This window comes from Trichosurus vulpecula, chromosome 2, assembly GCF_011100635.1.
Source record: "Trichosurus vulpecula isolate mTriVul1 chromosome 2, mTriVul1.pri, whole genome shotgun sequence".
Lineage (NCBI taxonomy): Eukaryota > Metazoa > Chordata > Mammalia > Diprotodontia > Phalangeridae > Trichosurus > Trichosurus vulpecula.
In genome coordinates, this window is record NC_050574.1 from 2,977,467 (window position 1) to 3,049,555 (window position 72,089).

Genomic DNA, 72,089 nt, shown 5'->3' on the forward strand with positions numbered 1-72,089 from the left:
GACAGAAAACAATCAGGGTCCAATAGATTGGGGAAAACAAAAGTAGCAAAATCCTGGCCAGCTGGTGGATGAGAACAGTCACTTTAAGTTGTACGTGTACAACTAGGAGGAGTGGTGGAAGGGTCTGGAGGAGGTCGGAAAGATTAGATTGCCTAGTTCCACACCTCATCAGAAGGACTCCTTTGATTAGGGCTCCACGGGTGACTGAGAGGGAAGGGCAACCTCCCTGGTAAAATTGGGCTGAGTCTCAGACTCAGGGAACTCCCCGTAAATTCCTCCTTCCAAGATGGGAAAGGAGCAGTCTAAAATGATAACTTTGGAGCTGAAATACAAGGTACCTGTAGATAGCCCATTGGGAAGTAGACTCCAAAATTGGGACGAATTACCAAAATAAAAAGGACAATGGCCATAAGCTAGAGCTCTTAAAATATTTGACCTAGGTGGGGAGAATGGATTTCTCCTAGTGCTTTGAAGAAAAGCACTGGTGGGTCGCCCCAGGGAAAAGGGATTTGGAAGCTTGGATGGCAAAAATTCTCTCTCAGGGTGGGGGTTGATTGAGTCTGGCTAGATATTGGGGAGACCGGGAGGCTTGAGTTTTGGGGGGACCCTAATGGGGGGTTTTTGAATAAGACTTCTTAGACTCTAAGCCTCAGCACCCTGATTTCTGGACCAAGAGACTGGCACAGTTTGGCCAGACCTTGATCTTCGGGGAGGAAGGCAGGCTGACCAGCCTCCTTCCCAGTCTTCGAGATAAGGGAAATTCTGCTCTGCATCCTGGAGGAAGCTCTCAAGAAATTCTGAATAAGAAACAGGGAGTCTTTGTGAGGATTGGCTCTGTTGAGTTTGTGGGGTTGAGGAAGGACAAGAAAACATGAAGAGAGCTCTTAGAAGTTATGACTGAATTCGAAATCTGAATTGTTTGTGTGCAGTATCTTGTTTAATGTCTTGTATGCCTTGTCTGTGTGTTTAAGAAAATGTTTCATGTTTTATGATTTATGTTAAGATCTTTTTTGTTCCAACTCTGGTCAAGTTGCAATACTAGACTAGAAGCTGGATTGTGAATAGCCCCCAGGTTTTTAGAACTGATAAGGTATCAGAGCCAAAGCCTTGCCAACCCAGAGGAGGAGGAGGCTGAAATTGGATGATCACTTTTAGAAGTTCAGTGGTCTGTTTAGAATGCGATTCAATTGTTTCAAAGTAAAAGTAGCTGGGGAAAGAGAAGTTTGGTAAGTATAATACTTTCTTTTCATTTTATTTGAAATGTTTGAGGTAGTTTGGGTCAAAATTGGGGAAAAAAAGAGAAACAGAAGCAAAAAATAAGGGATTTGGGTAGGGGTAGAATGCCGGCTGAGTCCACATGGCTCTGGGTGCCATGTGCTCTTGGCCACCCCCTTGCCCACCCTCCACATTGGAAGACTGTGGGTGGGTCAATCAGAGATTGAATCATATAATTCTTAGACTCTTTAGCAATTGAGAAAAATCCTTTCTCAAATTATCCAAGGCAGAAATACTTTAGAGGATTTTTTTTAAGAGTCCAAAGGTTTTTTTTTTTTAACTTGGAAGAAAGTGACCTTCCCCCTCCCCCGCCCCCAATCCTTAGGCATTTTCTTAATTGCCAGTATGCATAAAATGAGGCTTGGAGGAAGCAGGAGGCCAAATTCAAATGGCTAGGCAAATTTTCCTGAAACCTGAGCCAAAGGTAGTGGGTAACTCAGAAGAAAAGCTGTTGAGTGCTAAGGGAATACAAAAATACCAGAAGGGCAAATATGTGATATGTGATATCTATATGTGATAATCTGAAAATGTAATTGTGGTCATCTTATTTCCAAATTGTATTTTTAGAGTTCTCTTAGGCTGTAAATTTGAGAGACCCTTGTGAGGTCTAAATTTTGTTATATATATGAATTGGTCTTTTGAAAAAAAAAGGTGTGATAAAAATGTGATAGTTTGAAACTGTTGTGTTTGGTTATGAACAAGTAATATTACTTTTAATATGCATTTACCTAATTTGATGAGTAATTTCAGTCTTTTTTTAAACACATAAAAATGTTTAAGGCATTAAATTGTATGGTTTACTATCAGAGAAAAACGATGAAAGGGTTAAAAAGCTGTTATTGTTCAGTTAAAATTGCTTTGCTATCACTTAATAGCATTTGTAAGATTATTAATTAATACTTTGTGAGAATCTCCTGTTGTAATTGTTATATACAAGAGGTTTTGAGAATAGAAAGTCTGGAAACTTTGTAATATCTAGAAATTCTGTAATAACAAAGAATTGAGTTGTTATAATACTTTGAAAAATATAGGGGTGTGATTTTCAAGACTATCCTCTAAAGATATATTTATGTATATTAATCTGGAGGTTTATGGACTAATTTGTGATGGCACTTTGGGAACATGTGAATGAATCCCAATGTTTAAAGCTCCTTTAAGGAGGAGAGAGACACATCATTTTAGAGCTGTCCAAATGATTTTCTTCATGAAAGTTTAGTGACAATCCCTTTTAATATTAAAGAAGGGAAAACACTTTTGAAAAAAAAATGTTTTGTAAAATCTTTTGTATAATTTTTAGAAAGCCTGCTGAATTTCTATTCATAAGCTAATTTGTTGCAGTTCAAACCTACTGTGAATTTTTCAAGTTTCTGGGTGAGAACCTTGTGTTTGGGGTATTAATGTTTATATAACAGCTTCTATAGAGGCCTTGTGGGGGAAGGTGGTTAAAGATGGATGGCAAAATAGGGGAGTTTTATGATCCAGGATGAGGGAAATTCAAGATGAGGGGAAGAGACTCTGGGCCACCTTCAGGTTAGAGAATAAACCAAGAAAGGGGGCCATTCTTAATCCTTAGGGCATTGTTTCCTCGTGTGTTTTAAGTACCCTTAGAAAGGCCCATTCAATGCCTAGTAAGGAGTTTTGAAACAGCGGCCTGTGCATTCCCTACTCCTGCCTCCCCCTTATCCTTAATTCAAATAGGGGACTCTGTGGGGCAGGGCAGAGTACAGGATTGCTGGATGTGTCACCATCATTCCCAGGATACTAGCTTACTCCCCATAGCTTTCCCCCTTTCCCTGGAAACTCTGCATGGAATTTATCCTTTGTGAACTTGAAGGACATTACAGGCAGCTTCTTGGATGCAAGACACCCACTCCTGCCTGGTATCTACCCCTACCTCTTCCTGGGGGTTGTGGTTCCTCTCCCTTCTTTCACCCATTCTAAAGGATAAAGTTAATGTTTGAACCTATCATATTTCAATTCTCTCAGGTCAGGCATAATGAGAGAAGAATAGAAAAATAGAAGAGAAACTGATGCAAATGTGTTAGAGCAATAACTTATGATCTTAATGGGAAGATTTTATGAATAAGGGATGAAATGCATGCAAGCTATTTAGAGCTAGCTTTAATGATGTTCCTTAAGCAATGTGAGATTATAGTCATATCTTAAAACTGATTATTGGAACTTGCTATTCAAAGACTTAATGAGACTGCTATCTGGCTGTTTTTCTGAGTCTAAATCCAGGTGTGAATGTCAAGGAAGGCCGTCCGAGACACTGATCCATGATGCCAGCAGCCCTGTGAAGAGCAGGTATGATTTCATGGTAAAGTTGAAAGGGCAGCTGTTCAGCATGTACTGAGGTGGAACTCTCTTGACTTCCTTAGCTGAAACCTGGCACACTTTTGAGCGTGGCTCAATACAGCTTGTAGTTTGACACAACTTCTGCCTGGAGTTGACAGGAAGCTGGGGAAAATATGGTGTCCCCCCCCCCCCGCCCCGCCACTCCTTAATCTCTTGGTGGCAAATTTCTATAATCAGAATGTTTTGTAAGTACAGTAACAAATCTGTTAAAATAATTGATTATGAAACATCTTAGATTGCTATAGGACTGGGACTAGTGTTCCCGAGTGTGGTCCTGCATAAGTTAGGGTCCTTTAATTTGTAGTAATAGTATGGAGACAATTAGACAATTAGGTCAAGGGTTTATGAGAATGTTATTTGGTTAATATCAAGTGTCTAAAGCTTTGTTACAATTAGTAATGTTAAAAGAAGAATGGCTTGTGGTTTATTTTGTAAATGCTATCATAGAAACATGGTATGACTAAAAGTTTATGATATTAACTGTTCTGTGTTAAAAATTGATTGTTTAATGTATTTACATATGTACTGGAGCCACATCCTCCTGGTGAGGAAATTAATAATGAGTTAATATAAAATATAAGAAACTGGGTTCTGATGTGAATTTCTTAAACAGGACAATTGGTCATTTAAGTTCCAATTTTGAAAATGTAAAATGATTAGGGTATAAGGACTAGAAATGGCAGTTTAAAGTTGTGCTAAGGTGACTTTTGTAAGAGGATGGACAAAAGCTGGTTTCTACAAGAAGACAAGAAGAAGATGCTGAAGATGACTGGAACAGATTCCAAGGAGCAGAGGACCTCATTGGCAATTGCATTGTTGTTTTTCTTTCGGGTCTCTGTATCTGTATTTACAAAGGGGACTGCCTCCTTTGATTTGTCAATTTGTTGGAGATTTTGAGGGATGGAAACCTTATAAAAGGGTAATGGCGACACAAGCATGATGGGGAAAGAAAAAAGGTGGTATAAAAGTGTGATGAGTGAAGAAGAAAAGTTGGTGGACAATTTATATCAGCAATGGTGTGTGAAGTCTTCAAAAATAGTATGAAATAAGAGGAAGGATTGAGTGAGAGATAATTCTTGTGAAGACTTCTCAGAGAGAGAAAATATAAGAATTATTTCTGGAATAAGCAGGGGCAGTGAGAAGACCTTGGGATTTAACCTTGTAGGAATGTAATTACCTAACTCTCAGGAATTCGGGAGCTGGGGCGATAAGTGCCTGCTTCCCCCCCCCCCCCCCATGCTAGCACAGAGTTGTTACCAGATCCAGGAAGAATCCCCCTCCCCTCCTTCATTCCACCTCTTTACCTCAGATTGGCTGTGCTTGATTTCCTGGTTCTTTGTCTAGCTTTTTGCCCCTAGATTGTAAACCTGCCTCCCAGACAATGGAGAGGAGAGATAGTGGTGGGAGGGAATCTCTTTGCTTTAGGATATAAATTGGTCTCTTGCCTTTCATAATTCACCTCCTTCCACTAGTCCATCCTAATGGAGGTGCTGCCCAAATCTCACGAGATTTGTAAAATAAAATTAATTCCTTTTCTGTCCCTACCTGAGAAGCCTCTGTGAATTACTGGGGTACTCGGGTAGTCTCGCCACCCCACGCGAGGCCAAGAAGGGGGCCCAGAGCCAGAGCATCAAGAGGCTTCAACTTGTGCAGTCCACACAGGAACACATGGTACCTGGCAGCCCTCTCACTTACTGCCCAATTCTGGATTGGACACCCTGGGCAGACTGGGGGATCTGCACCCCAAAGGTGTCAGTCTCAGGGTGAGGGAGTCTATTGTGAGCTCTGGGGGTGAGCATGTCAATGTAATGTGTGAGCTGGAGGGGTCTGTAAGGATGGGCAAAGTGGAAGTTTTTGCTGTTTTTCTGTTTGTGTTGTTCAGTTTCCCAACCTCTGTCTCACATGCTTCTGCACTGAGCCAATCGACCTGCATGTGGGCTCTAGCCAATTAGATGCTGACTAGAGCTGTGTATGAAAGGGGCCAGTGGTGGGGGAGAGCAGACATTGAGAGAAGCTAGCAGGAGTGGGCAGAGGTAGGAATTTTCCTGGGGGAACTTGCTTGTAGGGAGGCCTAACAGAAAGAATGTTTGGGATGTTGGCACTCCCTCTGTTGGTCTGTGTTAATCTCTCAGACAGAAGCCTTGTCTATTGGTCTGTGTTAATCTCTCAGACAGAAGCCCTGTCTGTTGGTCATTATGAGTGAAATAAGCTGAAGGGTGGAGGTCCAGCCTCCCCTTCAGGATCCAGGTATTCTCTGTCTCTGTGACCTCAGCTCCAGGGAAGAGATTCACTTTCCGGGCCTTCAGGCCCAGCCCCCTGTACTGGATCTTCCTGCTCCCAGGACCACACTTTGGACACAAAAAGAAAGCTCCCACCTGGCCCTCCTTAGTTCCTGGGCTGCCTCCCTCTCAGATCCCAGGCACTGGCTCCCTTTAGGGATTCCAGGACTAAGATCTACTAGAGGGTCCCAGGACTCCTCCCCAGCTCCTAGTCCTACCCCCCACCGCGTTATGCAGAAAGTCCTAACTCAGAAACTGGGTCAGTGGGTTGCTCCCCCAGATAAACCTGGAGCCCCAGCAACCGGGACCTTGTTCAACCAGCTTTTACCCCATTCCCTCCCACTCCTCTGCGGCTCCATAAAAACACTGAGCCCTCCCTGAATGGTGTGAAGTCTCCCTGAGTGCAAGAGCCACCCTCCTACCAAACTGAATAACCTTTGCTGTGGTTCACAGGTTTATGGGGCAGTTACCTGGGTATCCTCATCACCTCCCAGTCTTGAGTCACAATTCTTCATTTCATCACATTTATTCATAGTGTGGCTTCACACTCTAAGGCCATCCACTTACTGACTGGTAACTGGTTCTCTCACTCAGTCCTGACAGAAGCTTTTCTAAACCTCTTTCTTCTCAATCTTCCCTCATCCATCCCTCAACAACACAGGTAGGGCCATGGACTCTGACTCTTCATTTCTCTTCATTTCTCACTTGGCTCCAGACTTTGGGACTCCTCTGACTGACTCCTCCCCGCCTCCAGTATATGGGGGCTCCTCTGCCCCCTCCCTCCCTTTTCAGCTACCTTTTTCCATCAGATAATAAGCTCCTTGAGGGCAAAGCCCTTCTCTCCACGTTTGTCTCTGAATCCCCAGCCTTTAGCACAGTATCTGGCACTTGGTGGGTACTTAATGAATGCTAATTGACCATTGACTATCTTAGACCACCCCAAACACTTAGAGCCAGCAAGGTGGCACCATAGTGCCCAGAACCCTGGGCCTGGAATCAGGAAGACTCATCTCCCCGAGTTCAAATCTGGCCTCAGACACTTCCTAGCCAGTCACTTCACCCTGTTTGCCTCAGTTTCCTCATCTGTAAAATGAGCTGGAGAAAGAAAAGGCAAACCCTCCATTATCTTTGCCAAGAGAACCCCCGATGAGTCATGAAAAGTCAGATATGTCTGAAGAATGAGTGGAAACACTGTCCTGAAGATCTTCTCTCTCCTTTAACTTGACTAATGGAGCTCCCCTCCACCGAGCTGCCTCAGCTCCCAGCTTCCTTTGGGACGCCTCAAACTAGACGTCCAGGACTGGGCACGTCCAACCCAAACGAGGCTCATTCTCCTGCCCTTAGCGCCTTCTCCCCCTGCCTTCCCTAATCCTGTCCAGGGCAGCTTTGCCCTGCTGCCCCTGGGGCTCAGACTGCCAGCTCTGCTCCCTCATCGGATTGCGGCCAAGCTGTGGATTTCACCCGGGCAGCATCTCTGCCATCCACGGCCCCCTCTCTCTGATGGGCGGCATCCCCCTTCCGTGCCCCCCAACCTCAGCCTTCCCCAGCCTGCCAGGGGGCTGCCCGCCTCCAGACGGCTCAGGCCACGTTATAAAGGGCAGCTGTGGCCCGGTCACTGCTCTGCGCAGTCCCCTCCAGCGTGTCTGTGCCACCCCCGGGACCAGATGCACAGCGCTGTGTCGGCGTTCAGGGCCCTTGGGGGCCCAGCCCTCAGCACAGGTGTCCTCGGCCTTGCTGCCAGGTCCTCGTGGGCGCGGCGGCTGGTGGCCCCTGGGCCTCGGCACTTTCTCTCGCTGTCCACCAGACCTCCCCGTGCTTGGCTCTGCTCCGGGCCCCCTTTAACAGCCCCCTTCCCCAGGGAGCCCCGTCTCTCGGCCCAGTCCCCCTGCACGGCCGGAGCCTGCTCGGACCCAGGGCTGGCCATGTGTGAGCTCTCCCGGAAGGCGGAGGCCCTTCTCCCTCTTCTAGCTTCCTGCCCCTCTTAGTGTCCAGGAGCCTGGTCCCGAGCCTGGTCCCGAGCCTGGGGGCCTGAGGTGCTGGGGAGGACCAGCGGGGAGGGGGGGGAGCCCCAACTCTGCCCTGTGGCCCCAAGAAGCCGGAGCAGGTGCCCGGCCACACCCATGTGGACAGCCGGACCGGGCCGAGGTCACTGAGGGGTCCCCCGGCCACTGGGGAGGGGGGCAGCGCGGGAGGACTCCCCCCAGCATCTGTCCGCCAAGCTGGGGCTGCTGGTCTCCAGCTGAGCTGGAGGGGCGGGGGAGGGGCGCTGCTCTGACGGGAGCTGCCCGGTCATATGGGAAGGGGAGGTCACCCCGCCTCCCCAAGAAAGCCTCCATACCCCATCTCTAGGTAAAGGATATAGCTGGTCCTTAAACGGTGACCCACCCTTCACGGGGGGGGGGGGGGGGGGAGGGAGCTCTCGGCCCCGCCCACCCCATCATTGGCCCCGCCCCATAGATCAGCAGAGGGGGTCTAAGGGTACTTGGGCCACCGCTTGGGCCGCACTTCACTTCCGGTGGCTCCGTGAGAAAATCCGGGCCCGCCCTTGGCTGCGACCATTTGGAAAGGGCGGGGAGGGAGGGGGGCCTATGATACCACATAGGACGGCCCCACCCAGCCGCCGTAAATGCCCATCACGGCGCGTGCGCCAGACCGGAATCGAACTACATTTCCCAGAAGGCGGCTTGCTGCAACCGGAAGCAGCTTCCCCCTCGGATAAGCGGCCCCGCCCCTCGGCTCTGTTGGCGGTCTTGAGGGCCCAGCAGCCGCTTCTGGGGGTGGGCCTGGGGCGCAGGCGCAGTTTCACCGCGGGCCGGCCTGGCTGTCAGTAGCGTTGCTTCATCAGAAGCTTTTTCTGCCTGTGTTGATTGTACCGGGGTAAGTTTGGTTAAAGGAGGCAAACGGTTTCCGGCCCCTAAAGCGGGGGAAGCAGGAGCCCGCGGCGACGTGCCCCTGGGACCCGAGAGGGAGGAGCTGCGGTGTCTTCCTGCCCTCCCGCCTGGCGTCTGCGTCACGGGGGGGGGGGGGCATCTCCGGGTGTGGAGAGGAGCGCGGAGCACGTGGCCCTCGGCACGACCACCGGGCCGCCTGCGCCCAAGTTCTCGTTAACCCTCGTAGCATGCAGATGAGGAGAAGCGCCGCCCTTCCAGGTAGGGTCTCGGGTTCCGGGGCTCCCCCTGCTGGCCGCAGACGGAGGAGAGAAGGCCCTTACGTCAGCCCCATGGGGCCGCGTGGACGTGGGAAGAGGAAGCGGAGAGCAGAGGCCGCTGGGTCGGTGCCCGTGTGCTTCAGGAGCTGGGCCCTGGGCCTTACCGACGTTACTACATTGGCATTAAGTGATTGTAATGATGTCATCAGGTGATGCAGCAACCCCGTTATGGACAGATACACTATTGAGGCGGGCGGTCAGGTTCCTGGTGTTCCTCCTGTGAAACCAGCGCTGCCTTCCTGGTCCGGCCGCTTGGTCATAATGTGAACGTTTGCAGTATTTTGTGTCTTTTAGCTGATGCCGTATTCACGCCTTTGCAGGGATGCTCACTAATGAAATCGGTCTCTAATTTTCTTTCTGTGTTTTTCACTCTTCCTGCTTTAGATGTTAGTATCAGTGTCGTTTGTGTTTCTTAAAAGGAGTTTGGTAGCGATGAGGGTTTGGGGGGAGGGGTGCTCCACACGCCGGGTCCTGCCGAAAGAATTCGACTCAAGCTCTCTCAGCCAAGGGAAAAGACAAAGTTTATTAAGAGTTAGCCACGTAGGCCTGCCCCAAGACATCCCACCCCTTGTGACACCTGTAAGGAAAGCGGGCCAGACCCATCTGAGCTAGCTTGGACCTGACCCCCTTCATGGAGGCAAGATGGCGATCATATACACAAAGGTTGTGGGAGGGATTGAGGGGTGGTCCGGGGTGACCAGAGGAGGGGTCTAGGGAGGGACTTAAGGAGGAGGTCAGACTCCAGGGTGGGGGAAACAGCTGAAGGCTGTATGGAAATGACAGACCAGAAAGGGCTGGGGTAACAGGATTAAGAATGGGAAACAGCTGGACAATAGAGGACTGGGCAAGGCAGGCATTTGGGCTTAATGGTTATAGCCTCAGGCCAAGGCCAGGTCGAGTGGCAAGATTCCAGGAGAGTTCAAGGGTTCAAGGGGTTCCCAGAGACTGTGCCCTCATCAGTAGGACCCCATTTTTGCCTGTTATTCCAAACAATTAACTTAGTATTTATTTAATCAAATTTATTAAATGTATTAATAAATATAATAATCAGTCCTTTTAATATTTTTGTAAATGTTCTTCCATTTCACTTAAATTGTTAAATCTCTTGGCACATAATCGGGCAGGATAACTCCTTGTAATTTCTTTCATTTCATCTCCATTAGTGGTTTATTCACCCTTTTCATTTTTGATATTAGTGATTTCTCTGTTTTTTAAATCAAATTTAAAAAAGTGATTTATCCTTTTTTTTTCAAATTACTATTTGTAAATTTCCCTCCATCTTATTTTTACTCCCTATAGTTCTTTTCCGCGTTTTTACCCTATCTGTCTTACCTTATGTTCTTCCCTTACCCTCCTCTTTCTTATTCCACCTGCCCCTCTGAGACTCCCGCCCTTCTCCCCCTCCCGGAATCTTACTGGACATACCCTTAGAAAAGGCCGTCCCTCTGGATCTTCTTTCGTGCCCCATTTTTTATGAGAGAATTCTTCCTTTTGACTTTTTCCTACCTGTTTGGTTTTTTAGAATTACGCCATCATTCCCAACTCAGCCCCAACCTTTCTTTCAAAGGTTTTACTACTTCTGATAACATTTTCATATATAACTAAACTTGGTGATGTTTTGAAGTCATTCTCTCCTTCTGGGATTGGGTCTTGAGTGTCCTTGTCACCCAGGTCACATTGGTGGTGGGGTTATCTCTTGTTTCCTGATGCTTCCAGGCCCCTTTCTCACCATGGACTTGCTAGCAGGGCCAGGCTCTGTCCACATTCTGCAGGGAATGGCCACGATGTTCTTGTTGGCGGCTTTCTTGGGGTCCTGAGTTTGGTGTTTTTCCAGGATCTCAGGCGATGCTCACGCCAAGGACCTACAGTCTCTCAGTGCCCCCTAAGTGGTCTGATTTCCTCTTCTCTTCCCCATCATAGATCTGAAAATTGCTGACCTGTGTTTGGGTTTAAGCGACACATCTTTAGACCTCCCCCATGTGGCGTTTCAGTAGAATATTGATGGCCACAGTCAGTGTGAGGCAGCTGGACAACTGGTCCAGACTGAGAGAACTTCACGGTCCATTTTTGGATGAGATTCCTTGCCTGGTTATTCACAGGCCTCACACTGCTTTTGGAGCTGGGACTGTAACCCCACTCTGCTCCTGGGATCAGAACCACAGTTGCTGCTTGTGTTGAAGGTGTTCCTTGCTTAATACCCAGCCTAGGGCCCAGCACCTGCCCTCACCCTGGAACTGCCATATCTAGGGGCAACCCTAGTGTCCAACCCAGAATTGGACAGTAAGTGAGAGGGCTGCCAGGTACCACCTGTTCCTGTAGACCGTACAAGTTGAAGCCTCTTGATACTCTGGCTCTGGGCCCTGTTCTTGGCCTGATCTGGAATGCTCAGCAATGTCCTTTCTGATTAGAACCCTTCCCCCGAGGCCACAGACCTCTTTCTCTGACCCTCTACACTGACCTGATCTGGATCAAGGCCTCACTGTGGTTTCTTGGATTTCCCACTCAGGATTCAGGCTGGGTCATACATTTTCCACCTTCGGTCTTTTGGAGTTAGGGTTAGATCATTGCATTGCTTAAGAGCTAAGTCCAATAAAGCTGGCTATGGCACAGTGTTGCTGTTACTGTGTACAGTGTTACCTGGTTCTGCTTGCTTCGCTCAGCATCAGTTCATATAAGTTTTTCCAGGTTTTTCTGAAATCCACCTGCTCATCCTTGCTTATAGCACAATAGTATTCCATTACATTCACATAGCACAACTTGTTCAGCCATCTCCCAATTGATGGACATCCCCTCAATTTCCAATTCTTTGCCACCACAAAAAAAGCTGCTGTAAATGGTTTTGTACATGTTGGTCCGTGGATCAGTTCACAACTCCACCAAGAATGTGTTAGTGTCCTGATTTTCCCACATCTTCCCACATTTATCATTTGAGGAGTTAATTTTCTAAGGACACAATCCCATCACCCTCTAGGAATCATGTTGCAAATGGACATTTTTATGCTATGGTTCCCCAAAAATCCCAAGAGGAGAAAAATTAGAAACACAATAGTAACATAAACAAGGTTACTGACTAAAACAGGAAACAGACTGGTCAGTGAAGTCACATCAGTGCGTTTGTGAGTTCTCTTCCACAGAAAAGTCACTCCATCCTTCTGTGCGTTTGGCACTCTAGACTGCTGGCATTCAGAGAGTCCAACAATCATTCTGATCCGATTACACGGAATTCTTGTTCTCACGGCTCCTAAGCACATCACCTTAGTGCCAAATTTGAAGTGTCTGATCTGCCTGTGGAGGGTCAGACATCCCAGTTATCATGACAGGAGACACAGCTGACTTTAAATGAGCCCCCATTACAATTGGGATTAGGAGAAACTCAAGTCTGGATTCACAGTTGCAGCTGCCATTTGGAATCCCAGCCTCCCTAAGGGCCATTGGCTGCCAGTGCCTCAAAGTACAGGACCCGCTACTTTCAATTAGCCCAAGTTTTATCGAGGCAGGCTTTCTGCTCAGGAGGAGGAGAGGGCAAGTCCCAGAGCTGCCTGGGCAAGGGAGGGAAATGGCGGAGGGATGAAGGAAGAAGGAACTCTCAGAGCTGGCCAGCCTGGTGGGTGGTGGCCCAGGTGGAATAAGAGCCCTGAGGTGGAGTTTGGAGCCGTAGGCGGGGTCTAGGGCAGGAGAGGGCTCATCCCAGTGGCCAAGGCATTCCATGGGATGGAGGCCAGGGCTTGGGGAGGAAAGGCCAGCTGGGTGCTGAGCTCCTGGCCCTGGGTGTGACTGGAGGAAAGGGCCCATCCTGGGGTCCTCAAAGGCTGGACAGAGATGGGAGGACCCTCCCAGAGGGGGCTGGCTGAAAAGTGGAACTTGTGCTGAGATTGGGCTGCCATCTTCCCTTGCAGCTTAAAGATCTCTTCTTTCCACAGAGCTGAAACCTCTCTGCCTTCTCTTTGAGTTCAGATGGCGCTGCCTTCTTTCCTTGGAATTGAGATCTCACTGGGTTAAAACTGAGCTCTCCCTGCCTTCCTCCCTCTGAGCTAAATTCTCTGCCTTCTCTTGGACCATCGATCTCTGCCTTCTGGATCCCAGCTCCGTGGGTGCAGGTCCCAGGTAGGTCTGAGCGCCCCTGCCCCGGCCCCAAGAATCCTGTTAGCTTCTGTTCCCTGTCCCTACCTGTGGGTCTCATCTTCCTCTTCTGACCTAGTGGTGAGGCCCTTGCAGGCCTGGCTAGTTTTACAATCTTCCCTCTGCTAACTCTTCCAGATTCCCAATCACTTCCCAAATGTTCAGGGTCACCCTTTCCCAGAATTCAAACCTTAGCCACAGGAACCCAGGAATCCTGTCTCCCTGCTCCGAGCTTTTGGTTAGAGACTCAGTTGTTCTTCCTCCAGACCAACACCCTTCCTCCCCGAGAAAGTTCTGCCTGCCCTGTGGACCCCACTTTGGATGCTGGAACCAAAGCTCCTGCCCAGCCCCTCTTCCCTGGACCCTCAGCTCCCGGGCTGCCTCGCTACCATATCCCAGGCACTGGCTCCCCGTGTCTTGTCTACCTTGAGGGATTCCAGGCCTAAGCTCTACCAGAGGGTCCTTGGAATTCTCCCCAGGTCCTAGTTAGACCCGAGGACACAGTCCTCCTGCTTTCCCAAGCTCAGTGTCCACCTGGAGCCCTTCTGTCTCTCCAGTGTCCCTGGCCTCCCTGGCATGAGCTGGCTTAGAATGTCTCCCTCACCGACCCTACCTGGACTGCTCTTCCCCAGGCCTCCTGCTTTCCTGCCCACTTGTAACAACAACGTGGATAGCAGCTGCTGTAGGGGTGTAAGACCCAACAACACCAGCAATAAGAGCCGCCAGCACCCTGAACTTCAGAGCAAATACAAACAGAAATTACAAGCGTACATTATGTGAACAGAGCAAGCAACACAAACCAGTCGATCTATAGCAATACATAGTTACCAGAGAAGCACCAACATCTGGGTTTCTTCATAGCTGGGGGGCAGGAGGGGGCCCGGGGCTCTTCCCAACGGCTACCCAGAGTCTCCACACCAACACTCTTCCAGTTAGTGAGAGCCCCAAACAAACTGTTAACCCCTGAGTTATGTACACTGTTCAGGGTCACAACATGTGACTCAAACCCATGTAAAGTAGGCTTTCCCTTGAGGTAAGCAGGTTCTCTAAGAGTCCTGATTTAATCAAAGAAAGGAAGACCAGGCTCATCAAAAGCACTTGATTCCTTTAGCATTCTGAAAGAGAAAACAGTAAAAAAGTCCCACCTTAATATTACACCCCTCTTCCAGAGCCCTCAGCACCCTGCCAGGGGGCTGAGTCCCAGACTGGATTTGGTCTCCTGGCCTCAGGCTGGTCATTCTCCATCCCAGAACTGTGCCCATACCCAGCCTTCCTAAGCTTCCCTCCTCCCTAGATCAAGCAGTCAGTCTGTTGTCTAGATAATGTTTGTGTTAGTTGTGCAGAGGAGGTGCAGGGAGGGCAGAGAACTAACTGGAAGGAGATCTCTGATTCTGGAGCCACTGAGGCTCTGACTGGTCTCATCCCATCTGGGATCTCAAGCCTTTTCTGCCTCTTGGTTCTCTGAAGGAGGATGGGGGAGGGGAAGGGGACAGAAGAGAAGGTGCACCCTGCTGGTAGGTCACAGTCCTGACCTGAGGGCAGGGCCTGACTCTGTAAATCCCCCATAGGTCAGCTTCCTGCCCTGGAAGAACAGGGAAAGACTCTGCCCCTGTGGGATCCTTCAGCCTCCCCATCTCAGCCTGCAGAGGACCAAGGCCTGGCCCAAGCAAGGAGCCTGGAGCCAGAGGGAATGGCCCCTGGCAGCTGCAGACCCCTAGCCCAGGTGAGTGCACTCTGTCCACAGACTTGACCCACATCAGCCAAAGATGCCTTTTCCATAGAGAAAGAGGATTGTGTATGAGGCTGGCAATCCCCTACCTATGGACTATTTCTTTACAAAAATAGGCAGGAAATTGAAAACAGTAGTAACAACACTGCCCTGCTTTCTCCTTCTGTGTTTTAAATTGATTCTCATCACTTTGGCATCACAAGCACTAACTATCCCTGCAACCTCCCACCCCAATTGCTGCCCTCCCCTGTGCTTTTTTAAAGGTTTCCCTCATGATCCCTGAGTCGCAGGGGCGACCACTTCACTCATTCCTCTCTGTCCTGTAGTGTCTTGTCTTTGCCCCCTTTATCCATGCCTAGCACCCCTCCCCCCATACCCATAGAACTCCCCCCTCCCCTTTGCTTCTTTGGCCAAGCTCTCCCTGCCAATCCTTGAAGACAGGATGCTCTCCTTGGCCTCCAGAGTCTGAGCTGCACAAGCAGTTTATCTGTCTGATGCATGCTGACCAGTCCTGTCTTGTAGCTGGTTTGACGTTCTAGGGCACACTGAGAGGGCAGTGAGGCCTGAAAGGACCAAATGCTATGAGCTGGAGCTGGGAGTGTTGTGGGGTTCAGGGTCCTGGCCCCCTGCATACTCGGGTAGTGTTTCTGGAAAATAAGGCAACTGAAGAAAACAGGTTAAATTGGCTTCTGGGTCACATTCCCATGTTCAGAGGCCCTTAGCAGAGCTGTTTGGACCAGGCCAAAGAGAAGAGCACCTTCTTTAGCTGTAAGTGTATTAGCACTTGTGCAGGGCCTAGGCCTTCCCTTGTTACAGAGGATATAGGGAAAGGGCTGAGTTTGGGGCACTATTCAAAGTCCTGGGAGTTTTCTTTTCCAGTGTGGGAAAGGGGGTTACTGAAGGAGACACTCAGCTCTTGTCAGAGAGGCATCAGGCTCAAAGGCAAAGCACAATGGAGGTACTTACTTTCTCCCCCAAATCTACTTTGGACCGTCTTCACAACAACCTTATATGGGAGGTGTTATTATTTTTATTTTACAGCTCAAGAAACTGAGGCAAACAGGTTCAGTGACTTACTAGGGTCACAGAGCTAATAAGTTTCTGAGGCTGCATTTGACCTCAGATCTTCATGATCTTCTACAACTTCGTAGCTTCCTCAGCATTGTCTTAGTGTGCCCACCTTCCCACAAGTCCTCCAACACTGACTGCTGCCATTTTTTGTCACTTTGGTCAGTTTTGCAAAGTATGAGATGAAGCCTCAGTGTTGTTTTGGTTTACCTTTCTCCCATTAGTGGTTTGGAGCATTTTTCCCTGTAGTTGGGTATATTTGGCAGTTCTTCTTTTGAGAATTCTGTGTTCATATCCTTTTACTATTTATCTGTTGGGGAATGGCTATTTGCTTTTTGGAGTTGTTTCAGTTGTGTCTCACTCTTTGTGACACACTTTGGGGTTTTCTTGGCAAAGATACTGGAGTGGTTTGCCATTTCCTTCCTCAGCTCATTTTACAGATAAGGAACTGAGGCACACAGACTTAAGTGACGTGCCCAGGATCACACAGCTAGTACGTGTCTGAGGCTAAATTTGACTCAGATCCTGCTGACTCTGATGGGGTGCTTGGGTGCTTGTATTTTGAGTCAGATTCTAACATCCCATTTCTCTTTAGCCTCTGCTTGGGTGCCTGTGCCTGGACACCCAATTCCAAAACCACATCCAGTTCTAAAGTCACACCTCTCCCTAGCCTCAAGATACTGTCTCAGGCAGTTACTCTCCAGTTCAAGGGCAACATGCCTTAGCAAAACACTTATCTCTCTTCCTGATACTGCAGCCAGCTGCACCTATAGAATTTGGTAGTTTGGACTCCCTGTGTACGTGCTAATTGGCTGTGCACTGGGCCATAACGGTATTCACTACTGAATGACCTTACTGATATGTATCCTAGACATAGTCCAGTGTATACTCCCTTACAGCCATTTTGTTTAATAAGACATTTGATGGAAGCAACCTAGATGTTTCCAGTTGGCCCTGACTGTTTGTTGACTTAGTGACTTTCAAGGCAAAAACCTTACCTCCTAGTTGCCCCCACCCCGGGCTATTTCCCAATGAACTCTGGGTAAGATACTCGTGCAGTAGATACAAAAAGTACATGTTCCTTTAAGAATTGACCACCCCTTAACAACTCCCTAATTCCACCCCAAAACACCTAATTGACATGTTTCACCCCCAAATCTCCTATAAAAACTTTCCCTGCACCCCTGTAAGGTTGCAGGTTCCCTAACAACCCTTGCCTGCTGAAAAGGGTAATAAATCTTTGCCACCTTAATTTAAAGAATTCTTGAGATTGTGAATTCATTCCAGACAGCCCCAAACCTCTCTAGTACTCAGATCCTTGAAGGGTACTCCCCCTCAACGACCCTGTATGGGAACTCCAGTCTTGGGGTTCCTGGACCTTGCTTGTCTCCCTCAACCCTCAACAACTCCAGGACTGGTGCTGTATCTGCTGGGCAACCTAGTTGCCATTGGCTATTAGTCTTTTTAAAATAGTATTTCATTTTTTCCCCCAATGACGTATAAAAGCATTTTGTATTCCTGTTTTCGTTCCCAATTCTCAACCTGCCTCTTCCTTCTTACCCCTTCCACAGATAGTAAGCAATCCTAAATACGTTATATGTATGCAGTCATGTAAAGCATTTCCATCTTAGTCATTTTGAGAATCTCCTATAATTTCCCTGCTAGCATTTTATTTCAAAATTTTCTATCGATATTCATGAAGGAAATTGGTTTATATATTCCTTCTCTGTTTTCATTCTTCCTGGTTTAAATCTTCGCAACATATTTGTGTGATAAAAAGAATCTCTCTTTGTCTATTTTTTCTATTATTAGAATTAATTGTTCTTTAAATGTTTGGTAGAATTCACTTGTGAATCCACCTGGTCCTGGAGATTTTTTCTTAGGGAGTTCATTGATGGCTTGTTCAATGTCCTTTTTTAAGATTGGGTTTTTCAAGTATTCTATGCCATTCTGGGCAATTTATATTTTTGTAAATATTCATCCACTTCACTTACATTGTCCGATTTATTGGCCTATATTTGGGCAAAATAGATCCTACTAATGGTTTTGACTTTTCTTCATTCCTTTCATTTTGATACTTGGAATTTGGTTTTCTTTTTTTCAAAATCTAATTAACCAATGGTTTATCTATTTCATTGGCTTTTTTCATAAAACCAGATGCTAGTTTTATTTATTAGTTCAGTGGTTTTCTTTCAACTTTATTAATCTCTTTTGATTTTCAGAATTTCCAATTTGTTGTTTAATTGGGGGTTTTTAATTTTTTTTTTTCCTAATTTTTTTAGTTGCATGCCCAATTCATTGATCTGCTCTTTCTCTGTTTGATTGATGGAAGTGTTTAGATATATAAAATTTCCCCCAAGTACTGCTTTGGCTGCTTCCCATAAATGTTATGCTCTTTCATTGTTGTCATTCTCTTTAATGAAATTATTGATTATTTTGAACAATTTGTTCTTTGATGCATTTATTCTTTAGGATTAGATGAATAAATTTCCAATTGATTTGTTACTGGTCTTTTCACTGTCCTTTATTGAATGTAAATTTTATTGCGTAAGACCCGACTAGGCTGCATTTTTTATTTCTGCTTTTCTGCATTTGATTGTGAGGTTTTTATGCTCTAATCCATAAGTTCCCAAAGTGGGCAGTACTGCCCCTCGGGGGATAGTGAAACAATCCAGGGGGAAGGTAGTAGGCTCTGGTATAATTGGGAGGGGTAATCGAATCAAAATAAGAGGGTGGTAGAAGCATAAAGAAAGGAGAAAAGATAAAGAAAACTTTGTAAAACTATTTGTACATGTTTCATCTGTTGTGTAACAGAGTTATAATCATAGTGATTACATTATTTTCCAAGTAAGCATACAAAATGCAGGTTATAGCTGATCAGTGGTTAAGTCCACCAACAGATTTTTTCTTTTTTTTTATTAAGATTTTTTATTTTTAGTTTATAACACTCAGTTCTGCATGATTTTGAGTTCCAGATTTTCTTCTCCCCCCGCCCCCCCATGCCCCCCAGACGGCATGGAATCTAATATATCTTCTACATATAACTTCGCATTAAGCTTATTTACACAATAGTCTAACTTCATAGTTCTTTCTCTGGATGTAGATAGCCCTCTCCATCATGAGTCCTTTGGAGCTGTCTTTGAACCTTGTATTGCTGAGAAGAGTCAATTCTGTCAAAGTTAGTCATCATAGAATCCATACATCTGTGGTTGTGTACTTTGTTCTCCTAGTTCTGCTCCACTCAGTCAGCATCAGATCATGTAGGTCTTTCCAGGTTATTATGAAGTCCGTATCTTCCCCATTTCTTATAGCACAATAGTATTTCATTGCATTCATATACCACAACTTGTTCAGCCATTCCCCAGTTGATGGGCATCCACTTGATTTCCAATTCTTTGCTACCACAAAAAGAGCTGCTATAAATATTTTTGTACATATGGGTCCTTTACCCACTTGTGTGATCTCTTTGGGATACAGCCCTAGAAGTGGTATTGCTGAGTCAAAGGGTATGCACATTTTTTTTTTAATTTGAATATTATTTTTATTTTTTTTTTTGCTTTTTGGCAGGGCAATTGGGGTTAAGTGACTTGCCCAAGGTCACACAGCTAGTAAGTGTGTCAAGTATCTGAGGCCAGATTTGAACTCAGGTCCTCCTGACTCCAGGGCCGGTGCTCTACTGACTGCGCCACCTAGCTGCCCCGGGTATGCACATTTTTATAGGCCTTTAGGCATAGTTCCAAATTGCTCTCCAGAATGGCTGGATCAGTTCACAACTCCACCAACAATGTATTAATGTTCCAATTTTCCCACATCCTCTCCAGCATTTACCATTTTCCTGTTTTGTCATTTTAGCCAATCTGACAGGAGAGATGTGGTACTTAAGAGTTGTTTTGATTTGCATTTCTCTAGTCAATGGTGATTTAGAGCATTTTTTCATATGCCTATAGATATCTTTAATTTCTTCCTCTGATAACTGCCTGTTCATATCCTTTGACCATTTCTCAATGTGAGAATGACTTGTATTCCTATAAATTTGGATCAGTTTCTTGTATATTTTAAGAGATGAGTCCTTTATCAAATTCACTAGTTGTAAAGATTTTCTCCCAGTTTTCTGCTTCTCTCCTAATCTTTGTTGCATTGGCTTTTTTTATACGAAAACATTTCAATTTAACATAATCAAAATTATCCATTTTGCATTTTGTATGCTCTGTATCTCTTGTTGTGTCATGAATTCTTTGCTTTCCCATAAATCTGGTAGGTAAACTGTTCCTTGCTCTCCAAAATTGCTTATACTATCAGCCTTTATTCCTAAATTATGAACCCATTTTGACTTTATTTTGGTATATGGTATAAGATATTGGTCTATGCTCAGTTTCTGCTCTACCATTTTCCAATTTTTCCAAAATTTGCCAAAAAATGTTTGTGAAATAGTGAATTTTTAGCCCAGAAGCTGGATTCTTTGGGTTTATCAAAAAGTAGATTGCTATAGTCATTTACTACTGCATCTTGTGTGCCAAACCTATTCCACTGATGCACTACTCTGTTTCTTAGCCAGTACCAAGTAGTTTTGATGACTGCTGCTCTATAGTACGGTTTAATATCTGGTATGGGTAGGCCACCTTCCCTAGCATTTGTTTTCATTAATTCCCTAGATATTCTAGGCCTCTTGTTCTTCCAAATGAATTCTGTTATTATTTTATCCAGCTCTGTAAAATAATTTTTTCGTAGTTCAATTGGAATGGCACATGAATAGATAAATTAATTTAGGTAAAATTGTCATTTTTATTATATTAGCTCGGCCTAACCATGAGCAACTGATATTTTTCCGTTTATTTAGATCTGACCTTATTTGTGTGAAAAGCGTTTTGTAATTGTGTTCGTATATGTCCTGGGTTTGTCTTGGCAGATAGACTCCCAAATATTTCAGCTAATATAAAGGTCTGAGGCAGAATTTGAACTCAGATTTTCCTGACTCCAGGCCCAACATTCTCTCCACTCTGCACCCTACCTGCCCCCAAGATTTCATTACCATGATATTAAAGGTGTAAATATTGTTCAGTATCCATTTTTGCGTTTGTATCTTTTGTGGGCCCTCAACCAATTTCCATTCTTGTTTTATCATGGAATGAAAGGATATCTTGATAACATCTGCCTTTTTACATTTGTGTGCTGTATCTCTATGCCCTGGTCCATGGTTAATTTTTGTAAAGTTCCATATGGTGCAAAGAAACAATGTCTTCAGTTCTGATTTTCTTTCTAAAAATATTTTAGACTCTTTTTTATCATTGAACACCCACTTCTCGTCCCACATTGCTAAGCTCATATTTGTAGGACAGGTCACCCTGGGCTGCATACTGAGCACATTCTTCCCTTCCCTGCTCATTTCTAGTGGGTTTGGAATAGTTTTCCATATTTCAGTGTCCCTTCCATTGTATTTGAAAGGCTTTCTCTGGGTGGCTTTTAGAACTCCCTTAGCCTCGAGGACCTGGCAGTCTAACAGAGGAAGACAACACAGAAAGGAATGATGAAAGCAGGTTGGAGGGAGGTGTTTCAACAATCCGGCTAGCAGCTGTTGTGGGGGTGAAAGACCAACACAATCCCAACAACAGGAACGCTGCCAGCACGCTGCCAAAGCCCAGGCTCTTTTGATCTGCTTTAGTAAGGAAAGCAACGTTAAGGGGTTGACAAGTTTACTTTAATTCAGCATACAAATACCATTCACTTAGTTCAGGGGGAAAAGCCAACACCCTGAACTTAGGAGCAAATACAAACAAATTACAAACATCAACAGACAGACCTTGTCTGATTCAAATCCCAATACATAGTTACCAGAGTTTAACAAAGTCCCAACATCCGGGTTACATGCTGGAGGACTCTTAGCTACAGTTGCCTGGAGTCTTAGCATGGAGTCTTCACATCACACATCAGCGCACGCCACCAAGAGTGAGAGCCCTGCGCAAATGGCTCTGTCTTCTCTTATACAGTTTCAGAAGTCATCAAACGTCATCTGAATGACCAGAACTTAGGCTGCTATGATTGGCTCTTGAGTTAGCACCTCCCCTTAGTACCTTGGGAGCTCCACACCCACATAGGCTTAGCACCTAATAGGGGTTTAGGCCTGGGGCTTAGCACCTACTAAGACTCAATGAGATACACTGAATTAATCAAAGGAAACAAAAACCAAACTCTTCAAGGGCACTTGGTTGAACTGAATGCTAAGATCCCATTTTGCTTACCAACACAGGAAGAGAAGGTAGTTCCCCAGTAAAGGGGCGCAATGGAGCTGTCAGTTAGAAAAGTCCCAAAGATGCTGAGCCTGGTGAGAAGTGAAATGTCTGCAATGATCATCCTCCTTAAATGGAGGTTTGGAGTTCATAACCCATGGTGGGGAAAGAAAAGGAAAGGAGTTCGAAATAGCTTTTGTTGGATGTGAGTTAGGCAGTCAGAGATCAGTTATCAATAAAAGAACTGCCTTCCTGCCGTGAAAGTCCACATGATGGCCTTTGCACTGGAGAATGGTTACTCAAGAGATCCCAATGGATAAATGAATTATAAATTCTTGGGAAGTCAAAAAGTATAAAAGATAAATAAATGCCTTAATTTTTCCAGAGAAAAATAATATTATAAATACAATTAAAGGTGATATATGAGTTAAAAAAGACCATGAATCAGGCATTTTAAAGAAGAAACCACAATAATAAAAAAGTAACAGACAGTTTTGTACATATGATGTAGAATTGTTCCTAAATACCAGAAACTCTGATAAAGTGAGTCATATGATAATGATGAAAATGGAAGACCACCAAATTTCAAGCACATTGGCCAAACACTCATTGTGCATGTAGCAGATAAGAAATCATATGACTGCTCCCAACTGCCAAATTCTCAGATTTGGCCATCCTCTCTTGTATAGGTCCATCAGTAGAACTCTTAACTCATTCTCTTGAGTTTTGTTCTCCCAAGTTCCAGAGTTGTAGAGGTGTGATTAGATCCTTTATTCCTCCTGAGGAAACTGTCAATGTCTTTCTTATGAATTAGCAGAGACACAACCTATGTCAGTTACATTTTGCTTTTTTAATGTATGAAGGAACTCTCCACAATTACTCTTGTTTGTTTGTAATTAAATAGGAGAGTATGGATCAATTCTCTGCTGCTTTGCTAATTTTGATCTGACAGTGAGACCAAGAACTTAGAGGTTCTCCAAAGGTCAAGGATATCAAGGGAATTGATTAAAAAGACTCAATGAAGGTAGTCTAGCTGTAATAGATCTTAAACTGCATTATAGAGTTGTAATCATCAAATCAGTCTGGTACTGGGTAAGAAAGAGAATGGTGGATTGGTGGAATAGATTAGGTATAAATTAAACTATAGTAAATGACCATAGTAATCTGGTATATGATCCTAAAGAGGCAAGCTTTTGGAGGAAAAACAATTTTTTTTTGACAAAAACTCCTGGGAAAACTCAAAAACTGTTCAGGAGAAACTAGGCATAGACCAACATCTTACACTGTGTATCAAGATAAGGTCAAAATGGGCATGTGATTTACACATAAAGGGTGATATCATAAGCAAATTAGGAGAGCATATCGGTCAGACCAATGGTTAAGGGAAGAATTTCTGACCAAAGAAAAGATAGAGAACATTACAAAACATAAAATAGGTAATTTTGATTTTATTTAATTAAAAAAGTTTTTTGCAGAAACAAAACCAGTGCAACAAAAATTATAATGAAAGCAGAGAACTGGGGAAAAATCTTTTCCAACAAATATCTGTGATAAAAGTGTCATTTCTCAAATATGTAGAGAAGTGAGTCAAATTGATAAGAACACAAATCATTCCCCATTGATAAATTGTCAAAGGATATGTACAGGTAGTTTTCCAAGAAATCAAAGCTATCTATAGTCTTATGAAAAAATGCTATAAATCACTATTGATTAGAGAAATGTAAATTAAAACAACTCTGAGGTACCACCTCATACCTATCAGATTGGCTAATATGACAAAAACAGAAAATGATGGATGTTCAAGGGGATGTGGAAAACTGGAACACTAATGCACTGTTGGTGGAATTGTGAACTGATTCAGCCATTCTGAAGAGCAATTTGGAATTATGCCCAAAGAGCTGCAAAACCATGTATATTCTGTGATCCAGCAATACTCCTGCTAGGTCTGTATCTCAAAGACATCAAGAAAAAAAGAGGGAGTGGATATATTTGTAAAAATTAAAAAATATTTGTAACAGCTCTTTTTGTCTTGGCTAAGAAAGGGAAATTGAAGGGATGCCCACCACTTGGGGAATGGCTAAGCAAATTGGTATATGATTGTAATGGAATATTGTGCTTTAAGAAATGACAAGCAGGATGATTTCAGACAAACCAGGAAAGACTGCTCCCCAGGCTCCCAAGACAAGTGTGGGAGAGAAGAGGTATTAGATTGGGCACCAAGTTGAAAGGTCTACTACAGAGCTACTGTACTGACCTCATTCTTATATGCCTGTGAAAACTTGACAGTCTACCAGAGCCATACCAGCCCACTGAATCTCTTCCATTTGAAGTGTCTTAGAAAGAATCTGAAGATCACTTGGCAAGATAATTACTGGACACTAGGTCCTTTCTCAAGTTAGACTGCCAAGTATCCCCACTCTACTGCAGGGAATGCAGCTCTTATGGGCTGGCCTCATTGTTCAAATGCCAAAAGTATATTTGCCTAAAACACTACTGAGAATTCATGTAAGGAAGGCCCTCAAATTGTAGTCAGAAGAGTGATAAGGACATCCCCAAGTTGTCCCTGAAAAACTGTAATCAATGGTGAGATATGGGAAACACTGGTAAAGGAACACCTAGCATGGCTTGCCCACATCAAAGAATGTACTATGTCATGTGAACAAAGCAGAATTACAGTCGCTCAAGAGAATGGTGAGATATGCAGATTGAGAGCCATCTCCACCCCAGATGTGCACATGGACTATTTGTGCCCAATCTGTGGTAGAGCCCTCTAGGCTTGTATTAGTCTGATCAGCCTTGTTCAGACACACTGTACTTTGACCTTGATGTAGTGATGTCATTTGGTCTTCCTTAAGCACAAAAATCAACAAAAACAACCAACTATGTAACTAAATATTATAATAAAGAAATATATGCTATTGACAAATGAAAGCAATGATAGAATGGAGTCATAAGATGTTTTGGCCATGACACATCTTACTGGCGTATACTCAAGCATCAATGTAACAGCAGATAACTCTTCTTCACTTGCCTTTAAAGTCTCATACCTCTCAGTTCAGTCTAGATTGTAATTAGTATCTGTTATGAATTCTTTTCATGTTTTATCTAGAGAAGCCTGTTTTAGCTTCTCAAGAAATAAACTAGATCTTTTCTTTTTCCTTCTTCTCTTTTCTATAATCACATATAAAGCCCCCACAGAATATACTGTACTTGCCAGCTTCTCAGGAACTCTTCATAGAATTTTCTTTATATCACTTCTATCAGTTCTGATAAAGAAGAAATTTTGCATCTTCTTTCTGTCTCTTCCACAGACCTTTCTACCTCACACGTAAAACACATACTTTGAGATTCCACATTCTGTAGTAAGACATTTTTCATCTTTATTTGAACTGACCATATCAACTACTTTTCTCAGTATTCTTTTGGGTTCTTTATGACTTTGGCTTCAAATGCTGACTCTGACACTCAGCAAGGGTACAACCTTTGATTAAATCTCCTTTCTCTGCTTCAGTTCCCTCTTCTCACTTGAGGAAGGTTAGACTATAGGACTTCTGGAGCCTCTTTCAGCTCTAAATCCTGTGACTTTTGATGGTTTAGGAGTTGGTGACATTCAAGGATGTGGCTGTGGACTTTAACCCAGAGGAGTGGGGCCTCTTGGACCATCCTCAGAAGGAATTGTACAAGGAGGTCATGCTGGAGAATGCCCAGAACCTGCTCTTTGTGGGTAAGGACACTTCCCCCAGCCATTCTGAATCTGCTATCACAGAGAATATCTTCATTCCTGAATGTGCTGGCTTTGGAGCATTTACCAGTTACTAGAAAGGGAAAAGTGCTGGTCTCCTATGTCCTACTGCCTGGTTTTCCATTGTGTGAAGAGAACCTGGAGGTTTCCTGATTGCCCCTAAAGCTGTCTCTCACCAATTCTATGTAGCTTGAGGTCAAAGTTCAGATCAGTGTTGAAGCATCTCAGGTGTGGAAGTAATCCCATATTATGTAGTCCAGCGTCTCCCTAGACATGAATTTTGTCTGATAAATCTCTGAAATCTGCTCAGGTGGCTTTTCCCTGCACCCCCTTCCTATTCGGGAAGGGCCAAGTATTTAAGACATTCTTGTTTGTAAGAAGCATTAGTTTGTAGCTTCCAGCTCCTAGGTGTCCCTGATAGGGCATGTTTGTCCTTCATCTTCCTTTACATTGCCCCAAATTCCAGCCCAGGAGGTGGGAAAGGAAGGGAACAAGCATTTCTGTTCACCTGCTGTTCACCAGCTGTCGTGCTAAGTGCCTTCTTTACAATATGATGTCATTGGGTTATATTATTATCCCAGTTTGACATTTGAGAAATCTGAAGGAAACAGAGGTTAAGTGACTTGTCCAGGAGCACACAGTTAGTAACTGTCTGAGGCTGGAGCTGAACCCTGGCATTCCTGATTGAAGGCCCAGGGCTCTCTCCACTGCACTACCAGCTGCCTCTAATTTCTACATAATGGAAGCTCTGCAATGAGTCCCTCCCCTGTGAAGAAGTTGCACCAAGACCAAATATTCTGACTCCAAACTGGCTCCATGATCTTCTTCCCATCTCTCCCCAAAGCTCCCCAAAATAAATGCTATGGACACCTTGCTTCAGGACTTCTGGGAGCCATCCTGTCCTCCTTGCTTGCAGGCCCCTGTCAATGCAGGAATAACAGACTGGCCAAGAAGCAGAATTTGGTCAGACTAAGGTTCATTGAGTTCCACAGCAGGAGAATCTCACCAGAAGAGGCAATGACTCCCTGAATGAAGAGTCCCAAGGTTTTTATAGGTTTCAGGGAGTGGGGAGCAGGGGAGGGGACAGGGCCACAGCTGATTCATCAGGATCTAATTTTCAGGAGCTCAAGGCTGATCTGGCACATCCTAGTTTGGGTTACTTCCATTACAGGTATTAATGGGAGAATAAGCTAGATCTGTGTGAACATGATGGAGTGATTCTCTAGCTTTTTATGCACATTCTTTTCCCTAAAGAGACCTAAATTACAAGTTTTTCTCCATCCTCATCCCTGATTCCCCATGCCCAGGGTTGCCAGTTCCCAGAAAATATCTGATGTCTTATTGGGTGGAAAGGGAAGCCCCATGGCTACTGGAGCAAGAAGACCTGAGGAGCTGCTGTCCAGGTGAGTGAGGGGAAAGCAGGTCTATGAGAGCTGGGATTACAAGAGACTTCTGGGTGTGGGGGTGAAAGAAGTGCTAGATCTAGGTGCAGGAAGACCTGACTTGGAATTCTTTTGGAGACAGTTTTTAGGAGCAGTGGTAATCATTCCCTCCATTCTTGCTAGAGTTACGACTAGTTTACAATCTTATTTTTTACATAGTCTTCCTCAGTTATACAGTTTATATAGGTAGGATAATAAGGATACAGAAGCAAAAATGAAGTTAATTAGATTTTCCTTGTCAGTTTAGGATTAAACTACATTCTTTTACTTTAGTTCTGTGGAAACAAAACTCCTCCTCCCATTTCTTACAATTTTCCCCTCTTCTTTTATTCAAATTTTTGTTTCCACATTTTTAATATTCCCTTACTCTCTTTCTCCTTAATCATTACCCCTTTAAATATGGGAAGGATTGATTGACGCATTGACGAATCAAAGGGGGCAGTCCTCTTTGTAAATACAGATACAGAGACCCAAAAGAAAATGATAATGCAATTGTCCCTTTAAGATTCAAAAGTCTTCTTCCCATAAGGCTGTCTGGCAGGGAACAACATCAGTGAAGTCTTCTGGTCCTTGGTATTTGTTCCAGCCATCTCCAGCATCTTCTTCTTGCCTTCTTGTAGGAACCAGCTTTCTTTCCGTTCTCCTACAGAAGTTACCTTGGCACAATTTTCTAATCCATATACCCTGACCATTTTTACAGATTCAAAATTGGAACTTTGGCCAATTGCCACATTTAAGAAATTTTCATCAGAACCAGTTCCTCATACTTTACATTAACTCTTTACATACTTAACACACTTTACATTAATATTTCCTCACCAAGAGGATGATATTTCACTAAGGAATTAACAGCAGACTCCAGCACATACATAAATACATTAGATAACCAATTCTTAACACAGTACATATAACATCATAAACTTTTAGTCATGCCATGTTTCTTTGATGACATTTACAAAATAAATTCACAAAATATTCTCCAAGCCATTCTTCTTTTAACATTACTAATTGTAACAAAGCTTTAGATAAGCATGATATTAACCAAATAGCAAAATAATATTCTCACAAGCCCTTGACCTAATTGTCTCCATAACATTTCCAAGAAAAAAACCTAACTTAACACTAATCCCAGTCCTATAGTAATCTAAGATGTTCCATAATCAATTATTTTAATAGATTTACAAAACCTTCTGTTTATAGAAATTTGCCACCAAGAGAGTAGGGACTTAAAGTAAGGGGACCGTATTTTCCCCAGCTTCCTGTCAACTCTGGGCAGAAGTTATGTCAAACTGCAAGCTGCATTGAGCCAGGCTTAGTCTGCCGGGTTTCAGTTAAGGCATCAGGTCAAGACGGTCCCACTGCAGCACATGCTGAACAGTTGCCCCCTCAGTTTTGCCAAGAAATCATACCTGCAGCTCATGCCTGCCCTCCCACAGGGCTGCTGGCATCTTGGGTCAGCCTTCCTTGATACTCACACCTGGAGTTAGACTCAGAAAAACAGTCAGTTAGCAGTCCCATTAAGTCTTTGAATGGCAAGTTCCAATAATTGGTGACTATCATCTCACATTGCCTAAGGGACATCCTAAAAACTAGCTCTTAAATAGCTTGCATGCACTTCCTTCCTTGTTCATAAAATCTTCCCATTAAGATCATAAGTTACTGCTCTAACATTTGCATCAGTTTCTCCTCTATTTTTTTCTATTCTTCTCTAATTATGCCTGATCTGAAAGAATTGAACCATATAACTTTATCTGTATATTTTAGACGATGGAATGAATTCAAATCCACATTTTCCATCAGTACAGAAATATTCTACAACTTCTCTCCTAAAGAGACTTACATTGAAATTCCTTTCCCTAAACTGAAGATGTCTCTGATTTAGTTCCAGTGATTACACTATTTGTATTAATACCTAATTGCTCTTATATCACTTTAAAACATCTAAGGACTCTATTTCACATAGATGCAATATAACTTTTAAATCGTAGCCTTAGTCTATGGGATAATGATTCAACCTTACATTTGTAAACAATATTGTCTCATAAGAGTTCTTTTCCCTTTTTCCCAAATTATTCCCATTAATACTTTAGAAGCCATATTATCTTTCATTTAGCTATACGAGAGTACCAGTGTAACCAGTCATTTGGATTTCACATATTTGCATTTATCCAGTTTTCCATTTTTTCCCCCATAAAACCAACTTCTTTCACAATGGCAACAGATTCTGGCAAATACCTTCCCTTTTGTCACTACCGGTTTATTTCTGATTACAGAGATCTGCCATAAAAAAGCATCATATCATCTCACCCCGAGAGTGGGTTCTTTTCCCATCAGATGGCAAGCTTTACTAGTGAAAACTACCAAACCAAATCTCATCTCAATCTAATCTTATCTGCTGACTTTAAGAAGCCAGGTTTGGAGGCTTCTGACCCCTACTGTTCTTTCTTTCAGTAAAAACTCAAATCCCAGTAGCTGCTGCTCCTCCCCCTTCCTTCCCTTCTGACAGGTGAGCAAAGGTAAAACTCCTTCTTATCTAAACTAAGGGCGGGGTAGAATAAGACATTGAATGGGCCTTCAAGATAAGCATTAATTCCCCAAGTATAAGGTTCTCACCCAGAAACTCCGAAAACTCACAGTAGGTTTGAACTGCAACCAATTAGCTTACAGGTGGAAATTCAGCAGGCCTTCTGCAAATTATACAAAAAGATTTTACAGAACATTTTTCAAAAGTATTTTCCCTTTTTAAAACAGTTTAAAATTGATCCTGATATAAACAGGGATTGTCACTAAATTTTCATGAAGAAAATTATTTGGACAGCTCTAAAGTGAGATGTGTCTTCTTCTTAAAGCAACATAACCTTTAAACATTGGGATTCATCCACAAATTCCCAAAGTGCCATCACAAATTAGTCCATAAACCTCCAGATTAACATACATAAATATATCTTTAGATGATACAGGCTTGAATTCACCCCTATATTTTTCAAAGTATTATAACAACTCAGTTCTTTGTTATTACACAATTTCTAGATATCACAAAAATTCTTTAGTCAAAAAGTTGTTGTAATGGGGAGAACACTTAGTTTCTATACATTACATACCCAATTAAATTAACTTTGTCACAATTACAAAGTTTACCAGGACTTTGAAAGCTTTGTCCATAGGAATCCCTCTACCCTGAAAACTTTTACACAAGATTGAATATCCAAAAGTCCTTGGTTCAGTTAACAACCTCAGTTTCTTAATTAAGTACAATTCTTAATCTAACAACATCTAGATTACAAGAGGAATTATTTTAATTACTGGTGGTAATATTTTAATTTCTAAGGCCCAATACTCTTAGCACTGTAAAAAAATTTATAAAACCACATTTTTAACAGTTCACAGTGTATCCTGAATTGACAGAGATTACAAGAGAACCCAACAAGGCCTTTGTATAAATACTTGATTTATAGCAAAAACGATTTCAACTGAACTTCCAGACAAAACTTGGAAGTTATAATTTCCTAGGTTACAGCAATTGTCCAACTTCTTAACCTAATGCAACTCTAACAAAATTTATACTGTAGAAATGTAAGAATGCCCTAAACATTATTATGTGTGTAAAATTTGAACTACTCATCTCAGTCTAGGTAGATACATTTCTGAACCGAATATGACAGTTTAAAATTATCAAATTGTCATCACATCCTTTAAAAGCACCCAATTCACATTAAAATCACATAATGGTCTTCTCAAATTTCACAATCTAAGAGAATGTTAGAAATACAGAAACAATAAATTTCAGGTGACATCAGTTGCATTTCCAGATTACCGCATATAGGAATTGTTGATCCTATTACTTCTGGTATATATAAAAATTGAGCGAAAACCTGTTGACCATTCCAATAGATAGGTGTCCATTCTAAGATCAGTACCCGGAAATCCTCACCCTTAACTCCCATAACCTTTAGGGTTTTCCTCCCAATTTTTACCCCAGTGGGTGGTATATAAAAGGAAGACCTCTCTGCCCCTGTGCCTACCAAGAATATTATGTCTTCTTTTTGATCCCCAACCTTTAGGTTTACTGGCGGTTCTCGGCTCGGTCTAGAGAGAAAGAACCCCAGACCCCAATAGTCTTCCTCAAAAGTGAGGAAGTTTTTCCTTTCTTAACTCAGGACACTCTCTCTTTAAAATGTCCTTTATTACAATAGTAACAGGTTGTCCTACCTGCCCATTTACCCACACCTCTCCTATGTCCTGAAGCCCTGTGCCCTTTTGAGATTCTCCCTTAAGGATTGTTTATGATCGCCTGTTCCTTCTTGCTTCCTCATAACTTCCCTCATAGTATTGGCCATGACCCAAGCTTTCTGTTTCTGTCTTCCATCCTCCCACCTCACATACACTTTCTGAGCCTCTCTCAATAATTCATCTATTGGTCTCTCACTCCATCTCTCTAATTTGTGCAATTTCTTATTTATATCTGGCCATGCCCTAGTGACAAAGTTTACTTTTAGTATCTCTTGGGCCACAGTGATGAGGGCATAGTCTCTGGGAACCCCCTTGAATCTGGAATACACTCTCTGGGAGCCCCTTGAACTGTCCCTGAATCCTCCAACCACATCTGGCCTTCCCCTAAGGCCATAAGCCTCACATTATCATTAAGCCCAAATCTCCACCCAGCCCTGCCCTCCATTGTCCAGCTACTTCCCACCCCTGATACTATCAATATCCATGTCTTCAGCTACTTCCCACCCTTACTTCCATTCTCTTGGTTGCTGGAGTCTGACCTCATCTCGTCCTCCTCACACTTCTCCTCAAGACCCTCCCCAAAGCCCTTCTCTAGTTACCCCAGACCATCCCCCAATCCCCCCCCCCCCCCCACAATCCCCATGCACATAATCTCCATCCTGCCTCCATGAAGGCACCCAGACCCAATCCAGCTCAGCCTAGACTGAATCTGGCATGCCCTGTGAAAACAGGCACCACAAAGGGTGGGATCTCCCAACACAACCCATCATGGTGAACCCTCAACAAACCCCGTCCCTTCCCTTGGCTGAGAAGGCCCGAGTTGAACTTCTTCAGCAGGACCCAGCATGTAGGCACCTTGGAGTCTTGAGCACCCCCAGAAACTGATGGTTCACTAACAACCATCATTTTGATTTAACCTCTTCAACAGGATCCTGAATATCTCTTCATTCTTTCTAGGAACTGAGGAGATTCATTTTTTTTTTTCCTGATTTCCAAAGCCTTAAATTCTGTGATTTTGGCACAGCTTCCCTTATCCCTTCTATTACCAATTGTCTAAGATCCTGCACATTCCTACAATGTTCTTCAATATTGTTATCCTAGCTTGGATCTTCATTTGGGAATTTTCTATCCACAGCTACCACTCCTAGTCCTGGAGGGTGTCTCCTTTCCCATCCATCCCTCCGTGGCTACTTTTCTTATCATACCCTTTTCTTCTCCCATAAACAGGAGGTTGAGTATGGACATTAATTCTGCCTAGCTATTAGGAATATTTGCCTGGCCAAACTTATAAAAAAAAAGAAAAATTTCATATCATTATTTGCTTTAAGAACCATCCAGATTTGGATTTGGCACCCCGCTTTCTCCAAGTTTCATCTTATGCATACTGGCAATTAACAAAATGCCTAAGGATTCTAATGATTTTTGAGGGGGAAGGGGTGCAGGCACTTCTCTTAAAAAAAAAAACCTTTTGGACTCTTAAGAAAGATAAGAGGGAGTGATTCTTAAGAGCACATGAGTTTGCAACTCCCCCACTCATTCTTTATACCAAGCTAAAATATTTCTCAGTTTCCCCTTCAGCCTGCTGCCTCTGATGAAGGGAAAAATCCCTTTCAGTTTTCTAAGGGCCCCTCCCTAGGTGGGGCCTGGCAGCCCCTTGAGAGCAAAGGAGCCTACCTTTCTAAGCACTAACTGATAAGCCCTATTTTCCAATCAGGTTACAAGTTTCTTTAGCTTCAGCTCCTAATTGATACACCCAGTCTTCTAAGGTGGAGTGGGGAAGAGGGGGTGGCCAAGAGCACATGGCAACTAAGAGCAGCACAAGGACTGAATTCCAGGTGGTCTCAAGTCGCCATTCTACAACCCTCCCACCTAAATTCCTTTCTCTCTAGCTTCTATCTCCCTTTCTTTCCCAATTTTTACGGAAACTTTTTACTCTCCGTATTTCCAATTTCAGTCTTTCTTTCCCTAATCTTGACCCAAATTACCTCAAACATTTCAAATAAATAAATTACATACTCACCCAGCTTTCCCTTTTCCCAGTGGCTTTCTTTTTACCTTAAAACTTAAAAATGACCAACAATTTTTAATCACATTCTAAGCAGACCACTGAACCTCTTTAAAGTGGATAATTTTTTCGTACAGACCCCTTTTACTTCTACAGTTTTTAAAACACTTTGCCTGATGTTAGATAGACTGACTCAATACAAAATACAGATTTTTTTTTCCTTTTAGAATCTAACCAACCCTTAATTCAGAGACCCCAGTCCTCCCGGCTGACAGCTTCAGGTCTGATTCCTTATCTAACTATTTTCATACCAAAGGAGCCCATTTCAGTCTCCTAGAGTTAAACATTTTTACCTGAACATAGAACAAAAAAAACACAGACAAAAAATTAGTTAGACAGACATTTCACATGAACAATTTAGAATTTGAATTCAGACTCACTTCCAACATTAAATCAATCACTTTCCCTGGGTCGACCCATCAGTGCTTTTCTTCCAAGCACTAGGAGAAATCCATTCTCCCCACCTAGGTGCACTTTCCCTGGGTCAACTTACTGTCTTCCCAGCTAGCCAACATTCTTCCTAACGGGCAGAGGAATGTTAGGAGGATCCTTCCCATCCTCCCCGGGTACCTTTTTCTTAGAGCTCTTATTTCCCATTCTAGGCAAACCTTACTTCTCAGCCTAGAACCCCCAGACTTGACAAGGCAGTACTACCCATTTGTTCCTACCTTGCTCAGGTGACCTGACTTGTGCAGTCTATGGCCATTCCCTTTTGCGTTCATCTGCACACTCTTCTTGTTCAAACAACGTCTTGGGTCCTTCAGAGCGTCCAGGGGGTTTTCAGTTTGGACATTGGGACCGCTCTAACAGTGAGCGAGAGCGTGCTTCCCTCTGCCCTATCTTACTCACCCTTCCTGGGGGTCTTCAGAATCCTGGGACGAGTCCCCAAATTGTGAGAAATGTGACTTTGGGGATCACTGGACTTCCTAGGCACGGCCAAAGTCCTGAGGAAGAACCCTGTGATAATCCCTAGGGAAGGCTGTACAGACCACATAACATCCAGAGAAAGACCAAGTGGTAGCCCCCCCTTAATCTGTGGGGATCACAGGGCTCCTAGGGGTCAGACCCTAAAGAGGACCCAAGTGATGGCCCCTTAGAACAGCAGTAAGATCACAAGACTTCCAAGACAGGGCCGGAAGACCCAAGTGATGTCCCCTTAAGAAGGCTGTGCAGACCACAGGGTTCCCCAAGGGAATCTGGAGTGGTAGCCCTCTTTACACCGCAGTGGGGATCATAGGACACCCCAAGGCAAGATCCGGGAGTAAGCCCGAGACGAGCTTCTGCTGCTCACTGCTTCCCTTCACTTGACCTTAGGAAGATCCATGTGATTTGCCCATTCTCACCCAAAGAACTCAGGACCAGAGTGGGAAGAGGAAGGCATTTTATTACACTCCTCGAGAGAGTGAGTGTAGTGCTCACTGGAACACTCACCATGAAGGGATGTTTCAACAATTCGGCTAGCAGTTGTTATGGGGGTGAGAAACCAACACAAGCCCAACAACAAGAACACTGCCAGCATAGGTTATCTTGATCTGCTTTACTAAGGAAAGTATCGTTAAGGGATTAACAAGCTGATTTTAATCCAGCATACAACTATCACTCACTTAGTTCAGGGGAAAAAGCCAGCACCCTGGACTTCAGAGCAAATGCAAACAAAGTACAAACGTCAACAGCCAGACCTTGTCTGATTCAAATCCCAATACATAGTTACCAGAGTTTAACAAAATCCCAGAATCTGGGTTTATGAGCTGGAGGGCTCTTAGCTACAGCTGTCCAGAGTCTCCGCATCAGCACACCACCAAGAGTTAGAGCCCTCAGCAATTGGCTCTGCCTTCCCCTTTTTTTATACAGTTTCAGACGCCATCAAATGTCATCTGAGCCACCAGAACTTAGGCTCCTATGATTGGCTTTGGAGTTAGCACCTCCCCTTAGGACCCTGGGAGCTTCACACCCACATAAGCTTGGCACCTAGTAATTAGGGGTTTGGGGCAAACTTAGGAGCAAACATCTAATCAGCCCCCCTTTGGTAGCCCCACCTGGGGCCCCACTTTAGTTACTAATTCACACCCACATAGGTTTAGCACCTAGTTGGGGTTTGGGCCTGGGGCTTAGCACCTAGTAAGACTCAAAGACACTTAGTTAATCATTTTAAAACAGTAAGAAAGCCCCAACTTAATTGATATTACAAGGGATGATATCTAAAAAGAAAAAATCAAATGAAGGGATTAGAGAAGAATATATTGAGAGAGGGAGAAAGGGAGAGATAGAATGAGGTAAATTATCTTGCATAAAAGTGGCAAGAAAAAGCAGTTCTGTTGGGAAGGAAGAGGGGGCAGGTGAGGGAATAAGTGAATCTTGCTCTCATAGGATTTGATCTGAGGAGGGAATAACATACACACTCAATTTTGTATTTTACCCCACAGGAAAGGAGGAGGAAGGAGATAAAAAGGGGGACAATAGAAGGGAGGGAAGATGGGGGAGAATGTAATCAAAAGTAAACAGTTTTGAAAAGGGACAGGGTCAAGGGAGAAAATTGGATAAAGGGGGATAGGATAGGAAGGAGCAAAATATAGTTAGTCTTTCATGACATGGGTATTGTGGAAGGGTTTTGCATAATGATACACATGTGGCCTATGTTGAATTGCTTGCCTTCTTAGGGAGGGTGGGAGGGGAGGGAAGAGAGGAAAGAATCTGGAACTCAAAGTTTTAAAAGCAGATGTTCAAAAAAAAGGTTCTTTCATGCAACTTGGAAATAAGATATACAGGCATTGGGCATAAAAATTTATCTTGCTCTGCAAGAAAGTAAGGGAAAAGGGGATGGGGGGAGTGGGGTGACAGAAAGGAGGGTTTACTGGGGAATGGGGTAATCAGAATATATGCTATCTTGGAGTCAGGCGGAGGGTAGAAATTGGGAGAAAATTTGTATTTCAAACTCTTGTGAAAATGCTGAAAACTAAAAATATTAAATAAATAAATAATGATTTTTTAAAAAGAAAAGGAAAATCAAATCAAAGGGCAGTGATTTCTAAATAAAATTTTGAGAGGCATACATTTAGTTCATTAATTATTAGGATTTATATTCAAGTTAAAGTTGCTTGTGGGCTTTGTTAATCTACAGTGATAGAAGCTGCATTAAAGATATGGGAAGATACACAGACATTAACCAGTGCAACAGTGAAAAATGTTGTTTTCTCACAAATAAACTGTTAAACTGCAAAAAAAAAAAAAAGTAATTGTATTGGAATTTGGGAGCATGGAACTCCCATTAAAGGGTGAAAAGGGACCAGACTTTCCAATTTGAGCTATTTGGTAGACCTTCAAGTCAACGAGCATTTCTTAAGTGCCTACTATGTGCCAGACCCTCTGCTAAGCACCAGGGGTATAAGAGATACAAAGAGCATGCCCTGTTCTCCTGGAGCTCATCAAAAAGGGGTGCAGGGGGGTGCTGACGACATGCCAACAAAAAAGTAGAAGCCTACTATGGACAAGATAAATTGGAGCTCATTGAGACAAGGAAGTGACTAAAGTGAAAGAAGACTGGAAAGGCTTATTTTGGAAGGTGGGCTCTAGGTGGGGCTTCAGGGAAGCCAAAGTGGGCACTATAGGAATGGGGATGGTGAGGAAAGCCTGTGGGGGTCCAGAGCTGGAGTGTCCTGTTCACAGAGCAGAAGGGAGGCCCATACCACTGGATTATAGAATGTTTCATGGGGATATAAGGTGAAAGGAAACTGGAAGAGTAGGAGAGCAGTTGGTGATAAAGGGTTGTGGTGTTGTGGCAGTGCTGGGAGAGAAGGGGGTGAATGGGAGAGAGGTTACCTAGGTGGACACATAGGACTTTGCAGCAGGTTGAATGTGCATGTCAGGAGTATGAATGTGAGAGTCAGTGAGGAGTGCATGACACTTTACTCATTAGCCTGTAGTACTGGAAGGAGGCCTTGGAGACCATTAGGAGGGTAGGAAGATGAGAGGGGGTTGGGCCAAAGAGAATGAGTTTGGTTTTGGAGAACACTGAGAGAAGTGTCACTAAAACCCAGAGAGAGGGAGAAAAGTATGATTGACCATGTCAGAGGCTGCAGAGAAGCCAAGAAGGATGAGAATGAAGAAATGGCCAGTGAATTGATCAATTTTGAGATTTTTGGTGGATTTGGAGCGAGGAATTTCCATTGAACAATGAAATTGGGAGCTAGACTGCAGAGAATTTCAGAGAAAGCGAAGGAGTTGGAGACACCCATTGTAAATGGAAGAAAGATACTGAAAATATCTCTTGGATTAAATGGATCAAGTGAATGTGTTTTGAGAATTAGAGAGAAATGGTTTTATTTGTAGCAGTAAGGAAGGGGTCATTAGTGCAGGAGAGACTGAAAAATAGTGAAATAGTAGGGATTCTGGAGAGGCGGTATGGTAAGACTGTGTGCTGGAATGGGGTGATTTATACATGGAGAGTTTGCTTTAGTGAGCAGAGGGAGAACCCTTTTATCTGATACTAGTGTCATAAAGGATGAAAAACGCACTTGATTTATGGGAAGTGAGGAGGATAAGATAGTTTTTCATAAAAATCCAATTTTTTCAGTGAAATGTGAGGCATTTCTCTGCTGAGAAGGTGAGTAGGGGGCAGAGAGTAGGAGCAAGCAATAAGGGAGGGTTTGGGAAGAATGAAGTTTTGCAAAAACTGCTTTTGTGAATGAGACAGAGAGTCAGCCATGTGGTTGTTCAGTCATTTCAGTTGTTTCCGACTACATGATCCCACCTGGGGTTTTCTTGCCAAAGATACTGGAGTGGTTTGCCATTTCCATTTCAGGCTCGTTTTACTGATGAGGAAACTGAGGCCAGCATGCATAAGGGACTTTCCCAGGGTCGCACAGCTAGTGTATGTCTGAGGATGGATTTAGACTAGAGTCTTCATGATCTCTATCCACGGCTACACCTACCTGCCCCAAGGAGTCAGTTATGGAGATGTCAAAGGATAGCCTTGCCCTAGTGAGGGTCACAGTGAGATTACGTAGCCCAAATGTGCAGTGGACCCAGACAGCCTGGTTTTATTGTTTTCTTTCTCTCCATTCAGCAGCATCTAAGGAGTAGCAAAGTAGTGCCCCGCCACTGATCCCTGAGTCTCAATATTTAGCCCGTTCTTGGAAAATCATTGGCCAGATTTATTGAGTTAACAGCCACTCTCAGTTTGGGGAAAAGAGAGGTAGAAACTCCCAGATATCCATAGTATGAGATGCTTCAGGAGCCTAGAAAGAAGTCTCTTTGATTTTCACTATGGTTCTGGTCAGGTCCCAGAAGGTCACTCAATATAGAGGACAATGTACAAGAAAGAGATACAAAGCTGAGGCCAGACCCTGCATTTGCCAACTAAGAAAGAGACCAGAATACAAGGACTGAAGTAGAGGCTAAGGCCTAGTATTAGCCCTGGGCCCAGTCAGTCAATAACCATGGACTAAGTATCTCCAGTTTTCTAGGCACACTGCTAAGGTTAGGAGGGCCAAAGCCAGTCCATGCTGTCAAGGAGCTGCCAATCTGGCATACAAACATGGAGATGTTTGAGAAGAAGCAAGAGGCTGGGAACCTCACTCTTAGGTGATCTGGGCAAAGGATGATGTTTGCAAAAACATCTAGTTCATTGGGAAATAAGGAAACATGGGGAATGAGGCTAGTAACAGTTTAAGAAGGAGAGCAGAATCAGGGAGGAAAGAGGCAAAATGAGGATAAGCATGACAACAATTTCAGGCACACCTCAGAGATATTGTCGATTTTGTTCTGAAGCGCCGCAAAAAAGCGAATATTGCAATCGTGTCAGTTGCATTTGATTTCTCAGTGCATATGAAAGTTATATTAACTATATTGTTGTCTATTACATGTGCATTATTATTGTCTAAGATGTACATACTTCAATTTTAAAATAGTTTATTGCTAATAAAAGCTAAATGTCATTAGGACCTTGACTGAATCATAATCTTGCTGGTGGAAGCTCTGGCCCAGTGTTGATGGCTGCTGACTGATCAGGGTGGTGGTCACTCAAGGTTGGCCGTGGCTGTGTTGATTTCTTAAAAGAAGACAAGAGTGAAATTCACCACATTGATTGACTCTTCTTTTTACTTCAACGCTTAAAGTCCTGTTGTTGGGTTATTAATGACCTAATTTCAATATTCTTGTGTCTCAGGGAGTAAGAAGACTTGAAGAGAGGGAGAAAAGAGGTCACCGTGCAATAATAAAATATTAAAAAAAAGACAAAAGAGAGTGCAAAGGAGAAAGGCTATCTAGTACCATAGACAGAGCATGCCCACTTTTTGGGTTACAGTTCTAGTCTCAGCTGCAGGGATGTTGGGGAGGTCACTCATCCATTCTAAACTCATGGTGTGAGCTGTGAAAGTAATGAGAAGGCTTGTCCTGCCAATATCACAGGTATTTTTTTTCTTTTTCTTTTTTTTAAATTTAATATATTTAGTTTTCAGCATTGATTTTCATAAGAGTTTGAAATACAAATTTTCTCCCCATTTCTACCCTCTCCCCCACTCCAAGATGGCGTATATTCTGGTTGCCCTGTTCCCCTGTCAGCCCTTGCTTCTGTCACCCCACTCCCCTCCCATCCCCATTTCCCTTCCTTTCTTGTAGGGCAAGATAAATTTCTGTGCCCCATTGCCTGTGTATCTTATTTTTTTTTTTTAATGTTTCATCTGTTTGTTTTCATCTTTCCAGATTCATTTTTTTCTTTTTTTTATTTAATTTATTTCATATATTTAGTTTTCAGCATTGATTTTCACAAGAGTTTGAATTACAAATTTTCTTCCCATTTTTACCCTCCCGCCCACTCCAAGATGGCATATATTCTGGATGCGCCATTCCCCAGTCAGCCCTCCCATCTGTCATCCCACTCCTTCCCATCCCCCTTTCCCTTCTTCTCTTGTAGGGCAAGATAAATTTCTATGCCCCATTTCCTGTGTATCTTATTTCCTAGCTGCATGCAAAAACTTTTTTCTTTGTTGTTGTTTTTGAATGTCTGTTTTTAAAACTTTGAGTTCCAAATTCTCTCCCCTCTTCCTTCCCCGCCCACCCTCCCTAAGAAGTCGAGCAATTCAACATAGGCCACATGTGTATCATTATGTATAACCCTTCCACAATACTCATGTTGTGAAAGACTATATTTTGCTCCTTCCTGCCCTATCCCCCTTTATTGAATTTTCTCCCTTGACCCTGTCCCTTTTTGAAAGTGTTTGTTTTTGATTACCTCCACCCCCATCTGCCCTCCCTTCTATCATCCCCCCCTTTTTTTATCTTCTTCCTCTTTTTTTCCTGTGGAGTAAGATACCTAATTGAGTATGTATGGTATTCCCTCCTCTGGTCAGATCTGGTGAGAGCAAGATTCACTCATTCCCCCTCAACTGCCTTCTCTTCTCTTCCTACAGAAATACTTTTTCTTGCCACTTTTATGTGAGATAATTTACCCCATTCTATCTCTCCCTATCTCCCTCTCTCAATATGTTCCTCTCTCATCCCTTAATTTGATTTTGTTTCTTTTAGATATCTTCCCTTCATCTTCAACTCACCCTGTGCCCGCTCTCCCTCTCTCTGTCTCTCTCTCTCTCTCTATATATATATATGTATATATATATATATACACACACACATACATACATATATACATACATACACACTCACATATACATATATATATATACACATAAACTTATATATATATATATATACACACATACATATTCCCTTCAGCTACCCTAATACTTAGGTGTCATGAATCATACATGTCATCTTTCCATGTAGGAATGTAAACAAAACAGTTCAACTTTAGTAAGTCCCTTGCAATTGTTTTTCTTGTTATTTTTCTTGATTACCTTTTCATGCTTCTCTTGATTCTTGTGTTCCACAGTCAGATTTTCTATTCAGCTCTGGTCTTTTCACTGAGAAAGCTTGAAAGTCCTCTATTTTAATTATATATGTGTATACATGTGTCTCTCTATATATGTTTTATTGTTTGTTTCTTTCAGAAGGAAAGATTAGACCTGAAATGAAAGAGACTACTGCAAAGTTAAACATTTCTGTGGAAAAAACCCACAAGCTAAGATTCATGAGTGATGGTCCTTGTCATATCACTGGGAGACAAATCTGTGCTGGACTTCACAGAATCCACACAGGAGAGAAGCCTTATGATTGTCATCATTGTGGGAAAGACTTCAGTCAATGGTCATCCCTTATTTACCATCAAAAAATTCAGACGGGAGAGAAACTACATGAGTGTTATAAAAGTGATAAAGGTTTTAGTCAACTCTCATCCTTCCTTATACGTCAGAAAATTCAAAATTATAAGAAACCCTATGAATGCAATCAGTGTGGAAAGGCTTTCAGATATAAAAGCCATTTTGCTAAACATCAGAGAGTCCACACTGGAGAGAAGCCTTATGAATGTAATCAGTGTGGAAAGGCTTTCCAAAAGAAGGACCATTTTGCTACACATCTGAGAAGGCACACTGCAGAGATACCTTATGACTGTAATCAATGTGGAAAGGCTTTTAAATATACCTCTAGTCTTGCTCAACATCAGAGAAGCCACACTGGAGAGAAACCTTATGAATGTGATCAATGTGGAAAGGCTTTCACACAGAGGGCCACTCTGGCTGAACATTATAGAAGCCACACTAGAGAGAAACCTTATGAATGTAATCAATGTGGAAAGACTTTCAAATCCAGCTTCAATCTTGCTGTACATCAGAGAATCCACACTGGAGAGAAACCTTATGAATGTAATCAGTGTGGAAAGGCTTTTAGATGTTCCTCTGGTCTTGCTCATCATCAGAGAAGCCACACTGGAGAGAAACCTTATAAATGTAATCAATGTGGAAAGGCTTTTAGATATACTTCTGGTCTTGCTCAACATAGGAGAAACCACACTGGAGAGAAACCTTATAAATGTAATCAATGTGGAAAGGCTTTCAAATCCAGTTCCACTCTTGGTGTACATCTGAGAATCCACACTGGAGAGAAACCTTATGAATGTAATCAGTGTGGAAAGGCTTTCCAACGGAGCACCCATTATTCTACACATCTGAGAAGCCACACTGCAGAGAAACCTTATGAATGTGATCAGTGTGGAAAGGTTTTTAAATATAGCTCTAGTCTTGCTCAACATAAGAGAATACACACTGGAGAGAAACCTTATGAATGTAATCAATGTGGAAAGGCTTTCCAACAGAGGGCACATTTTGCTGTACATCTGAGAAGCCACACTGCAGAGAAACCTTTTAAATGTAATCAGTGTGCAAAGGCTTTCAAATCCCGCTTCAGTCTTGGTGTACATCTGAAAAGCCACACTGGAGAGAAACATCATGAATGTGATCAATGTGGAAAGGCTTTCACATCCAGGCCCAGTCTTGCTGTTCATCTGAGAAGCCACAATGGAGAGAAACCTTATGAATGTAATCAATGCAGAAAGGCTTTCACATCCAGCTCCAGTCTTGTTGTACATCTGAGAGTTCACACAGGAGAGAAACCTTTTGAATGTGGTCAGTGTGGAAAGGCTTTCAAATCCAGCTGCAATCTTGCTGTTCATCAGAGAATCCACACTGGAGAGAAACCTTATGAATGTGATCAGTGTGGAAAAGCTTTCACACAGCAGTCCAGTTTTGCTCAACATCAGAAAGTCCACAATGGAGAGAAACCTTTTGAGTGTGGTCAGTGTGGAAAGGCTTTCAGATCCAGGTCTAGTCTTGTTGTACATCTGAGAAGCCACACTGGAGAGAAACCTTATGAATGTGATCAGTGTGGAAAGGCTTTCACACAGAAGTCCAATTTTGATAAACATCAGAGGATCCACAATGGAGAGAAACTTTATGAATGTCATCAATGTGGAAAGGCTTTTAGATGTACCTCTGATCTTACTCGACATCAGAGAAGCCACACTGGAGAGATATCTTATTAGTGTACTTAACATGTAAAAGCTTTCAAATCCAGCTACAGTTTTGCTGTACATCTGAGAATCCACACTGGACAGAAACCTTACGAGTATGATAAATGTGGAAATGCTTTTGCACAGAGGTCCACTCTAGGTGGGCATCAGAAACGCCACACTGGAGAGAAACCTTATGAACGTAACCAAAGGAATGAAAAAATGGAAGACAATGTGAAATATCTCGTTGGAAAAACCACTGACCTGGAAAATAGATCCGGGAGAGATAATTTAAAACTTATTGGACTCCCTGAAAGCCATGATCAAAAAAAGAGCCTAGATATCATCTTTCAAGAAATTATCAAGGAGAACTGCCCTGATATTCTAGAGCCACAGGGCAAAATAGAAATTGAAAGAATCCATCAATCGCCTCCTCAAATAGATCCCAAAAAGAAATCTAGGAATATTGTCGCCAAATTCCAGAGCTCCTAAATCAAGGAGAAAATACTGCAAGCAGCCAGAAAGAAACAATTTGAGTATTGTGGAAAACTAGCAGAATAACCCAAGATCTGGCAGCTTCTACATTAAGGGATCGAAGGGCTTGGAATACGATATTCTGGAGGTCAGTGGAGCTAGGATTAAAACCTAGAATCATCTACCCAGCAAAACTGAGTATCATGCTCCAAGGCAAAATATGGACTTTCAATAAAGTAGAGGACTTTCAAGCTTTCTCAGTGAAAAGCCAGAACTGAATAGGAAATTTGACTTTCAAACACAAGAATCAAGAGAAGCATGAAAAGGTAATCAAGAAACAGAAATTGCAAGGGACTTATTAAAGTTGAACTGTTTTGTTTACATTCCTACATGGGAAGATGACATGTATGATTCATGAGACCTCAGTATTAGGGTAGCTGAGGGGAATGTGCATATATATATGTATATGTTTATGTATATATATAAGTGTATGTGTATGTATGTATATATCTGTGTATATATATGAAAGAGAGAGAGAGGGCAGACACAGGGTGAGTTGAAGATGAAGGGAAGATATTTAAAAGAAATAAAATCAAATTACAGGATGAGAGAGGGAGATAGGGAGAGATTGAATGGGGTGGATTATCTTGCATAAAGGTGGCAAGAGGAAGCAGTTCTGTGGGAGGAGGGGAGAGGGCAGGTGAGGGGGGAATGAGTGAATCTTGCTCTCATCGGATTTGGCCTGAGGAGGGAATACCATACATACCCAATTGGGTATCTTACCCCACAGGGAAGAAGAGGGAGGAAGATAAAAAAAAAGGGAGAGATGATGGAGGGGAGGGCAGATGGGGGTGGAGGTAATCAATAACAAACACTTTCGAAAGGGGACAGGGTCAAGGGAGAAAATTCAATAAAGCGGGATGGGTTGGGAAGGAGCAAAATATAGTTAGTCTCACAACATGAGTATTGTGGAAGGCTCATACATAATGATGCACATGTGGCCTATGTTGAATTGCTCGACTTCTTAGGGAGGGTGGGTGGGAAGGGAAGAGGGGAGAGAATATGGAACTCAAAGTTTTAAAAACAGATGTTCAAAAACAAAAAAAAAAGTTTTTGCATGCAACTAGAAAATAAGATACACAGGCAATGGGGCATAGAAATTTATCTTGCCCTACAAGAAAGGAAGGGAAAAGTGGATGGGAAGGGAGTGGGGTGACAGAGGGGAGAGCTGATTGGGGAACTGGGCAACCAGAATATACGCCATCTTGGAGTGGGCAGGAGGATAGAAATGGGGAGAAAATTTGTAATTCAAAGTCTTGTGAAAATCAGTGCTGAAAACTAAATATATTAAATAAATAAATTTAAATTAAAGAATGTATTCAATGAAGTCCTCCCTCTCCCTGGAAGATGGAGGTTACTAGACATCACAGTATTCCCTATTGACAGAAGCTTTGTAAAAGTAATGATTGTGGGAACTCCTTCCCCTGAGTTTATATGTGCATCTACATTGGAAAAGTCTTGCTGGAGATAAGGCTTATGGATCTAATTAATGAGGGAAGGCCTCTTCCTGCAGCACAGACCTCAGTAGATTTCACATGTTTTATACTGTGCATGAAACTCTGAAAACAGATTGAATTTTTCTCTGAAATCCTAAGGTTTCTCATGACTCCCCTAAAATATTCCATGCCATTCTTCTACCATTCTCTAGATGATTGTTACTCACTTTGTCTCATGATGTTGGCTGGCACAAAAAGTCCCTGTATATATATTTTGGTATTAGTTGGACATTTGTTTTTGTAATGATGTTTTAGTTGGCTCGGTAACACAGTGAATAGAGGGTGGTCTGTGAGTCCGCAAGACCTCAGTTTAAATTCAGTCCCTGATGGTTACTGGTTATTTGACCCTGGACAAGGCTCTTAACCCATTCCTGGATAAATTTCTCTATCTCTAGAATGTGAATAATAATAGCACCTACCTGCCGTGGTCGATGAGAAGATCAAATGAGACAGTATCTGTCAACTACTTTGCAAACATCAACTCACTATGTAGAGTGAAGTATTTGTAAGTTCACTATTATTATTTTTTCCTTGGATCATAAGTCTGATAGCAATGTCAATGGCCTGAAAGGTTTGGATTTGCCCATTAATTTGAGAATTGGAGAATGACTGAACAAGTTCTGGTATATGAATATAATGGAATACTATTTTGCTGTAAGAAATGATGAGCAGGCAGTTTTCAGAAAAACCTGGGAAAACTTACATGGACTGATGCAAAATGAAGTGAGCAGAACCAAGAGCATATAGTACAATGGTGTGTGATGATCATCAATTATAGATTTAGGTCTTTTCATCAATACAGTGATCCAAGACAATTCCAAAAGGCTCTTGATAGATAATGCTATCCACATCTGGAGAACAAGCTATCGAGTCTGAATGCAAATTGAACCATATTTTTTTCACTTTTTTTTTTTTTTTGCTTTTTTGTGGCTTTGCCCTTTTGTTCCATTTCTTCTTTCACAATATGACTAATTTTCAAATATGTTTACATGATTGCAGATATATAACCTATGTCAGATTTTTTGCCATCTTGTGAATGGAGGGTGGGGGGGAGGGAGAAAAATTTTGAGGGAGATAGTTCAGAACCTAAAATGTAACAAAAAATAAATAGAACATAAAATGGGGAGTTTGGATTTAGTGCCTTTTATTGTCCATTCTACCTCAAAATTTGTGTTCTCCTTAGAAGTACATTCCAAAGTCTCCTCTGGTATTTTAGAAAGGAGACCTAGCCAGAAATAAGTCGATAGCCCCTGAAAGTGTCCTTTGCTACTTGAAAATCAAGACCTTGTACTAATTAGATGTGTAATATACAAAAGAAAATGAGTATACTATCCCTGTGTTCAACAGATGCCAAGACCTCACCTGCTCGACTGGATGGGAAAATTGGCAAGCAGTCTGGCATCAACTAGGTATAGTACAACATCTCATAGTGCAGAACAGGATTAGCTCCAAATGGATACACGCTTGTGATGTGAAAGGTCACCTCAAACAAATCAGAGAAACAATAATGAAGATGCGTTTTGTAAGCGGGATGTTGGGAAGACGCATCCTGAGACAAAGGATGGAGAAGAGGATACGGAATAAAATGGGAAATTTTTCTCCCATGAGGAAACTAATGTATCTGAAATATAAAAGGGAAGCAAATGGGGAAATGATTTGTAGTGAGTTTCTCCAACAAAGGACTCATTTTCTAGTATTTCAAGAACGGATCCAGAAATAGAAAAATGAGCCATTGTCCGGTAGATCTCTGCTCAAAAGGTGTGAATAGATAGTTTTCTGAGGAAGAAATCCAAATTTTCAATGACCGTATTTTAAAAAATGGTCCACATCTATAACCACCAATCCATATCACTAATAATTAGATTTCCAGATTGGTAGAGATGATAAGAAAATTACAATCACCAATATTCGAGAGAATTCACAAATGGTTATTGAGGGACAGAGTTCCTGCATTGTCCATATCAAGGGAAAAATGATGTGTCTCATCTTACACTCTGAGTCTTTCCTCTCCGTCAGGACATAGGTAACACATTCCATCTTTTGTCCTCTGCAGACATGGTCGTTGCGTTGGTCTGAATTCTTAAAGACTTATTTTTCATTACAATATTGGTTTTATTTGTAAAGTGTTCTGGTTCTGCTCACTTCTCTTTATAGTAGTTGATATAAGCCTTCCTAGATTTTTTTCCAGCCATCACCATCTTCATTTCTTACAGCATACCTTCTTTCATCTCATTCATGGAAATGACAAATATTTGGGGGAATGAATTTATTTCCATTAAGTACATATTGGCATCCAAAGTCAGGGAACATTAGGTCAAAGGGGGAAGAATGAATGTAAATTCAGAAGTTAAAAAGAAAACCAAGCCAAATCATGTATGCCCAAATTCATCAATAATTATTAGGCATGTTAATTAATTCACTGTTGATGAATTTGTGAAGCTCCCAAAATGACCAACATGAGGATGATCAGAAAAAATCAGGACAGATATGAAAGTGCCATATTAAATTTTTTAATATCTCAAAATCAAGCAATAAGTAACAAATTATTTTCAGGTGGAATCCTCTTTTTCTGATAGTGTGTTTAAAAGTATATATGTATATGTGTGTATATATGTATTAATATACATATGTATATATACATACATATATGTATATATGTGCCCTTCACTTTCAAAGAGGACTAAAATGATACCACTTTGTTAAGAGTCAAGTTACAGTATGTCTGATGGGCTGCTCAAACCAATATGAACTTAGAATGCTCTACTGCAGCTCGGGCACATATAGGCTATGGGAGCGTTTAGGACAGATTCTCTAAATTTGTGTATCTTGCATTTTAAACTAATTCAATTTTGCTTTGCTCGTAAAGCATAGCACCTTCTCTGATGAAGACATGCCTTGTTGGGTGAAACTGTGCCAGTGTCTCCCATGTCACACAGTCAATTCCAAAGTTCTTAACCTGGAGCCATCTTTAGTCCTGATGGATATCTGGCCGCTGGACCCAGATGGCTCTGGAGGAGAAAGTGAGGCTGGTGATTTTGCACACCCCTCCCTCACTCAAACAATTGCAGTTGTATCATCACCTCCCTGATGTCCAATGAAACACCACCACAAACACAACAGAGACCTTGAGAGTTCCTTGTATTGCTTTTCAGACCACTGCGTGAGCAGTTGTTCTGTGTGAGTTCTCCATAAAAGTCTTTTTCGCAAGTGTAAGTTGGGCATTTGAACAATGGGACCAGCTCATTGGAGCTGTACTCTCTGCAGTAGTGTTTGAATGCTTGGAAGTTTAGTTCAAGAAAGGACCTCAGTGTCTGGTATTTTATCCTGCCAGGGGATCTTCAGAATCTTCCTAAGATAGTTCACATGGAAGCAATCCAGTTTCCTGGCTTGGTGCTGGTAGACTCCAGGTTTCACAGGCATACAACAATGAGGTCATCACAACAGTTCTGTAGACCTCCAGTTGGTAGTCAGTCTAACCTCTTCTCTCCCACACTTTCCTTCAGAGCCTCCCAAACACTGAGCTAGCTCTGGCAATGCCTGTGTCAACCTCATTATCAATATGTATGTCCCTGGAAAGTATCCTGCCAAGGTAAGTGAACTTATCACAGTATTCAAACCTTCTCCATTTGCTGTAACTAATGGTTACACATATGGATGGTGTGGTGCTAACTGATGGAATACCTGTGTTTTCTTGGCATTAATTGTTAGGCCAAAATGCACAAGCAACAGAGAATACATACTTAGTTCCATCTCAATTTCAGAGGCTGCATTGAGTGCACAATCATCTGCACCCCCTACCCCAAAAAAATGCACCAACACTCCCTGCACTTTAGCCTTGGCTTGCAGCCTTTTCAAGTCGAAGGATTTGCCCCTGGTGTGGTAGCTGACCTGAATGTCATGTTTGTCCTCAGTGAAATCATTTGACAACATTGCTGAAAACATCATGCTAAAGAGCATGGGAGCAAGCACACAGCTTTGTTTCACTCCATTGATGACTGGGAAAGTGCGAGAGCTTCATCCATTATCCAGAACACAGGCAAGCATGCTGAAGTGAAATTGATGCACAATAGTGATGAACTTCTCTGGGCAACCAAATTTTGACATAATTTTCCCTAAGGCTTCATGACTGATGGTATCAAAGGCCTTGAGCAGATCTCCAAATGTTGTGTACAGAACCCTGTTCTGTTCCTAGCATTTCTCCTGGAGTTATTGGGCAAGAAAGAGCATATAGGCCATTAGTCTCTGCCTTTTCTGAAGCCACACTGGCTCTCAGGTAGATGATGATCTTCCAGGTGAAAGATCAGTCTATTAAGTAGGAGCCTGGCAAGAATCTTGCCAGCAGTGACTAAGAGAGAGAACCCTCTGTGATTTTCACACAAAACCTATTTTCTTTACCTTTGTAGATCTGAGCAATGGAGGTGTCCTTGAACTCCTGGGGGATAACCTCCTCTTGCCATATAACCCAGAAAATGCCAGTCAGCTTTTGTATGAGCAATGGACCCCCTAACTTGTAAATGTCAGCTGAAATAGAATCAGTACCAGGTTCTTTGCCATGTGAGAGGAGCCTAATGGCATTCAAAACCTCCTTTTCAGTTGGAACTTTAGCTGGGGGGGGGATTGACTTCAACCTGAGGTAAATGTTTTCAGCATTGATTGATGAATGTGGCTCCATCAGTACTGAGTAGTTGAGATTCACCATAGGTTTTTGGGCTATAAATATCCTCCAGGGCACCATTAAAGCACATTGGATTGTTACTATCAGCATAAAATTGAGTTTCATCTGCCTCTTTACTGAGCTAAGAATCCTGCAGCTCCAAGTTTTCCTTGTATTTTACTTTAGATGGAACTAAATGCTGCCTTCTTAGAGAAATGAATGAGCTATCCTGCTGGTAAACTGTGGAGTTCTCATTTTTCATTTAGCAGTTTATGAATTTCTCCATCGTTTTCATCAAGCCAGTCTTGGTGTTTGCCAGTGTTCTGACCCAGATGAGCAAATGGAGTGCTGTACACTCAGTCTCTGAAAGCTGCCCAGTCCTTTTCTGCTACACTGTTGCCAACTATGTGTTGGCTTAACTTTTCTTCCAAGTTAGCAACAAACTGTTCCCAATCAGAAGAGTTCTCTAAAGTGTTAATGTTAATTCTTCTGGTAGTCATTTTCCTTGGGGCCACTACTTTTGTTGGAAGAGAATATTTAGCTTAGGGAGCGTCAGTCTGTGATCAGTCCAGCACGGCACCACACATCGTCTTCATCACTCTCATATCCTGTCTGACCTTTCTTATAATCACATATCTATTGAATGCCAATGTTTGCTGTGAGGGTGCATCCATGAAGTTTTATTGCTTTTAGGTAAATGGAAGACAGTGTTGGTGATGAGGTCATGAAATGCATGAGTCTTCAGTGCTAAATAACCATTGCTGTTGCTGTTTCCAACTCCATCTCTCCCTAGTACTACCTGCCAAGTCTGGTAGTCTGAATCTATTCTAGCATTAAAGCTACCCAGGATTATAAGCTTGTCCCCTTTTGGCATGTTGATGATGAGGGTCTCCAGGTCTTCATAAATATAATATAATACACACACATGTATGAAATCATATAGTTTTGCTAAAGCACTTGACCCATAGTAGGTGCTATATGTTTAGCTATTATTATTATTTTGATTTTGACCCTTTCTGTGAGAAATAATTCATTTGGACCCCTACTCTATTCCAATCAATATTAATCAGCTTGCTATGATTTCGTAGGGGTTGTAATTATGAGTTCTGGGTATTAGACCCCAGAGCTATGAACTGCAGATTTTAAGTTTTCCTGCTTAATCACAGGAAGCTAACTAGGAGCACTCCACCCTTATTTTTCCTTGGCCGCTGTGTCAAAGGGGACTCCAATTACTTGGAAAGTCCTTGAAATTATTTTTGTGCCTCTGGACCATTCTGTCTTGTTCAACATGAGCAGGTGACCATCTTATGACCATTCTATGACCGCTTAGTCAGTGGAGATGTGCCATGCTGATATCTCCCCCATAACTGGAATGTCTTGGGGCCACCTGGAAAATGTCTGCTCTCAGGGACAACTCTTCAGTCGAATTGTTTTTCTGGTTCCAAGTTACTTGTAGAGACTCCTTACATGTTCCTGCTAAAAAATCTTCTATGTAAAAGATCTTAATACAAGTTAGTATAGCCTATCAAATTTTATTTGTCCTCTAACTAGTTCATATTGTGAAGAACAGCTCATGCCTTAGAGTTCTTGTCTTAATAATAAAACTATAAAGGGGAACATCAAAGTACGATCCCAGAGTTTGTGTGAAGCTTCAGAAAATTTAGGAATTTTTTTAACGCATCATTAGAACCATATATATTTGGCATACAGGATGTCTGAATTTGTTGCTTTTTCAAAAGTTTCTACTCTGATTCCAATTCCTTTAGATGCTATTGAAGATTCTATCCTATACATGAAAATATAAGTAACAAGTGTCTGCAGGTATAGTCATTTTCCTTGGGGCCACTACTTTTGTTGGAAGAGAATATTTAGCTTAGGGAGCGTCAGTCTGTGATCAGTCCAGACTCCACCCCTGGGTTCAATAGTTATACAAATGAATTCACTTAGAAGACGCTGACTTTACTCCAATTAAAATAATAGAGTTGGGAAGATACTTCAATAATTCCAAACAGTGCATATCAATAAGTTGTTTCTAAAAAAGCATATTTATGCTGTAGAACATGGAGTACAATCAGGTGTTATTTCCACATTAGTAATAAACTTGAATGAAATTGACTTTTCCATTAATGTAATAAAATATTCAATGAGTTATATCCCTCCTAGGAAACTGATTGCACTGAAATTCTCTTTCTCAACACAAACGGAAGATGTTTCTGATTTAGCTTTATTAATTAATAGAACAGCTAGATCCCTTAATGAGATATACCAATACCCAATTATTCTTACATCATTTTGGAACATTTAAGGAACTTATTTTATATTTGCCTAGTTATTCCCAAATTATTCTGAAAGAATGAGCTATTTCAGGGATTCAATCTTCGATAAGGCTGTCTTTGCATTAGCAGATTGATGACAAGCCTGGGTACTAGTTTACCTAGTAGTTTAGGATATGGAACACCTTGAGGTTGAAAACAGCAAGATCTCACACATTGTGTTCCTATCTTTTCCTGACCACGTGCTCTGAGTATAGAAATTTTCAATAAAAGGAGAAAAAAGCAGGAATATAATTATACCAGTAACAAACTGGTCCAGGCTTAAGCCTAAGGGCACATATATAGCAGGATAAAGCATCCTTAGCTCTGTTTGCTTTCAGGTAAGGGTCAAAATTTGGTAACCAATCATGCATTAACAATTCCACCTCGTAGCCAGACTCAGGAACAGCCAGGTGGGAAACATTCCTGTTCAAAGGAATGCAATGGGGCAAACTGAGCCAGGAGGATCCCACCTTAGGCTGATGCCAAGGTTGTCCTCTTGGCTTTTCCCAGATAAAGAATTCACTTCTAACAGTTCAGGATCACATTCCCTCCGAGTAATTTGTGGCATTTCTCTAGAATGGTGGATTACTGATTCATCAGACATCTATACCTAAATTTAAGCCTCAAAATAAAATCACTTACAGTCCCAAGAACTTTTACTTCAAATGGCAAGTTTTACTAATCACAGCTTAGGGGTAAATACAATTACCTTTATTCTCTTGCAAGAATCAAGAAAAATATTTACCAGGAGTCACATTCATAAGAGATTTCACTTAACATCTTTCACTTCTTTTTATTTTCTCTCAAATTTAAATTCTCCCTGGTGTGAAGACCATTTATTAGAACTTATTTCTCTATTTTACATAAACTTGCACATTTTAATCAAGTCAAGTTCATTGTTTAGTAACTCCATAATCAAAACAAGCTCTTTTCCCAGGGCTGATGACCTCGCTCACACAGATGGTTTCCAGGGATCTGCCAAGTTTACAAAATAAGAGGAATTAACAGGGACCTCAGAGAAAAGGCTGATTCTGATGCCCCTGCCTGTCGACCCCTTGATAGATTCTTCCTTCTGACTGATGTAAACCACATACTTTCTGGGTGGCAAGTCTCCTATTTTCAGTCTTAATTTGGTTTGACTTTCCCTGACTGAATTTGCCTTGTATCCTGTGGATACCCTCTTGCCAGAATGTCTTTCAGGGTTCACATATAGCATTGTGCATTCTGCACCAGTATGTACCAGAGCAGACACAGTTTCTTTATTTTTAGGACCCTAGTATATGGTAAGTGGCACGTGGGGGTTCTGGACACCCCTTTATACCCCTACATCAGCAGAGACCTTGGCCATCTTGTTAAGGGAGGCAAGTTGGGGTATACATCCCATCTACCAGTAGAGCTGCTGTGGGCTGTACTCTTTGATACCCCCACCCCAAAGATGGAATAGACTAACCCTGATGCATATCCTCATATCCCAAGGACTGATCCAAAAGAGCACAACCAATCTGAATAAGGCTTTCACCTCATCCCCTCCTTTCTACACAGTAATCACTTGCCAATTTTAACATTAAAACTATAACTCCAAATAACTAATTAAGGAACTATTAATAGTTAACATTTACAGTGTCTTCCCTATGCCACTCATTGTGTTGGGTACTTTACACTCATGTGAGGTAAACTGATGTAACTTGCTTCAGGTCACCAAGTTAACAAATTTCAGATCTATGTGTTTTCCCAATTTGTCTTAGTGCCAAATAGTATAATAAATTCTGACTTATCTTTTTTCAAAATTTATTTTTAATTTACAACATTCAGTTTCATAAGCTTTTGAGTTTCATGTTTCCTCCCCTCCCCCACCAAGACAGCATGTAATCTGCTATAGGCCCTACATATACATTTCACATTAGTTATATTGTGAAGAAGAATTGTAACCAATGGAACAAACCATGAGAAAGAAGAAACAAAACAAAAAAGAGAGAGCAAATAGTCTGCTTCAGTCTGCATTCAGACTTCAAAATCATTCTTTCTGGATGTAGATAGCATTTTCCATCATGAGCCATCTGGAGTTATCTTAGAATCTTGCATTGCTGAGAAGAGCCAAGTCAATCAAAGTTAGTCATCACACAATGTTCTCCTGGTTCTGCTCCCCTCACTCAGCATCAGTTCATATAAGTCTTTCCAGATTTTTCTGAAGTCTGCCTGCTCATCATTTCTTATAGCAAAATAGTATTCCATTACATTCATGTCCCATAACTTGTTCAGCCACTCCCCGATTGATGGGCATCCCCTCAATTTCCAGTTTTTGGCCACCACAAAAAGAGTTGCTATAAGTAATTTTGTACATGTGAGTCCTTTTCCCATTTGCATGATCTCTTTGAGATACAGACCTAGAAGTGGTATTGCTGAGTCATAGTTCCAAATTGCTCTCTAGAATGGTTGAATCAGTTCACAACTCCACCAAAAATGTAACATTGTTCCTATTTTCCCACATCTTCTCTAGCATTTATCATGATGTGGTACCTCAGAGTTGTTTTGATTTGCATTTCTCTAATCAATAGTAATTTAGATATCTTTAACTTCTTCCTCTGAAAACTGCCTGTTTATATCCTTTGACCATTTATCAAGTCGAGAATGACTTGTATTCTTATAAATTTGACTCAGTTCTGTGTATATTTTAGAAATGAGGCTTTTATCAGAGACACTAGTTGTAAAAATTCTTTCTCAGTTTTCCCTTTCCTTCCTAATCTTGTTTGCATTGGTTTTATTTATGCAAAAACCTTTCAATATAATATAATCAAGATTATCCATTTTGCATAACATAATGTTCTGTATCTCTTGTTTGGTCCTAAATTCTTCCATTCTCCATAAATCTAACAGGTAAACTATTCCTTGTGCTCCTAATTTGCTTATGGTAAAGGCCTTTATATCTAAGTTGCGTACCCATATTCACTTTACCTTGGTATACAGTCTAAGATAGTGCTGTGTGCCTAGTTTCTACCGTACCATTTTCCAGTTTTTCCAGCAGTTTTGTCACATAATGAGTCCTTATCTCAGAAGCCGGAGTCTTTGGGTTTCTCAAACAGTAGATCACTATAGTCATTGATTACTGTGTCTTGTGTACCCAACCTATTTCACTGACCCACCACTCTACGTCTTAGCCAGTACCAAGTAGTTTTGATGATTGCTGCTTTAGAATAAAATTTAAGACATGGTATGGCGAGGCCACCTTCCCTAACATTTCTTTTCATTAATTCCCTTGATGTTGTGAACCTTTCGTTCTTCCAGAGGAATTTTATTATTATTTTTTCGAACTCTATTAAATAATTTTTTGGTAGTTTGATTGGCACTTTACATAGAATTGTCCGACTTATCTTAAACATTAAATTAGGAGTGACACATTTCCCTTAAAATGTGGCCAGAATCAATTCAGTTGCCTGGAGATCTGTTCCAAATGGTATTACACAGAACCTGAGGCTATGATTTTAGTAGTGACTGTAGTATTATATTTTGGACAAATACTGCTTATTCCAATCATTTCGTATTATGAGGTCCATTCTTTCCAGATGATCCACTGCCAAAGACCATAAAAGTGGCAATCTGATATTAAGATTCAATCTGCTCCAATTATCATACTTAAGAGCATGTTTTAATTGAATTCAAGTCTGGGTTCAACAGTCTCAGAAGGAACCTACAGCTTGTCAAGTTACCCATAGCTCTCTATCATTTCTGCTTATGAATAGGATTCTAACATCATTATATGAATAGGACTCTCATATAATTTAGTCAAGTTTCCAATTTTAACACACACTTCAATTTGAGAAGTTGTTTTAAAATCGACCAGTACTTAATTTTAGTTTGTAAGACTCCTTAAATTCTTGCTAAATATTCCAAACTCAATTACCTTTTGGTTGTCTCCCAACTTACACAAAATTTTCTTCTTTCTGTAAATCAGGAAAGGGTTAATTGCCAGTTGTATTCCAAAAGGCAAACCTTGAAGCTTTCACTTACACTGCCCTCAGACCTGCCTGTTTTTCTATAATCAGTGAAGTGACCTTTTAGATCTGAGGAGAAAATGTTCCCCCCTTCCCCTTTTTCTTGTCTGTCCTTTTGCACCCCAGAACCTGGCCACAGTTCAGGAATTTAGAGGGAGAGAAAGTATATTTTTTTTAACTTTGAGGAGTTTAATTAACAAGACACAGAAAGATTTGCCAGCACATGTCTTGTTTCTTTCAAATTCTGATCCTACTCAAATAATCCTCATTTCACTAAAATATATATTCTATTTCTCTCTCTCTTGTCTGTTCACCCATCCAGGCTGCTGCAGTCAGCCAGGGATGGAGGGAGAGAAGAAAAAAGAAACTCTCTCACAATTACATGCCTTGTTGCTTTCCTTTCTAGATGCTTAACTAACACTTCAACCTGGATCACTGGCAAACCAACATTTCTACATGTTTCTCCTAACTGGCATTCCCTTCTATTCTCAGTCTCTGAGTCTAGGAACTTGGTAATGGCTTTTTTTTAATGCTGTGAGGAGGAGCTAACTTACTGCCAATATTTTCTTCTCTTCCTACCCAACCTGATAGAACATAATTCCATCAAAAGGGACTCTAGGACTTTTGGTGTGTTCAGGGTATCCCCCTACTTACACTGTGGTGCAACACAGGCCACCCCACTCCCACATGGAGGCCACCCAGAGATTTTCCCCCAACCCTAGCTTATCCCCTACTCCTTTGGCATTCCTTTGGTATCCTGCCTAATCACCAGTTGTAAGGTTTGGAATTCCCCTGGCTGGGTAACCTGGTACTTCCTCCATAACTTTGGGGTGTTCTTTTGATACCAAAAGAAGAGACCACACAGTTCTAGACGGATTATAGGTAGTAGTTTAATGAATCATAACGAATACTTACAAAACAGGGGCGATCTGGCATGGCTGCCAGATATTTCAGTGGATCCCCTCTAAAGAACCCCAGAAATCCCTGTGTTAATTGTAGAAAACAGACAGAGAGGGAAGGGGCTAGAGATTGCATCACTACTGATTGGTGATATTTTTGGTTTTCTCTTTAGTTAGGAGCTTGGGAATCAAGCCAATGTTATGCCCAAACATAAGTTTGTGTATGGATCGTGTACAGTCCCACATGGGTTACAATATTCTTGTTTTGGCTTTCATAGGTTATAGTGTCTTAAATTTTGACTCAGTATCCAAAATAGAATTTTGTATCTAAGTTATGATTTTTAAACAGGTCAACAGGTTCAGGCTTCTACCTTTCACAGAGTTTACGTTTTCATGACTTTTTACTTATTACTGTATCTTATGGCTTTTCCTCAATAGGAACCATACAGACACATAAGTTTCTTGATTCCACAAGGAGTACCATGTCATAGAAAGACTTTTCTCAACTTTATTCATGCTTTTCTCAATATCACATTTGGCTTTTCATGACTATGGTTCCAAGTGTTGGCTCTGACTCTCATAGAGGGTGTGACCTTTGGGCAAATCACTTTTCTGTGCTTCAGTTTCCTTCTGTAAATTGATGAGCATTGGACTGGATCAATTCTGAAGTATGTTTCAACTCTAAGTCCTAAGGGTGTTGATGTTTTAGGAGTTGGTGACATTCAAGGATATGGCTGTGGACTTCAGCCTGGAGGAGTAGAGTCTGACGCACCATTTTCAGAAAGAGCTGTACAAGAATGTCCTGCCGGAGAATGCTCAGAATTTGCTCTCTCTGGGTAAGGACCACTTCCTCTGGGAACTCTGAATCTGCCATCAAAAGGAGTGTCTTCATTCCCTCCCTAATGTGGTAGTTTCAGGGTGAGGGGCAGGTTCTGGACCCTAGGATGGGAAATAAGCAAGGACCAAAATCAGAACCCAGGAATACCTGTGTGGTTTTGATCCCAGGATCTTAGTGTGGTCTCAGTTCCAGGTTCTAGTCCAGTCTGAAGCCTGAAGAAGTAGAACCAGGGAAGGAATCCCAGATGAGAAGGAATGCTGTAGTTTGATCTCTTTAAACCAGAATACTTTCCCAACTGCCTTATAATGACTGAGTCCATCAGTAACCTACAGAAACTCTGCATGGGGCAAGCCTATAGGTTGATTGATCACACCCAAACACAGGTCAGGAATTTGCAGAGCTGAGACAGGGACATGTGTAGGGACTCAGATTGCTTTGATTTGTTTTTTGTTGTCCTTCATTCTCAAAGAGGATCAAACTGACATCACTATGCTAGGGTTGAATTCAGTGTGCCTACTGTGGCTGATCAGACCAATACAAGGTCAGAATGCTTTACCACAGGTCAGGCACAATTACTTTCCTTCAGAGCCTCCTAAACACTGAGCTAGCTCTGGCAATGCATGCATCAACCTCATTATCAATGTGTACATCCCTGGAAAGTATGCGACCAATGTAAGTGGACTTATTCATATGGAATAGCAATTTAGTTCTTGCTCATACACCATAGTATTTAAAACTTCTCCACTTGCTGTAACTGATGGTTCCACATATGGATGTTATGGTGGTGTCTGATAGAGCATCTGGTTTTTTTTTGGTGTTAATTGTTAGGTCAAAATTAGCACAAGCAGCAGAGAATTGATCCATACTTTTGCGTCTCAGCTTCAGAGGCTGCATTGAGAGCACAATCATCTGCAAACAGAAAATCATGCATCAAAACTCGTACCACTTTGGTCTTGGCTTGTAGCCTTTTCATGTTGAAGAATTTATCATCAGTATGGTAGCTGACCTTGACGCCGTGTTCATCCTCATTGAAAGAATTTGACAACGTGGCTAAAAAGCATGACAGCAAGCACACAGCCTTGTTCATTCCATTGGTGACTGGGAAAGCACAAGAGCATTGTCCATTATCTAGAACCCAGGCAAGCATGTCGTCATGAAATAGCCATACAATGCTGATGAACTTCTCCAGGCAGCCAAATTTTGACATAATTTTCCTTAAGCCCTCATGACTAACAATATCAAAGGCCTTGGTCAGATCTACAAATATTGGGTACGGACCTCTATTCTGCTCTTGGCTTTTCTCCTGGAGTTGTCAGGCAGCAAACACCCTATCGACTATTCCTCGGCCCTTTCTGAAACCACACTGGCTCTCAGGTAGATGACCATCTTCCAAGTGAAGGATCAGCCTATTAAGGAGGATTCTGGCAAGAATCTTGCCAGCAATGACCAAGAGAGAGAATCGCTGTGATGATCACAAGACAATCTATTTCCTTTACTTTTATAGAGATGGACAATGGAGGCATCCTTGAACTCCTGGGGTATAACCTCCTCCTGCCATATAACCTGGAAAGTTCAGTCAGCTTTTGTATGAGCAATGGACTCCCTACCTTGTAAATCTCAGCTATAAAAGAATTAGCACCAGGTGCTTTGCCACATGAAAGTAGCCTAATGGCATTGAAAACCTCTTCAGTTGGAGGTTCAGCTAGGGACTTCAACTTGAGGTGAATGGTCAATGGCCTCAGCATTCATTGATGATGGTCCATTAAGAACACTATGGAAGTGTTTGGCCCATCTCTCTGGGATCATATCTTTATCATTAAGCAATGTGGCTCCATCAGCACTGAGTAATTGAGATGCACCATAGGTCTTTGACCCATAAATAGCCTTCAGGGCATCATAAAAGTGCTTTGGATTGTTACTATCAGCAGAAAACTGTATTTCATCTGTTTTCTTACTGAGCCAAGAAGCCTACATCTCTCTAAGCTTTGCGTGTACTTTACTTTGGATGGAAGGAAATGCTGCCTTCTTAGAGATGGATGAGCTATCCTGCTGGTAAAGCCTGTGGGACTTCTCATTGTTCATTTAGCAGCTTCTGAATTTCCCCATCATTTTTGTCAAACCAGTCTTGGTGTTTGTGAGTGTTCTGACCCAGGTGAGCCAATGCAGTGCTGTACACCAAATCTCTGAAAGCTGCCCACTCCTTTTCTGCTCCACTGTTGCCAACTTTCCCTCCAAGTTAGCAACAAACTGTTCCTGCTCAGAGGAAAACTCTAATTCGTTGACATTAATTCTTCGGGTAGTCATTTTGCCTTGAGGCCACTGCTTTTGGTGAATGTGAGTATTTAGCTTGGAGAGGATAAATCTATGATAAGTCCAGCACTCTACCACACATTGCCTTTATCATTCTCACATCCTCTCTGTTTCTTCTTCTTTCAATCACATGGTCTATTAAATGCCAATGTTTGCTGCAAGGGTGAATACATGAAGGTTTGTTGCATCTAGGGAAATGGAAGACAGTGTTAGTGATAAGAAGACCACGAGATGTGCAAGTCTTCAGTAGTAAGTGACCATTGCTGTTGTTGTTTCCAACTCCATTTCTCCCTAAGACAAGTATGGTAGTCTAAGCCTACTCTAGCATTAAAGTCACCCAGAGTTATAAGCTTGTCCTCTTTTGGCACATTGATTATAAGGGTCTCCAGGTCTTCATCAGCGTCTGTCATGGTGGGAGCATAGGCACTGATGATGGTGGTGTGAAATTTTCTTGCAGGTGACAACAGCATTGTCACAAGCCTGTTCTCTCATTTTGGCAGGCATAAAAGCTTGTTGACTAGATTAGTTTTGATTGCAAAGGCTATGGCCGGCTTCATGGCACTCCCCTTCACTGTGGCCACTCGAGAAAAATGTGTATTCTGCTCCAAGTTCAGTAAGCTGGCCTTCATTGGCCAACCTTGTTTCACTCAGGGCTGCTATTTGGATGTGATACCTGCTGAGTTCTCTTGCAACCAGAGCTGTTCATCTTTCAGGTCTCCTTGATTTTGTGTTGTATATAAGTGTGTGCACATTCCATGTGCTGCTGGTGAGTGGAATCATCTTTGTAGATATTTTTGTGCAGTATTTTATGTTTTGGCCACAGGGTGGGATCCACAGTAATCAGGCCAGGGTTTGGTAACCAGACAATTTTGAGAGCACCTTTTCTAGCCCCATCCTCACAACAGGAGATGAGCAGTGCAGTCCTTAAAAAGCTGCTCAGACACCCAAGGGGCTGCCAAATCCCACTGCTGCTTTCAGAGAAGAACAACCCTAGGTCACCTATGTGCAGGGTTGTGACTACTGCTCCCAGTGTATCTGCATCTGCTGCTTCATCACTTGCCTTTCACCACAGAACTTTGAGATTGGTAAAGTGGTATGGGTGTTGTCTTTTGATTTGTACATAAATTGGATTTAAGTGAGGCAGAGTTGCATGAAGTCGTTGGCCTCACTCTCCTCCAGAGTCATCACAGTCCAGTGGCAAGACAGAATCAAGAGGACTGGTGATGGCTTAAGATGCAGTGGATGACCTTGGCGTCTTTGATGTCTAACCAAGCTCTAAGTGCTCCACAGCACCTGCTTCAGCTGCCTTCATGGCCATTGAAACAATTCGCCCATACCCCCAGAGGAAGTCTTCACATGGTTAGGGTAGACACGCCCTTAACTCATGGATGGGTTTGAGACCTCTCAGTTACCCCAAACCTGGTTTAACGTGTCTGCCAAAATGGGGTTTACATGGAGGTGGCTGCTGTGTATGCTACAGCTTCTTGGAGCCTCAGGGGAGAGTTGGGTGGATCAGGTAGACACCAAAGGTGGAAAGCAGCCCTGAAAAGAGCTCAGCAGCCTTTACACCAGAGTACTAGTCTCCTCTGAACACACCCTACACCCCAATTGCTTTCATAGGTAGAACTAAAAGCTAGTAGTTCCCAAGTCCGAGCAGTCCCTGGGATCCTGCAATAACACAACACTCGATACCCCAAGATAGCTGCAACAGGACCATCCCAGACATTCTGTCTTGAATTCCTAGAGGAGACCAAACAACTGTTCACAGTTGAAATGTTTTTATAAATGATATGAGAACCCTAGAGGGAAAAATTGGAAAGGAAATGAGAGAATGGAAGAAAGAATTAGAAAGCACATTATGGGCTTGGCACAAGAGGTGCAGAACCTCGCCCCAGCAACAAATCTTTGGGAAATGAGAATGGACCAATGGGAAGCTAAGGACTCTAGGAGACAAAGAAGGATATTAAAATAAAATCTATCCACTGGGAAAAAAAGATGAAAATGTAAGGAATCTCGTAGGAAAAACCACTGACCTGGAAAACAGATAAAGGAGAGAGAATTTAAGACTCACTGGACTCCCTAGGTGGTGCAGTAGATAGAGCACCAGGCCAGGAGTCTCAAAGACCTGAGTTCAAATTTGGCCTCAGGCACTTACTAGCTGTGAGATCCTGGGCACATCATTTTACCTCAGCATGCCTCAATTTCTTTATTTGTAAAATTAGGATTATGATAGTGTTTATCCCCCTTGGTTGTTATGAGGATCAAATGAAATCCTACCTATAAACCGCTTAACACATTGTGTGGTAAATAGTTGTCCTTTGTGCTTGAAGAGGACAAAGATGATATCACTGTGTTGGGGTCAAGGTACAGACTGTCAGACTGAGTGATCAGACCAATAAAAGCTGGGAAGGCTCTACCAATAGTCAGACACTAATAGTCCATTTGAACATTTGGGATGGAGATGTCTCTAACTTTGTGCATTTTACATTTCTTTTGAGCTCTGACATTTCTTCTTTGCTCATAGAGCACAGCAGCTTTTTGATACAGAAATATAATGCTGGGTGTTCCTCTGCCAGTGTCTCCCATGTCTCACAAGTGATTTCAATTTACCAGAACAAACTCTTGTGCTTCTTGTTTCAAGAAATTTAAAAAGAAAACACTGTTCATGTCTCTTCAGAATGTGAGGTTTAAGTGGAAATAGAAAAAATCCAAATCACCCCCAGAAAGAAACCCCAAAATGAAAACTCACAGGACCATCCTATCCCAATGCTGCAAGAATCCAGAAATAATTCAGACACTGAGGAGTCGCAGTTGGGATCAGACATGATTTAGCAGCCATCACTACAAAGCACCAAAGAACTTGACTTACACCTAAAAAGAACTTACCCACCACCATTATGGAAGGGGGATTTTATTATTCATTATTCCTTCACAGGTTTCAGTCCATGGCAGGTGCTGGACCTGAGATACCCCTCTCCTCCTGGCATCATAATCACACAGCTACTACTTCCTTCTGAATTTGGTCTAGGCTTAACGCCCATCCTGGGGCCTAGTACTTGGCCCTTACTCTACAACTGCCACCTCGAGGGGCATGTTCCATCCATCTGCCATGAATGTTTAGCTCTGAATTGGGCAGTGATAGGGATTGCTAAGTGTTCGTGAACCTGACATAAGTTGAAGCCCCTCTACACTGGATCTGGGACCTCTTCTTGGCCAGACGAACAATCTGTCCCTGAGTTGAAATGCTCAGCAATGACCTTCCTGGCTGGACTCCTTCTTCAGTGTCCACTGTGGACACTTCTGTGTCCTCACAATAACCTGGCCTGGAACAATGCCTCACTGTGGTTTCTTGGAATTCCCACACAATATTTGGGCTGGGCCAGGTTCTCCATCTGTTTGCAGGGCTTGTGGGAGTACTAACCTCGTGGTACTCTTTCCTTCTCATTCTTAAGGGTTTTAATTAGTGTTTTTTAAAAAGTTCTGGGAAATTTAATCATTATATTAATAAAGCTAGCATGTTTATTAATAAAAACGTGGTCAGGGACACTCTCAAATGCCCAAGACCCCTCCTGGCTTGCTGTTTATATGCCTTTGGAAGAGCAGGTGTTCCTGAGAGTGACAATCAACTCTGATTGGTTAACAATCAATGAGAGAATGAATATTACAATGAGAGGTAGGCTATACTACAGTGAAGGTCTTGGAGTGCTTGCATCACCCACGTCTTTGTCAAAGAGACTTATGCATTTCCATATCATGTGTCTGAGAAAAGGGAAATTGACATTTTCCCAGACTTATCTGAGAAAATGCAATGAACAGGAATCCTCCTGTTAGCCCAAACTTAGAATTTCTTTTACTGTCTGCTTAAATCTTGGCCTGGGTAAATCTTTGAGAGAGATTTCCCACACTGGTTGATTTCTGGATGAGGAAGCAGAAGAGGGGAAAAACCTGGTTCTGATTCAATAATTAGTTATTAACGCAAGAGAGAAATAATCATTTCTCTCATTCCCCACATTGATTCTATTGAGAGACCAAGTCTACTCCCTGAGTCACTGACATGACAAATACTTCATTAAGGGTTCTTAGCAATGGGGCTTATAAGGGCAAACGCTGTAAGGGGTAAAGGAAAGGGAGCGATCGCATTGACAAAATCAAAGGGGGTCCTTTCTGTCAAGTAGACGTTACAGCTAAAGGTGGTAAAAGGACACAGTAAAGCGAAACTCTTCATTTAAGACACAGAACTCTCATCTCAGATCACTATTTGGTTCTCAGGACACCATCAGATGCAGCCCTCTGCTTTGGCTTTGGTCTTCAGCAGTTTCCAGCTGACTGGCTCCTGACATTCCGGTTACTTGTACAGATGCTTTTCCCTCCTACAAAATTGGAGTTAACAGTTTTGAGTTTACTTTGCCCATAACCAGGCCAATTAGTGAAATTTAGCCGCAACTTTAGGTCTCTACTATTAGAGAATCAAATTTAGAACTTTTTAGACCAGGGAATTTACAATTTTAGGTTAGTCAGTTGTCATGTTGATATATCTAAGAAACTCAGATACAAATTAAAACTTAGAACCCAATTTTTATTCTGGGCATTGTTAATTTCCCCATGAGGAGGATGAGACTCTGCTAAGGAATGAATTACAGAATACTTTTTGTAAGGAGATGGACTCTACTACAAAAATGAATTCATTTAGAAGTTGCCAGATTAATTTCAAATGTAAGAAAAGTTTCCTGGGTGGGATATAGAGATACATTATCAATTTCAACACAGTGCATCTTAAGTAAGTTATTTATAATACAAACATTTTCAACTTCTAGCCATGTTCAAATGAATAAAATGTGGATCCCTCTTTAAGTCATTTATAAGATAGACCACAAGTCCTTCCTCTCTTGAGAGAAGTGTGCTGTTATTCTTTTTGTGGACACAGAACTGAGACAGTTATGATCGTAACCTCACTAAATAACTGAAATAAATCCTGGCTTCACAAGTCTTTGCACCATTGTCTAATTATCCCTGTACCATTAAGAGAACTTCAAGGACCTTACCTTACAAAGGCATATATAACTAGTAACAGGCAGATGACAAGGTTAACTACTTAATTACCTAATTGGAATATAAAAAGGACTCCAATTCTAGGCCAATTAGCTCAAATCTTATACCTGCATCTTATTATAGTAAGTCAGCAATAGTCTAGTAACAAGGTAAAAAATCTGCTTTTGTTTATACTGAGTATCTAACATGATTATGGAAATTTGCCATAAAAGAAGAATCATGGACATAGTTACACTGTAAGGGAATTCCCTAAATTCATCTTAATTCCAGGCAAAAGTTATACAGATAGCCAATTACATTAAGCCATTAAGCTTAAAGTTAGTCAGGTGGGATATTTTCCAATCAAGAAAAAATGTCATCCTGGAAAAATTGAGTCAGGGGAATCCTGCCTCAGCCCATGCTGAGATGTTCTCTCAACCTTTCCCATGAGGACTCCCCCAACATTTCATGGATTTCAACTCCACAGCGTTGCTCACATCATGGATTATGGGCTTAACAGCATTCCTTGCTGAATGTTCCTCAAGTCAGATTCAGAATAATTTCAGTAACAGTTCCATAAGGTCTTAAAGAGCAAGTTCCCGTAATCAGCTTCAAGTGGATTCAGCTCTCAAGGATCACATATCCTTGATAACAAGTATTGACTATAATTTCACATTGTTAACAGTAAGAGACTCATCATGTAAAATCCCAATTTATCATGATATAACTAGTACTCATTGTAAGTAGATGCTTTCTCATCCCTGGGATCAACACTATACAAATGATTTGGTTTCAAGTTACTTAATAACAAACAACAGAAGACTGGGGATGGTATGTATAAATATAACAATCTCAAATTGTAAACAGAGAACAGCTTATATGAAAAGTTGTCTATAGTAAAACGTGTTCAGTTAGTAGTCAAGTCCAAATGGATATAAAAATAGACTACTGCTCCCAGAATCCTTTAAAAACGGAAACATCTTTGAGTTTTCATGGGCCCCCCACACACTGGATCAAATGATATTTCTTGTTAACACAAGACACTTCATAAGTTATTTCACTAACATAACTGACTGTACTGAAATCCTATTTTTTAAAACATAAACAAAAGAGATCCTGACTTTAACCTCACAACTTAATCAATTTACATCTTTGTTTCATAAGCTTCTCTACCTTTGTCTAATTAAACTTATATCATTGTGAAAGAATGAGATACTTCAGTTATTGAATCTTATACATATCACAAGTTCAAGCACTAATTTAACTCTTGCTTAGGACATGGAACAACTACAAATCCAGATGCAAACAGCAAGCTCTTTCACCCTTGCAGCTTATTACAGTGATCCAGATGCCTTAGATCTAATCTAACCACTAATAGATCCAATGGCAACTTCCACTGTTCACCAACATAGATAACAGAAATTTCCTATGAGACTTGTGAGCAGGGACATGGTTATACCAACATCAAAAGTGGTTCCCAAACCCTACAGCACTATAAGGGGTCCAGCATATGGAACCAGAGACATAGATTTCTTGTTTGGGAAAATGAATTAAGAGTCCATCTAAGCTTAACCTTCTGAAGGCAACCACCTGACCTTATGCCCAGGGACAGATATTCACTAGTCTTAGATCTCAGATATTGCTTCCATTGAGCTGTTGACTGCTGATATTTTTCTTAAAGCACCTAATTAATGTGGGTCCAAGGACACACCAGATCTAAGAAGGAAAGTCCAAAAGGATATTCAGGGTCCCAAAAAAGTTTTCTCCTCAAACAATAAATTCTCACTAATCACAGTAGATCTGGCCACAATTGTTATCAATCCCATCAAATTAGTGCAATAAATTGGCTTACAAATAAAATTTATCAGGCCTTCTCAAAATCACACAAAAGACCTTTCCTTAAACATGTACATAATTTATTTTTACTTAAACATTTCTTCCTAAAAGTATTACTCTTTCTTAAAATGAGCTTAAAATTTATCTTGTTGTTAAAAAGCTAATCACCAAACTTTTACAAAGTAAATTAGTTGGAAACCTCTAAACTTACAGATATCTCTTATTCAAAGTCAGATTTTATTTTCAGCTCTGGTCTTTTCACTGAAGAAGCTTAAAAGTCCTCTATTTTATTGAAAGTCTATATTTTGCCTTAGAGCATGATACTCAGTAATACTGGGTAGGTAATTCTTGGTTTTAATCCTAGCTCCATTGACCTCTGGAATATCATATTCCAAGCCTTTCAATCCCTTAATGTAGAAGCTGCTAGATCTTGTGTTATTCTGATTGTGTTTCCACAATACTCAAATTGTTTCTTTCTGGCTGCTTGCAGTTTTTTCTCCTTGATCTTGGAGCTCTGGAATTTGGCAACAATGTTCCTAGCAGTCTTCTTTTTGGGGTCATTTTCAGGAGGTGATTGGTAGATTCTTTCAATTTCTATTTTACCCTCTGGCTCTAGAATATCAGGGCAGTTCTCCTTGATAACTTCTTGAAAGATGATATTGTATTGGTAACCAAAAATGGGCTCCTTAGCACTTAGTCAACAAGTGCCCTTGACTAGTTTGGCTTTTTCCCCTGAACTGAATGCTGTTTGTATGTTGGATTGGAGTAAGCTTGTCGGCCCCTTCACCTTGCTTCCCTTGCTTAAGCTGATTGAAAGAACCTGTGCTTTCCCCGGCGTACCTTACACCCCCACAGAAGCCAGATGGTTAAAAACAGCTTCCGTTGGAGCCAGAGGCTGCTACAGCTACAGCCACAACCGAAGCTGAAGCAGGAGCTGCCAGTAGCAGAGCTGACCTATGGGAGGAAGCTGAACAAGGACTTGAGGCCAGTGGGTAATCTTTTTACCATAGAGGGGAAGCATGTATATGATTTTGCTGTACACCATCATGCTTCTCTGTGGCTTCCTGGTTACTCTTGTGAGGCATACTTATTGGGCCTGGAAGCTTTTGATCAATATATCAAAATGGGGATGCTGGTTCATGGGTTGGTTACTGTGGAGCCTAAATATATGCTTTGATTCTTCTGCCTCTTATCTTGAGAATTTCTTATATCCGGTGGTTCCGAACCTTTCAGACATATATATGATCCTCTCTGAGATTATAAACTCTGCCCTCCTAATACATTTGGCGACAAGGATGGGATTGCTAGGTATAAGATCTCTATTTAGAAGCAGAAGAAATTAAGAGGAAGAGATGAATATCCCAGGGTGGGAGGATCCATTTTATTCCTCCTTAGCAAAGGAATTGGCTAAAAAAGCTGGACCCTGCAAATGCTACAGACGTTGAACCAAGGCTACAGAGAGGAGATCCTAGGGATTTGGAAAGGTTTTTACAAGAGATTGGGATTCAGTCAGGGGCATCACTATCTAGGCAAAGCTGGATAGTGTTATCAGCCTACCGGCTAGTATACGAAAGATTGAGATTAAGTGAAAGAGATGGGGGCACTCCTACCCCACGGCAAGAAGGGGAATCTCAGATAGCAGGAGAACAAACTGACTCAAATGAGAACTTTTCTATTAATGTGGCTAGGAGCAACAGGAGACCAAATAAGCCAAGAGAGCATTCCAACCCAGCCCAGACAGAGCCTGACTGCCTGCTTTGTCCTTGCCATGGTGGCAGGGGAAGTGAGTGGGGGGAAAATGAGACAACGTTAGGGTCTGAGGCACAAAATGCTACTAGGGTTCAGGACGTCCATCGCATAGAGAATGGGAGATGGTTAAATAATCAGACAAGGGCTCGACCCATACAAAGGAGGAAGACAGAAACCCGAGGTGATGACGCAGTTACAAGGGAAATTCAGGAAGATTTCTCACCGCAGGAGGTCACAGATATTTTGAGTAGATTCAGCCAAAGAATAGGAGAACCATTAATATCTTGGATGGTAAGACTCAGTGATCAAGGGGCCAGTGGAATATCAGTAGATAGGACAGACTGTATGAGATTCATAGGTATCAGCCATGATCCTCTAGTTCAACAAGCTTTTAGGGAACATCATCAGCAAGGAGATGGTGATAGCAGGACTACTTTGTTGGCGTTAGCTGCTATGGGATGCAATAAGAGATATGCTACTGATTCTATGTGGCCCACTGAGCACAGACCCTGGTATTCACTTAGAGATTGTATCATGAGACTAAAGGAGGAGGTAATGAAGACTGCTATCATGATAGGAACTGCAGACAAATATTACAATGATCCAATGGGACTGCCTCATAGGAATTTAATAATTAGGACAGCTCCCCCTGCTTATGAACAACTAATTTTGAATTTGTTACTTGGGGAAGTAGGGAGCCATCTTACAACAGTGATAAATAAGATTTTACAGTTACATGACTTAGGAGACTGGGGAAGGGATAGATCTCCTGGAGAGAGAAGGGTGAATAACCAGCAAACTTGGCACCAAAAGAGAGTAACAAGAAAAGAAATGTTTACTGCTCTATTAAGAGCAGGGGTAGGTTTTGAAATGATAGATGGCATTCCAACCAATGAATTGTACAGAATATACCAGGATAAAGGACTTGATAACAGGAGAGACAGGGAAATAAGAACTGTTCCTGCAAATGCTACAGACGTTGAACCTTCATACCCAAGTGAATCACATGTTAGGCAATACTAGGAAACAGGCCGAGCCCCAGCCCAAATTAAGGAAATACACAGGCTGGATTGCAGACCTCACATTAACTTGACCATATATTGGAAAAAATGGGTCAAGTACGGTAACTGAGGCATTAATAGATACTGGGGCTGAGGCCACCCTTATTTATGGAAATCCAGACAAGTTCAGCCATGGAACTCCTATTACCATTACAGGACTAGGAGGGACTGAAATATCAGCCAGACAAGTTAAATTAATGATGAAAATTGGACAGTTACCCAAGAAAGAATATAGTGTGGTTATTGTGCGTATTCCCGAATACATCATTGGAATAGACATATTGAAGGGTGTGACCTTAAATTTACCCGAAGGGAAATACCAATTTGCTGTGAGGAAAATGGGCATTAATGCGGTCTTAGTGGGGAAAATCAAGATGGGTCCAATCACTTTGCCTGAACCTTCTAAAATAATTACTTTGAGGCAATATCGTGTGCCAGGTGGGCAAGATGAAATTGCCAGCACTATAAGAGAATGTGTTGAGGCAGGAGCGTTAGTACCTACAACTACTCAATGGAACAACCCTGTATGGCCAGTCCAAAAATCAGATGGGACATAGAGGATGACAGTAGATTATAAACAGCTGAACAAAGTGACTCCTCCCTTGTATGCTGCTGTTCCAGACATGGTTACTTTAATAGAGAGAATACAAAAACATGAAGGGACTTGGTATGCAGTTATCGATTTGGCCAATGCCTTCTTTACGATCCCAATAGACCCCACGCAATGGAACCAGTTTGCTTTTACTTGGCAAGGCCGACAGTATACATTTACACGCCTGCTGCAAGGATATATTCATAGCCCAACTATTTGCCACAGGATTGTAGCTGAACATTTGGATGAATTAAAGTTACCTGGTGTACAGCTTACACATTACATAGATGACATCATGATACAGGGAAAAAATATAAAGGAAGTGGAGGAGAGTTTAGCATTATTAATTGACCATATGAAAAGCAAAGAATGGGAAATCAACCCTGCAAAGGTTCAAGGGCCAGCTCAAACTGTAAAATTCTTGGGAATACAGTGGAATAGAGGACTGCAAGAAATTCTCCCACAAGCTCAACAAAAAATCCAGGATTTTCCCACCCCTACCAATAAGAAAGAGACCCAAAAGTTCATAGGGCTATTTGGTTATTGGAGATACCACATCCCACATTTGGGACACATTTTGAAACCCTTGTATAAAGTCACCAGAAAGAAATATGAATTTGATTGGGGACTTGAACAAAGTAGAGCCTTTGAGGAAGCAAAGGCTGCTATACAGTTAGTGCTGGACTTATGGCCTATGCAAAATGGGCCAGTGGAGTTACAAGTGACTGTACAAGATGACTATGCAAATTGGAGTCTGTGGCAAAAACAACAAAGCCAAAGTGTACCTTTAGGCTTTTGGTCAAGGAAACTGCCCTCATGTGGAGTGCAATATACACCTTTTGAGAAGAAGCTGTTAGCTGCATATTGGGCTTTAGTAGAAACTGAGCAACTAACTCTGGGTCATGAAGTGGTATTAAGGCCTGGAATTCCATTTATGACTTGGGTAATGAGTACCCCAGCTTCTCACAGAATTGGACATGCGCAAGAGGCAAGCATAATCAAATGGAAGTGGTATATTCAGAATAGGTCCAGAGCAGGCAAAAACGGAGTTTCTGCTCTACATGAATCTGTGGCGAACATTGATACTGAGAGGAATGAAAAGCCCCTTGAATCTAAGCAACAGATGGTACCATCCTTAGTGAAATGGAATA

At 42.0% G+C, this 72,089-nt stretch overlaps 1 protein-coding gene across 3 annotated transcripts; it reads left to right on the top strand.

Moving 5' to 3' along the window:
* Positions 1-8,699: 8,699 nt before the first annotated feature.
* On the top strand, positions 8,700-43,876 carry LOC118839117 (zinc finger protein 883-like). 3 transcript variants are annotated; one of them, XM_036746560.1, is made up of 6 exons: positions 8,700-8,789; positions 13,041-13,224; positions 14,808-14,962; positions 25,858-25,984; positions 27,310-27,405; positions 41,743-43,876. In XM_036746560.1, the coding sequence occupies exons 3-6, from the start codon at positions 14,930-14,932 to the stop codon at positions 43,668-43,670; spliced, it is 2,184 nt and encodes a 727-aa protein (XP_036602455.1). In that variant the 5' UTR covers positions 8,700-8,789; positions 13,041-13,224; positions 14,808-14,929; the 3' UTR covers positions 43,671-43,876. The 3 variants fall into 3 exon arrangements, with proteins under 3 accessions (XP_036602455.1, XP_036602456.1, XP_036602457.1); XM_036746561.1 differs by having other exon boundaries at positions 13,075-13,224; XM_036746562.1 differs by lacking the exons at positions 8,700-8,789; positions 13,041-13,224; positions 14,808-14,962; positions 25,858-25,984; positions 27,310-27,405 and adding an exon at positions 39,814-40,144.
* The last annotated feature ends 28,213 nt before the right edge of the window (positions 43,877-72,089 follow it).

Excerpts from the sequence above, each read along its gene's own strand:
- LOC118839117 (XM_036746560.1), top strand. The coding sequence starts at position 14,930 with ATGGCCCCTGGCAGCTGCAGACCCCTAGCCCAG. Across the intron at positions 14,963-25,857 it reads GCTGCAGACCCCTAGCCCAG|GAGTTGGTGACATTCAAGGA; the intron begins GTGAGTGCACTC and ends TTGATGGTTTAG. Across the intron at positions 27,406-41,742 it reads CCTGAGGAGCTGCTGTCCAG|AAGGAAAGATTAGACCTGAA; the intron begins GTGAGTGAGGGG and ends TGTTTCTTTCAG.